Raw genomic sequence first — 63365 nt, 5'->3', positions numbered from 1 at the left:
TCCTTTTATATGCGCAGAATAACTTTATAAAGCCCTCAATTCCAGCTTATGGCTTACACATCTTGATTAAAAATGATAGAAAAGTATAAGACTTGGAAAAGTCAAAAGCATAAGGAGGGATGCAGGGACATTCTGGACAAGGCCCAGGCAGAACAGGTGGCTGGCATATTGCTAAGGTTGCTGGAGAACATTTGAGGTATTTTGTTGGATCACTGTGAGGTGGGATGTGAGGGTGTCTGGAAAGAGGCTAAGGCAGGAGTGGTTATCCAAGGAGTTAATGCAATCTAAGTGTGAATGGTGACCGTAGATGGGCACAAAACAGTTTTTGAAGTCTGACAAGAACAGTGTCATTACTGCATATTCTGAATTTTCTGCTGCTGAACACTGGATGAGTGATGAAAAGATCCTTCTTGATGTACCTACTACTGCTCTTTGTCATAATTTGTCCTTTCCTTAGATCCTTGGTCCAGTAAAGAAGCTTCCCAGTAAGAAAATCAAAGGACATGTAGTGAGATAGGTGGCCTTAAAGTAAAATTTAGGCCATCCTGGGAGCACAGATGGGAAGTGTGAATTGCTGTGTAACACAAGATGGCTGATATATACACCAAATAAACCATGAAGAAAGGTGTTAGAGAAAATATGATAGTATGTTCAAAACATAAAGCTTCAGGCCAGTCTTTTGTTTGTTTTTGTCTGTTTGTTTAGGAAACATTCTCAGGTCAGACAAAAGCAGGATCATTCCAATTTGTTGCCTCCAAAGACAAATGAAAGGAAATTATGTGTCAATTCCTTCATATATTATATAACTCAACACTGTTTAATTATTTCCTCAAGAAAACATTTATAAGTAGCCAAATATCTGAATAAATGATCTTTTCTCCTAAATTTATAGAAGCAGGCTACTACAAAGCTTTGTCTTGGTGATGGTGTCTTGAAATAGAAGTGAGGCATCAACTCAAGCCACAGGTTAAAGTTCCTATAATGTAAATCTCCTCTTGGGTTAAGAGATCATAATCATACATATTCATTGGCTTCAAAACTTTATCCATAACAAACACAATTACAAGACCGTCATTTTTTGATAAAGTCTTGAAGGAAACGTCCAAATTGACATAAAACATTTAAAAAATTACAAACACAACAGTTTTAATTATCACTTACATTTTATAGATGTACGTCACACAAATGTGTTCAAATCACTATGCTAGGCAACGCACAACACAGGAGCAATGATTATTTTTACAAGGAAAACTAATAAGGTGGTCAGAACAGACAAGACAACACCTTTGTATAGAGCATGTGATTCATTGGGACAAATGGAGTAAATGCCTAATTAATAAAGGAGTGGTCTAACTTATGTGTATAGAAACATGGACAATGCATCTCTGTTGTAATAATACATGTAAGGCTAGAGATGATGCACCTAAAATCAACAAAGAGGTTCCCACAAAGTCAATATCACCTTGCTTAAATAATTAATCAAGAGTTCAACAAAATCAGGGACCAGAGCTCTACTTTTTAAAGCTAAGCTGGTATTCCAGTTCACAGAAATTCCAGGGTGTACTTGAATGGCTGCAGTCTCTAGAATTGCTTTCAAGTCTGGATGCAGGTCCTTCTGGGAATGGTCCCATCTTGAAATGAACTGCAGCTATGTTTCATGTACCTTGTGTAAACACGCTGCTTTTTGGAGAGTTTGATGTAGAGGCCAATTCAATCCCAAAGAGGAAGGCCACCCAAAGAAGTGATGTAAGTACAGGATTGGTTTGCTCTGTTTTACCAGACCATACTCTGTTTCGCTTCTGACCTCTTCAATGCACATTCTTCAATGGAGTGATAATGAGCTGAGAAATGGTGGGCAGGACTGAAATCAACACAACAATGACAGAGTTCATCCTCAGAGAGAGGTCACCAAAAATCACAGAAGCACAGTATCACTGTGGATTTAATTGGAGGATCCAGCTAACCTTCAAGGATATTGCAATAGAAGTTCTGTTCCAGCTACACAAGGACCAGTGTCTGGTCACTAAGAAGACTCAGTTTGTAAATTATTCTGAGCTTAAGAAAGCCCAACTGGGATATTGCATTATGTTTGCTGTATGTTCCTCCTTTGTACATGCATAATCTTCCTAAGGCTCAGCTACTAGATGTTTTCCCATGGGTAAGAAAATGCCATCTTAAGTCCTCAGGCCTGACTTAGTATCTCCATTGTACAGGCATGAAAAAAAAAAAAAAGCAAACAAAATCACCAATCAAATAAACAACAACAGAAGCAACAACAACAAAATCAAACAAAAAACAAGTAGATAATGTAACTCAAGTCATTTTTGCATCACTCATGTGATACCTTGAGATTCCTTTCAAAGGAGCTTACTGCTCCTTAGACAGGTGCTTAGCACTTCCCAGTGCATAATTCCATCAAGTTGGCTGAAATTGCCTCAAAACAGTTAGTAAAAAATCACTATTTTTTTTTCACAAGCTTTTGCCACTCTGTAATCTTTCAAATGAAGATTAATTATAGTGCTCTTCCAAACTGAAATTTCAGGAAACACTGACAAAGATGTGACAAACATGATGGACCTGGGAAAAATGAATGTAGTTCCTTTGATTTGAGTGCTAACCTTTTGATGCACAAGTCCTCACGATCTGTCGTTTCACAACAATAACAATGAACAAAAACAATGGATTTTGTGTGGTTGAGGAGAGAAAGAGCCAGAGTTGTGATACTGTGGTACTAATCTGTACCAGGTGAGAAAAGCAGGTCGTGTTCAGGACAAGAAATTCTCAGAAGTCTGTTGACACTACAGAAAGCCATAAAGAATCCCAACTGTCTATATTTTAGGTAGTATGCTACGATGTTACAGCAACTCAGCCTGCTAGATAAACTCAGACAGAAGTTACACCATTCTGGTATGCAGATATTTTCCTTTTCGGACTGATTTTTTCAAGCAATGATAACTGAGTAACATAATTAACTGGACTGTTTTCTCTGGACATTGTACCATGTTTGTGTGTGAAGCTCAGGTACTCTTGATACTGCCATTTGCACAGTTGCTTCTTGAGTTCACTTTGAACCTACGGAAAAGGAATTATAAAAACAATCAGAAAACAAAGACTTTTTCATTGGAGATAAAATGACCTTTCATAGGTCATTGAAGATAAAATATGCCAAAATTTCTATGTGACTGCTAGGCCCATATACACCCAAACCAATAAAGATTAAGCCTTAACACATTTTTAGGTGGACTTAAATCATACACCCATTCACACTAAAATAAATAAATAAATAAAAAAACTATTAACAAAATTCAGAGGATGACAAGGAAGTTTGTCTTTCTTTTTGTAGTTTCTTTCTTTATTGTTGTATTTCTACCACATAAATATTTCCACCTTTTTTTTTTTTTTTTTTTTTTTTAATATATTACAGATATTTTTCCTCATACCAAGTCTGTGCCTTCCTGTTGTGACCTGCAGTGTAAAATACGACCGCATAAGGTCCTTCTCCAGGTTTTCAGTTTATCCATATTGAAATCCCTCTTACAGATCTCTTACTGATTTTGGAAGATACTGAACCAACTTAAATATATATTACATTACATTACACTATTTATACAGAGAAATCCAGATAAATCTCATTCTGTCTGTGGGAAGCTGCTTTTAAAATGATAAAGCTCTGTAAAATGTACTCTAGGGATTGTATCTAAATTCTAAGAACGCGGCAAAAAGAGAAAAGAAAGTGCTTGAGCAAAACTGCAGAATTCATATAGGATGCGCTGGAGAAGAAAAGGGAAAGGGAAAGGGAAAGGGAAAGGGAAAGGGAAAGGGAAAGGGAAAGGGAAAGGGAAAGGGAAAGGGAAAGGGAAAGGGAAAGGGAAAGGGAAAGGGAAAGGGAAAGGGAAAGGGAAAGGGAAAGGGAAAGGGAAAGGGAAAGGGAAAGGGAAAACACACCAGGATAAAACAAACCTAAAGTACAATGTTACAAGCTTTCCACTGAGACATCATCATGATAGCTATCAGACAAAGCAGAAAAAATGTCCCCTGACAGAAAAGTCACCAACCATTTGTAAAGGGTCACTGCTTCAAAGCTTATTCTGTATCCTTCTGTCAGAATTATATGAATAAAAATAAAGTCAACAAAGGTACCAAGGGAAAAAGAGATAGGGGTATTTCATGTGTTCAGGAATAGATCAAAGCACAGATCAGTTCTGGAAACAGGAAAAATAAAAAACAAGAGAGGCCCATGAGTTTCAAAGGTTTTGATAATTTTATATACTTGCTACTCACCTCTGCATTTGAGAAACAATATAGAAGTGCAACAACAAAACCCTAGGACAGGGAGAATAGAGAGGGGAAAAAATCAGCCATCAGGATTTGAAGCATAGAAACAGGAGGAAAAAAAAAATCATCTTTCATTCAAACTTCAAGTAAGACCGCAAAAATATTTTTCCATTGTTCCATTGGGATTTATGTAATGTGGAACTATTTAATGGGTTTTCAAATTTGGATTCAATGTCTCAGTGGACTGGTGACACTACATATACATAATTGACTTTTTATGGAGGCACTAAGGACTAAATCACAGTTCACTGTATCCTACAAACAAATTCTTCCCCAGATAAGGTAGTAGGGACCTTCACCTTGTACAAGGCTATATTTTCACTAGTAAATAAAGTTGGTGAGGACCTGTTCTTGGTTTGCATGTTTTCTTCTAAATTATCTTCTTTCACTCACAAGAGGATGTCTGTGTCCAAAGAACCTATTGGGAATGGTCTTGGGTTCATATTCAGCCAGACCTGCAGTCAGACCTCTTTTGGGTGAGGGTTAGTCAGCCCACACCCAAACCTTTTCATAGACTGTGCTAACACAGGCAGATACTAGACAGTGATGAACTACATCTTCATATATAAACTGAATGAAGCACAGCCCTGAGCACTGGCCCTTGCTTCTCCACCTAGTTAAAATGGTAACATGGTCCAATGAACAAATTTGGCTTAGGCCAAAAGTGGTGGGGTACAGAGGAAAGAGGAAGGAAAAAGACCTCAAGTATTTACCAGTCCGTGGCCTTCCAAAACCAGGATATCATTCTGGACAGTGTTATAGCAAATAAAAGAAGCACAGAAGTGTTAAGATGATGGATTTACTACTGCTGAAGTGTAAGGGCAGAACAGGTTACTATATATTATCTTTATTTTTTCATTTCTCGTATCATCACCTTTATTACATGTGGAATTAAGTTTCAATCAGATCTTCTTAATCCATAGCCTGATCTTCATGGCACTCAGTCATTGTTATTCAAAAAATGTAGATGTGCTTTTTTGTGATTATTAATATGAAGTCTGAGTCAGAACTCAAGACTAGCACTGGATTTTAAATAATAAGATAGTGGAACAACAGAGAGAGCTTGTACTGGAGTAAAATAGAATGTGTGTGTTGAATTTAGACACATTATTAACATCTGCTGTAATAACCAAACAAAAATGTAAAATTCCCAAGAGTGAGGTGTTTCAGCCCAAACTTCCTAGGACTCAAACTTTTTGTTCAGCTTACCTGAAAGGATCCCAAGCCTAGCTCAATGTAAAGGCGAGCTTCCAGACCAGTGCTTTCTGGGAAAAATGCAAACACAATATAGTGCACTCCAAAGAGTGGGATCAAGAGTAATGTGGATTTAGCAAGCCTCCTGGAAAACCAATAATTAAAGAACAAGGTACCGTTAGAATTACAAAGTTAGTGATGACAGTTATGTGTTGGAACAAATTTTACTATGGAGGACAAGTCCAGAATGGAGGCAACTACATCCAATGAAGTTACAGAAATATTACTTTCTGCCACTCTCACTGTCAACACCTGGTCAGCAAAGATGAATCAGCATGCAAGTTTTCCAGACTGACCTTTAAGGGTCTTCTCCCTGCTATATATGCAAAGGCTGAGGCACCAAATTGCCTCCTGAGACCAATCTCAATCAAACAAAAGTGTGGGATACAAAGACAGCTTTACTTTGTTATTTCTTCTGGGGACATCTCTCTATGTATAGTAACCAATGGAACATTTTGTGGTCCTGTCTGTAAAGCAATTTCTTAGAACAAGTAACATTGGTCAACTTCAAAAGACCCTGCAATACTTACACAAAGTGGCTTGAATGGCTCCCTCCTCCGTCCTGAGATTTCAATTTGTGAACTAGAATTCTGATCACATTAATAAATATAATAAAGTTAATCTGAAAAGAAAAAACAGAATCGGTAAATTTATTACAAATCAGGAAGCATCTTCAGTTGATACAAACAAAGTAAGAATCTCCCATAATAGTAATTGCACTGATATAAACCAGTGAAGATTTGCTCTCAGATCAAATAAGTATAATTAGAAAAATTCGTTTTTCCCACCAATATATTATTACATGTAAAGATATGCTGAGTGAATTTAGTCCTGCATATCTGAATGTCATTATATGTTTGATATTATCTCATTGTACTCACTGTCAACACACAGATGATCTTCTGTGGTTTAAATAGTCCCTCCAGTTCCCTTCATCGTTAATAATAGGGATTATAACAGACACAGTCATAAATGACATATTCTTTACTTTCTGAATTTAGATAGAATGAGTCTGTGTATAACGGAATTTTTGTCTTAAGTTTACATCCTAGCAACTCATTGTAAAAATATACTAGATAAAATGACTTAGATATATTTCTTGATTTAAGTTAGCTTCATATTATCTAGGAGTTCTTGCCAGTATGGTTTGCCTTTCTTCAGAAATGGATTACAGAGGCACAGATAAGAACATAGTATATAGAATGTCTGTGGAAAAGTGATTCTATAATGTCCTAGTGTGACTCTTGAAAATTTACCCTAGACTGTAATTTAGAGTTTTTTTTGGGAAAAAAAAAAATAAAAATAAAATAAAAAATGTTACATACTATACAATAATTTTTACCTATTTGAAATTCAAAAGAAATCAAACATAGCATGTGCTACCGTGCTTTTTTTTCCACCTTACTGAAAGAAAGCACTAGAATATGTCAGATTTCAAAAGATGCTCAAGAAAAAAAATGCAAATCATACTAATACAGTTAGCAGAATGGGGCCTTTGATGATCCATAACACTACTCCATTTTCATCGTCATCCCAACATCTGAAACAGCAAACAAAAACAGTAATATTATCTATACCATGTGAGCTTTTCCAAACTGTTTCTGTCACTGAACAGGAAGGTGACAGACATTTTGAAATGACTATTCAAAGGCCTCTGCTTCTACTTCTTCCCCAGTACCTCCCCCAGAAATTCTGTACAGCTCAATTTAAAGGAATTTTATTCGGTAAGAGCCAAGGGCTAAAGAACTAAAGTGAAGTCAAGAAATACACATATTTTCAGGCTTCTTTCCTACTCTCTTGTTGAAAAAAATAAATAAATAAATAAAATAAAAAATAAAGTTTTACAGAGTACAAATTAGGCACTAAACTGCTATACCTCCAGGAATATGGGAGTATAAGGATTTTGGTGTCATAAGGGAAGCAGATACATGTAAGAAAAATCTAGACCTCTATCAAAGGTACCCTGAAGGCAGAGAGCAAAATAGGATTTTGGTCTTTGTTGGGAGGCTGTTAATGTAATTAGCATGAATAACATTTAATTTTTTCCTCCCTTCAGTCAAGTTCCATACATGCTAGTTTTTCTCATTCTCCATCTTCCTTTATTTTCTCTTCCAGTTTTGTCACACAGAACACTTGGCTACATGTCTAAGATGTTTCTTTGCAACATGAGTTCAGACCAGCTGTCTGAAGGACATGGGTTTCCCTCTTAGATATTAGGCAAAAAAGAGAGTGGTTCTGATACTGTGGTTTGTTTATATATCTATTATCAAAGGAACAACCAAACAAATGTAGATATCTGCAATGAGATACATTTGACTTTTTAAATGTCTTCATTGGTGCTATTCCACTACAGTTCTTTTGCAAAGATTATCAGTGCAACAGGATATGATTCACCTTACCTTAAAGTAGGCACATAAAGTATATCAGACAAGCAAACTGAGTGAGTAGACCTTTTGCTGGAAGAGCATCCAAAGTTCAAACGCTGTTCAGCCTTCAGCCTTCAGCCCCCTCTTTAACCCTGTGAGAACTTCTCAGAATGCTCATTCATCCATCTTTCCCTGAACTTTCTTTGCAACTGGAGTATCTTGTGCCAGTTTCTTCTGCTATAGATTCAAGAAATAAACCCAATACTCTGGCCATTCTGGCATCTGCACTGGGATTATTATTTTTCAGCCTAAATTATTTATACATTTCATCTGAACCTATACATATATATATACATGTATGTTTACTTAATGAATATTCTGCTTGCAGAAAAGTACTTTTATATATCACTATTTCCTGACTGATATCCATGTCTCTAAATTGGTGAGACCTGGATTTGACAGATGGACTACTTGGTGGATAAGGAATTGTCTGGAAAGTCATACTCAAAGAGTTACAGTCGACAGCCCAATACCCTAGCGGATATTAGTAATGAGTGATGTTCCTGTGGGATTGCTACTGGGATCAGCGTTGTTTAACATCTTTGTAGGTGACATGGACATTGGGATCAAGTGCACCCTCAGCAAGTTTGATGATGACACCAAGCTGTATGGTTTGCTCAACACATTGAAGGGAAGGGATGACATCTAGAGGGACCTGGACAGGCTTGAGAGGTGGGTCTGTGCAAACCTCATGAAGTTCAACAAGGTAAAGCACAAGGTCAAGGACATGGGCCAGGGCGATCCCAAGCACAAATACAAGCTGGGCAGAGAATGGATTGAGAGCAGACCTGATGAGAAGGACATGGGGGTGTTGATGAATGGGAAACTCATCATGAGCTGGCAAGGTGCGCTTGCAGAAAACCAACCATATCCTGAGCTGCATCAAAAGCAGCATGGCCAGCAGGGTGAGGGAGGAGATTTTACCCCTCTGCTCTGCTCCCATGAGACCCTACCTGGAGCCCTGCACTCAGCTCTGGGGCCCTCAACACAAGAAGGACAGGGAGTTGTTAGAGCAAGTCCAGAGGAGGTCATGAGGATACTCAGATGCTGGAGCATCTCTGCTGTGGAGACAGGCTGAGGGAGTTGGTGTTGTTCAGCCTGGAGAAGAAAAGGCTTCAGGAGACCTTGTAGTAGCCATCTAGTGCATAAAGTACAGGAAAGCTGGAGAGGGACTCTGTCAGGAAGTGTAGTGACTAAGTAAGTAGTAACAGCTTTAAACTAAAAGAGTGTATATTAGATATAAGGAAGATTTTTTTTTTTTACTGACAAGGAGGTGAGGCACTGGCACAGGTTGCCCAGAAAAGCCACAGATGCCCCATCCCTGAACGTGTTCAAAGCCAAGCTGGATGGGGCTTCGGTCAACCTAGTGTGGTGGGAGGTGTCCCTACCCATGACATGGGGTTTGGAATCAGATAATCTTTAAGATTAGATCATCTACCCCAATGTGTTCTATGATTCTTTGGAAAAGGAGCAGCAGGAAAGGAGGAGAAATGAAATCCTTCTTGCACCTTTTCTGGCTACAAAAAGAAAAAGTACATGCTTTGGAAAGGTCCTTTAGGAAAGGACTACTTCCACTTATGAAACACTGCAGTGGAGAACATGTACTACAGATATACTGCAGTAATACAAAAAGAGGAAAATAGGATGTACCAATGTGGTAGACTATAATACTTATTATTTCTACACAATTTAAGTGAGTCCTGAGGAGGTAGGTATAAAATAATATCTTTTCCAACTTATCATCCATGTGAAATAACCTGAAGGCTTTCAGGGCAACCCTTAGTAAACAATCTTCTGCTTTATAACTGACTCTCATACTGAAAGATAAAGAATAATTATAATTATATATATATATATATATAAAAAGATTCAAATAAAGGGATGAAAATAACACATGAAACTACCTATCAAGACATAACAATGTGTTTGTTTTCAAGGTACAGGTGTGAAAAGACTAGAGCTAGATATAAATGGCTGTTTTTAAACAGAAGTATTGGTTTTCTTAAAAAAAAAAAAAAAATCAAGAGTTGGGGATTAGAAAACTAGTGAAATTTTAATTCTTACTATGGCATTTCCAAATTTTATTACTCAGTATATGTGCAACAAAATCAGAAGACTGAAAATTATTTTCTCACTTTTATATGAAGTTTTATGGTTGGAGGCATGACTTTGGAACAATATTTTTGTTTTAAATTTCTATTTTTTTCCCTGTTAATAAATCAAAATATAATATAAAGTAGGATGACATCGGCTTCCTTACCCAAGCTCTGACTTACCCAGTATTCTGTTGGTGTATTCTTGTGAGGACCCAAGTAAACATCACAGCAGTGGGAGCTCCTGGACAGATCAACGTAGAAAACAATATAATTTTTTTAATGCCATGTCTCATGGAAACTTTATTGCAAGAAGTTTCACAGTACAGCAGATTGGATGCACTTTAAATTTCAGACAATGGGACAGACAATCTTGAAATGACTTTACGGAAGAACTTAACTCTCAGTTCAGAGGGAAGGAAAAAAAAAAAAAGAATAGGAGAATGAAATAAAAATGAAAAAGAATAGAAGAATAGGGGATGCTGTGAAACAATGTTTTCAAAAATATGAGCTAGGATTACTTGTAGGTTTGGATATAAATTAAGAGCAGATGTGCAGCTGAAAGAATCATTTATTGAGCTACAGCTATTTTGTCTTGTGAATAGTGGTCAGAACACAATACTTTGTACACTAGCTGGAAGAATTTATCTTTCCTTCCTTCCTTCCTTCCTTCCTTCCTTCCTTCCTTCCTTCCTTCCTTCCTTCCTTCCTTCCTTCCTTCCTTCCTTCCTTCCTTCCTTCCTTCCTTCCTTCCTTCCTTCCTTCTTTTTTTTTATCTTTTCTTGACAAGCCTCTACCAATCCTTGTAAAACAATCAACTTGAAAGCATTCATAATAAGCATTTATAATTTCTTTCCAATCTTTGCTATTGATTCTGCATTTGTGAGTGAATAACTATTTACATTTTATTATTATTATTATTGTTGTTGTTATTATTAATTAATTAATTAATTAATTAATTAATTTCCTTTGTAACAGGTCTTTAAACTAGCAATTTCTTTTGCTTTCCATCAGTGGGTTTCCAAAGACTAAGTGCCTTTCAAATATGCCACAAAAGAACAAAGTGACATTCACACTGATAAATCAAATTAAATATAGATACTGTCTATTTGAGTATCATATAGAATATGTAGAAAAAGCTCAGAAATTGTCATTCCTAACTTTTGTTTAAAGCTTTTATAATGGGATAATATTCAGTTTAAGTTGACTTTTTAATTAATGAAAGGAAAAAATTATATCCATATTACCTGTGATCTGAGTTGCCCCTGAGATGTCTCTCACTTTTGACTTTTTATACTACAATATCAATTGAGGTGTTTCTGTTCTTATCTCAAGTTAGCTGTGATGAATTAAGACCTAAGTGTTTAGTTTCTGGCAATCATAATTGAAATAGCTCCAAATTGGCATCCTCTTTATAAAATTCAGATTTAAAAAATTTTAGTTACATAAATAAAGTTTAAGAATCTGAAGATGGAGGCAAAAATGCTATCTACTTTAGAAGAATGTGGATTTTACTTCTAATCCAAAAGTGTTATGTAACCACTCAATTTAAACACCTCAATTTTAGAATAGCCAAGGTGAAATACAGGAATATCTGAGAGTCACAATAGACAATTCTCTGCAGTGAAAGAAAATGTGTGCTTTTTTGTGCCATATTCTGATAATGGGAGATATTTTTAATTGTTGTATAAACTCAAAAGATTCCTTAAAGACAGCGAATGTCTTTGGAAAAATAAATAAATAGAATTTTTGATTCCTAGACCTGAACTCATGCGATCGCAGATATCTATTTCTGCCTACCAAAAGCAAAATGTCAATTTAAAGTTAGTCACTCAAATTTCTTTAGTCAGTGGATGAAGACAAGATGTTTTCAGGATGTTATCCAGGCACATTAGTCATCTGTTTGAAGACTGGATTAATCACTACCACAGCATGACTGCCTCATTCTACTGCTGCAGGAAAAACCTGGAGAGATAGTTTAGATTAGATGATTAACTTTTAAATGACAGTAGTTGCATGAAATTAATTCCAGTCATAAACAGGAGTGATGTAGTCTTTCGAGTAGGCATATCCAAGTACTTCTAATATTCTGTTCTACCCTCTCCTTCAAAGTTTTAAGTGGTGAAAAATCTACCAAGATAAGAGGAAAGGCAGAATAATGGTATGGTTTTGATGTAGTACTACTGCATGAAAAGGCATCTTTCATCAAAGGAAATTATCAAAGGAAATCTCAGAATATTTTGTTTAGTTCTAAAAGTAAATGGAAATACTAAACAACACAGAGTGGAAAAGAGTACTAACCCCAGCCAGCAAATATGAACCACCATACATATTGCTTGTCTGAAACAAAGGTCAGCAAAAGCAGTGTTTGTAGGTATATCCCTTCTATAAGAAGCCAGAAGAAATTGGCTAAAATACTGAACTGGAAGAATGCTACAGCAGCTTTACAAGCAACCTGGAAATACAGAGGAATAATAAAAAAAAAAACTTATTAGGTCTATTCTCCATTGGGTTTGGATTCTCTACAAGTATAAGGAAAAAATCAAATTTGCCAGACAAAAATGAGGAAATAAATACAAGGTTTCAGCAAGTATGGGATTCCATCATTTCAGTTAACTTTCTGGTTTTTGAAAAGAAAACATTGGGCCTCTTTTATAGAATTTGTGATAGAAATTGATACAGCTCCATTAGGGTCAACAAGGCTGTACCTTATATACCAATTCTGGATGTAATGTAACCCATAGCACTTGATCTTTTTGTTTGTAAGGTATTGACTGCTTTAAGATTTCAATTCTTGCAAACTAAAGAAAAATTGGATTAAGAAATCTACATGTTCTCTTCAGGTCATGAATTAAGTATTAACTCAATGAAAGACAGTAGGGAAGTTTAGTACCGTTGACATTAGGCAGTGGTCCATAGTTTCATCTGCAAACAAAACAGCATCTTTGGTGAAAACAGCAATTGCTCTCAGGATAAAGGAGACAAACAGGTGCATATGGATGTAATTCCGTGTACAGTGGAATTTTCTGACATAGAAAAAGAAAAGGAAAATGTTTTTTCAAGAGAAATTTCTCATCTGAACTCAGACAGGAATGCAGGGTGACTTTAGACACCTTATAAGGCAAATAATCTGTCATCTGAGAGGCAGCTAGGCAAACAGGATCACACCAGTTATTATCTGTTTGCTCTACTAAAAGTGTTAGCTTAATTGTCCTTGAATTGCCACACATTTAAAGGAGATGCCAGGAGCAGAGAATAACTCTGGGACTCTTGGGCTATACTGCAATAATGCCTTTTAATTATCCTAAATAACATCTTTTTTTTTCTTTTTTTTTTTTCTTTTTTTTTTTGTTTTGTTTTTTGTTTTTTTTTTTTTTTTTTGTTAAACAAGACTGCAACAGGCTCTCCAGCTCCTTTCTTGCTGGAGGAGAACAGAGAGGATTGAATAGGTGTCAGCTGCCTGTTATGGGATTACTAACAGAGAAGCAGTAGTCTTACTCCAGGCTGTATTTCCCTGGATTGTCCTGTCCATGGTTTGGCCTTGAGATGAAGGAATCTCCTTCAAGGTTTGGACATATCAGCCTCCTGGTCCTGGGTCCTTCTATAGGAGATATGACCTTTGAGACTGTCAGTTTACACCACCTAGGAAGTTGCTTCTGTGGTCTGCACTCCTGCCTGGAAAGTAGGCTTAACATTTTTGTTCAGGTTCATTGGAGCCAGTCTAAACCAGGATCCATTTCCTAATATCCGACAGTATCAAGCATGACATTTAATTTCTTTAAACCTCTTTCCATTGTTCCTTATTATGTCTTTCACAGAGGGAATGAACAATTTAGAATGACTACAGGTTCAGGGCATGAGACATACTCAGTTTCTGCAGAATATGTCCTGCTATGTACTGGAGGAATAGTTATCTTATGTTAATAGCAATAACAGCTTGAAGCATTACTACTGTATGGTGCAATCATAGAGAATAAGACAGACTGTCCAGTCAGCTTTATTGTTTTAGTGTCTGCAGGGAAATGCCACAACATGAATAAAAGAACACATTTCCATTGATAGTATAATGCCTGAGAAAGGTTTGAAAATAGTTAAAAAACAAAAACACAGAAGGTTTGGAAGGAATTAGGATAAGGCTGTCTTGAGACATCCTGAAAAGAGACTTTTCTTTTTTACCTGAAGGCAGCAAAGACAATTAGAGCTGTAATGAGTGAAGTCACTGATGCTGCATAGCCAGCAGTGTAGACACGCCAAAATGCAGAATAATACGATTTCTATGAGAAAAAGAGAACAAAGATCAATGCTGGTGGTTATGCAGCATGCATGCTGGTGTGCTCATTTCACTAAGCTACAGTTTCCCTTATCAGTCATTCCCATCCCCTCCATTCTGCTTTAGGTGCTAAAGATCTGATTCAGGTTTTCCCTCCATCACTAACATGTCGTTTTTCCTTTGAACCCTTCAAAACCTTATGCATGAGACAGGTTCCACAGCCCACCAACTCATCCGAAATAGTGACCATAAAATAGTTTGAGCGTGCTTAACAAGAAGATGTTAACTTTGTTATGTAACTATGATTCTTCTTCTAGGTACATATGGACGCTAGGGCACTGAAACCTGCTGATGGGTGATTTGTGAGTCAGTAACTTTAGACTTGGGCCAGATTGTACTCCATTAAGGTCAAAGGATGTTTTCTGCTGATTCGAGAATTGTTGGTTTTCATAAACAGCTATAGTTAAATAATAAATAAAACTTGCATTTTGCAGGAGAGGAAAGCAAAATTCTGTGAAAAAACATTTCATTCACTGGCCTTACAGCTGTAACACTGTAAATTCTTTGTAGTTTATTTGTTTCTTTGCTTTGCATTCAAATAGTCTATTTCAAAAAAAAAAAAAAAAAAATACAATTTTATTTGGCTTTAGCTATGCACATTTTATTCTGATTCACTACAGGTTCACCTAACTATTCAAAATCCTAAGAAACTAAATTCAGAGAATTTAGTTTCAAATTTCCTCCTTGCAAATGCAGTGGAGACTTTGTTCTCTAATTGATCCAAACTGCATTTATCTAAAAGGCAGCATATCTAGGTTGAGACAATATATTAGCATTTTTAAGTAGATCTATAAGTAAATCAGTAACCCTGACAATTTAGGAATCACCCTTATGTTTTTGAAATACTGCTAATCTTTTATATGATATTTTCAAAACAAAAGTACAAATTGAAAAATAGATCCTTCAGATGAATAAGGAAGTATTTGGATATGTTATCTATTTTTATAGCATATCTGAAAAAAAAATACTCTATGCAAAAGACACATGAGGTTCTCACTGAGGATACAAAATATGAAACAAGTAGTCCTCTTAGATTGCAAGTGGGATTCTTCTCACCAACTTCCCTCTGTTTACAATGCAGTAGAGCTTATTGATCTTATCTTCCCTTCATAAACCTTGTGGTTATGACTGAGATAACAAATTAAACACAGGCACAGCATGAATGTGAAACCTTTGCTAATGATAAAATATAAATATAGCCCCTTTCCTCTTATCAACTTAGGCCAACTATAGACTTTCCATGTGCATGATTTACTGCTCAGTACAAACCTGGGGCTTCTTGGAAAAATCCACTCTGGTTTGAAGATTAAGAGAGTTTAGTTCTGTGTGTGAGAACCATGCCATTGTACAAATATTTTCAGTTTACAGTTGGGGAATTTTGCTCCAGATTTCTATTCCTTTTTATAATACAAATTTGTATTTGTATTGCCTATTACAAGTATGCTTGTGTTTCCAAATTCATGAAGCCATATGAAACCAATTGTGTCAACATTTTTAAAGATTCATATACTTGAACTAGTACTTCTGTGCTTGACCTTTCCCCTTCTGGAGACCCAAATGACTTACTCAAGATAACAGCCAAAGTGTTAGTGAAGACAATCCTCTTCAGCTTTTTGTGTCTTGGTCAGTGACCAATAACCTTTTTCCACTGTGAAGTCCCAATTCTGAACACTCACAAGGAATTATATGAGTTAGTCTTTTCTTTCATAGATTGGAGGGAGTCAATCAGTTCTATCAAATTACCATAAGAAGAGGACACTCTGTGATGATACAGGCACTAGTGCATTCATGTGAGATGTATGAACCTTGCCCAATGCAGAATGGAGATGAGAGGATGGAGATACCCCTATTCTCTCATGTCTCATTAGCAAAGATCAGAATTCATGAGACAGAAGCAGTGAGCATGGCTCTCTGAATAAATATTGTTCAGCCATGAAGTAAAGCTCATCTGTTGAAGAACAACCACCACAGTGCAAGTCATTCCTACCCTGGGGCCAAACACAATGATAAAGAATGTGGAAATTTAAATCATATGAAGATGTGGATGAAAAAGTGTTGCCGGAGTCTATATGAAGCACCAAATGTTGCTCTCAAGACAAGAAAAATGGGGGGTCATTTCTTGCTCTTGAGTACCTAAAATGAAGTGTGGAACTACCTAGTGGTATCCAAGAGTTCCCTACTGAACGTATACATTGATAACCATGCTATGAAATTATGGACTCTTTTATTCTCTGATTCAAAGAAGACCTGGAAAAAAAAAATCAAAAAAAAAAATCAAAAACAGAGTTCCCTGAAAAATTCCCTATAGACAGGTTGGTAAGGTTACCTTGGAAGATAGTGTAGATTCAAATCCTCTATCTCAGATAAACAAAGTCTTTGTTAAGCAGGATAGACGACCTAACCGTGAATCTATTGAGTAAAAATAGGAGGAAAAATTGAGAGGAAAGTGGCCCTCCTACCTGCTACTCCTTTGCTTTGCACTAAGCCTTATTTGTTAAACAGTTGGTAAATATACTTGAAGATTTGAGTTTAACATTGAAGAAGGGCAATTAGTGAATTCTGGTGGGGCTCAGGTATGTGGGAACATCCATCTATTCAGTATACTCAGGAGAATGTGCTCTGGAGATGTCCACAAGCAGGAAATAAAAACTCACCTGATCCTCAGGCCCTTTACTAGAACCTTCATCAAATCCACAGGCAACAGCGTATGGTGGGAATGGTTCTGACCAATGTGCCTCCTGTGTACAGTTTCTCTGAAGGAAGCCTTTAAGGGTGAAATATATCAGAGAATGAATTACAAGTTTTGTTTTGTTTTGTTTGTCATTGTTGTTTTTATTTTTTGACAAGAAAAAAACATTTATATTCCTACTTTGATTCATAAGTTAGATACTTGCAGACGTAGTCACATTTAACAAGATTAGCTTCAGAGAGTTAATTATTTACCTATCATTTGAAACATTAATACAGACGTTCCCATTCATTTTTTCTGCAAGTTCAATCTTCGCACAGAGGAAACCAAATTATGCAATCTATCCTGTACTTACAACATAATCTGTTAGGGACAAAATCCTCAGCCACCTGACTTAGCTTTGAAGTTAGATTTGATTTTTTGAATTTGGTCCTGCTCTGACTGGAAGATTAGACTAGAGGACCTCAAGAAGTCCTTTCTAACATCAATTATTCATGACTTCATAAGTCAGTGATTCTATAATATACTCCATTATAACCTCAGCAACCTAGTGCAATTACCTATATATTTTAGACAACAAAGGAAGTTAGACGATTCAGTACAGCATAACACTACACCAAAAATTGTCAAGTATTCACCATAAGCCAAGATGTATATGCTTATCTACATAATTACTCTGTGTCAGGTCACATGAGATAGCTTTGTGAATCATGAAAATATGCACGTTACTTGATCTTGAACTATTAGATTTTTTTTTTCTAAATATCTAAGGATCAGAAGAATAGGAAAAATGTCTTGCCATGGATATTGGTGATTTCTTCAAAAAATCTCGGACAGGGAATTTTAACCATTTCCCCAAAAGCAGCTCTGGGCCAACAGCTTAGACCATCCCAATCTCTGGTGCACCCTGGAAAGAAAAAAAAAAAAAAAAAATCATAGAACCACAGAATATCCTGAGATGGGAAGGACCCACCAGGATCATCTAGTCCAGTTTCTGTCTCCACACAGCCAAACTGGTGCCTTGACTAAATCCCTGGGCAGCCTTTTCCAGTGCCCAACCACCCTCTTGGTGAAGAACCTTTTCCCAATACCCACCCTGACCCTCCACTATCCCAGCTCCATGTCGTTTCCTCAGGTCCTGTGGCTGTCCCCAGAGAGCAGAGCTCAGCGCCTGCCCCTCCAGTCCCCTTGTGAGGGAGCTGCAGGCTGCCATGAGGCTTCCCCTCAGCCTGCTCTGCTCTAGACTGAACAAACCAAGGGACTTCAGCCACTCCTCTTAATGTTTTCCCCTCTAGATCCTTCACCACCTTCGTGGTCTTCCTTTGTATGTTCTCTTTTCTGTCCTTCTTATGTTGAGGTGTCCTAAATTGCACACAGCAGTTGAGGTGAGGCTGCACCAGAGCAGAGTGGGACAATCATTTCCTTTAACTGGCTAGCAATGCTTGATGCACCCTAGGATACAGTTGGCCCTTTTGGCTGCCAGAACAGATTGTTGACTCATATTCAACTTGTCTTCAACCAGAACCCCCAGATCCTATTCTGTAGGGCTGTACTCCATCCTTTTGACCCCCCAGTTTGTACATACATCTAGGGCTGCCCTTTTTCCCAGGGGCAGAATCTGACACTTGTTCTTGTTAAAATTCATATTGTTTGTGATTGCCCAGCCCTCTAATTTGTCTAGGTCTCTCTTCCAGGCCTCACTACCCTTGAGAGAGTCAACAGCTCCTCCCTGTTTAGTGTCATCTTCAAACTTACTTAATAAACCTTCAAGTCCTGTATCATCAGGCCACTGGCCTGATGTGATCCCATTTACTATAACTCTTTGAGTCCAACTCTAAAGAAATCTAAATAAAGGAATACACACAGAATATCACACAGCTGATCTTCCATAATGAGATTGTCTATGGCTTTCCCACTAATTCATGTACATGAAGAAGAGTCACAACAGACCATGAAGCTCTACAAATGAAGAACTGTGTTGCTTTCTTCTACTCCTTGAGTGTATCATCCCTCACATACACACTTCTATTTTATCTTTTGAGAGAAAATACATTAAATTCAAGCAGACACACTCTGAAAGTCAAATCAGCTGCAGCTCTTTTTATTGTCAAAAGTCAACAAAATGAATATATAGAATAATTATAAGCTCTTGAGATTTTTTTTATTAATGCTTTCAGTCAGATGAAAATCATCCAACTTAAAAACTCAGCTTCCTGACTTCATGCTTAAAGTCTATCAGTTTCATTTGACTTAAAGAAAAAAATATATATATATATGGATATATATATATATATAGGGGTTGAAATCCTTGTCTTAGTCAATTAACAAAATTTGGCAGTGACTTCAGGGATTAGATTCATCCTGAAGCAGAAGAAATTCTCCCAGCATCTTCTGAAATAATCATAATTGGGAACGGATCTGGCTGGTTGGCAGTTATGAGGTTCCTTAAACCAGAGATTGTTTGCTGAAGATACAGGGCAGTTAATTAACTATGCATCCAATAAAAAGTGTTTTCAGAAGTTATAGTCAATCACACCTTTGTCACTGATGCATCACATTGACACTCAAGCTGCAGTCATGCTGTGTCAGTTGTCAGGCAGGTGTGGGTGAAGCACAGAAAAATTATCAGCATGTAAAGGTGCCTGAACCAATAAAAAAGCACCATGCTGTAACAGAAACTAATCTCTAGGTAGTCATAAGGCAGATATAAAACAGTGCATGAGTTTCATTTGGGAGGTGTTATTTTCCTTCACCGATTCTTTTCTGTTTCCTCTGTGACTGATGACAAGGCAAATCTAAAATTGTCAAGAGCTGAAATGTGGAAGCAATATTACTTGCCTGTAGCCAAGCAAAGTTACTCTCTGGCTTCTGAAAGAATAGTCCTAAGAATCTTCCACAGGATTATCCTCACATCACCTTCAGAAGGATGAAATTCCTGGTATCCCCAATTTGCCAGATGGGAAAATAGACTGATTCATTATCTCTAATTTTAATTGCCTGAAATATGTTAGCTAAACTTAGCTATGTTCCCCCTGTAATCAGCAGAAAGAGACAGGGACTTCTAGTAGATGATTCATTCCATATATCGGTGTCTCCTTTTTGAGGACAGGATGAATCACTCAGTGCATGTACCTAGGTCTCTCTGATGATTATAGACTAAACTAGGCTGCTAATTTTCAAATGAATAGTTAGGTAATGGGAGGTCCACATAGACTTGGAACCCTACACATTTTAAGAGACTTAAAGAGTTCCTCTAAGAAGCACTAAAAGACTTCTAAGGAACTGAGTCTAAAAATTTAACCTGTTTGACAATGTGGGGATAAATAACAGAATTAGGTGAACTTATCTGGGAGGGGGACCTGGATGTTTTATCTTCCAGAGTGGGTGGACTTCATTTCCAATAACTTCTATAGTTGATTGAGAAAGCACTGAGTGCAAAGTCAGCAAGAACATTTCACATGCTGAGGTTTTCAAGACACTAACAAATGGCTAAATCATCTGAGACTCCATAAAGACAAGTGCAGTAGGAATCCTATGAAGTAATGTTGATATCATAGACATTTAAGTCTGCTTCAGACACCCAAAACTCTTTAATTTGTTGTTGTTGTTGTTGCTGTGTTTTGTTTTGTTTTGTTTTGTTTTCAAAGGAGAAAAATAAGCATTTTTTGAGCTTGATTCAATTGACCTATTTTACACATGAACTTCAAGAAGTGAGGAATTGCACCCTTGACTCCACTAAGGACACTCATTAGACACCACTCCATATAGTGAGGATAATGACTAATGACTTTAGATTAAAACTCTGCAACACAAAATAATTCTGCCTCTGATTCTCTGAGAGTGCTGGGAAGCAACTGTACAAATTGTGGTCTTTAATTTTGTCTCATATGCAATTCCTGAAAACTGAAAAACATCCAGAGACTCTTATCAATCTGAGACAAGTTTTAGAACACCCTAGATAACATAACCTAGGGTTTTTAAAAAACCCTAGATGAATTGTTTTTCCAGATCTAATGTTTCATTTTTGAATATACTGAGAAAGGCTGCAAATACCAGAACAGAATTTCATTAAACTCTTTCCCCCTGTATAGAACAAAAGGTGGAAAGGGGATCATTGAGAAAATCACAGTTGACAAGGTTCAAGATTTTTAAATAGTTTAACAGAAGTTTCAGGATTTTATTTATTTATTTATTTGCATGGCCTTTGCTACAAAGAGGATTCCAAAATCACATAATTGTTTTCCTGGTAAAGAGAAAAATATCTGGAATGTCATACTGTACTTTTCAAAGACAAAATGCTTGTAATAAATCATGATGGACAAAGCTTGATTGTTGCCAGAATTTTTGCGGAGTGTTAGTGGGTGTTCCAAGTGTAAAATGTATCCAGGAGGTATTTTGGAGTTGATTAAAGAAGGTGGAGGGGTGAGGAAAAAATAACACTGAAATAGAACGGACAAGAACAATGCCAGATACCAGAGTGACTGGACAGGCGTCAGAAAAATACATAAGATAAAGGACATATCCTGAGATTTAGTCTATAAACTTCTGTAGGCTTCTAAAGGCAGGTTTCCAGGTGGTTGTAATACTTCCGTTCATACCAAGTGCATGAAGCACCTTTGTCTCACAACTCATCTCTAGAAAATGTCCGTCTGATAATTTATGATAACTGAAAGGCAGTTTCAATCTTTTTTTAACTAAAGTTGACCATAAAAAATGGGATTGAGTTTTTGAAAGAGTTTGGACATTTGATATTTTAATTTGAACCAATTAAAAGCAGGCCTCTAGAATGCTGGAACCAGAGTAAAGAGATTCCCTTCTACAGCATTTTAAAAATATGTTACAGAAATGCTGAAATGTTAATTTTAACTTACAAAATTTATATTTGGACATATAATAGATTTCAAAACACTATTACAATAAGCAATTTAAAGCAAACAAACAGAAAAACTCCAAATATGTAGAAATGAGATATTTTGAAGAAGTTGGGATTATTTTTTTTCTTCTCATTTCTTCTGGAAAATAACTTTTTCACCAAATTGGAATGATTTTCAACATAATAAAATTTCTGCATTTTTTTTTCCTGTATTCTGTGGAAGCTTCTTTGGGGTTTCGGATATAAGTACATATAAAATACTTTAATGACGTAAAAAATATATTCAAATATGATTTTCTTGCCTGAACTAGAAATTTAAAGTTTTCAGAGTCTGAACTAATCATCTTAGTCTCATTCCATAGTTAGTAAAGAGAAATGTGATTTCAGAGAATGATTCATCTCATCCTAAAGTAAGCATCTAAGGCAAAGGCAATGAAAATTTTTCTAAGGACACCCACCTTTCTCCATTTACTTTAAGGGAATCTAAGAAGACACATCCTGACTTAGACATTGAGCATTTACAGACGTCTAAAATCAGATGAGGTAAAGCTGCATCCAATAGAAGGAGAAGCACTTCAAGCCCAATAAAATAGGGTTGTGGAATCAAATTTTGATTCAGTAACTGGTATCTTCACATCACACACCTGAAGTGATACAAGAGATACTAATATCAGAACTTGTCAATCAAGACCGTTACCTTTAAAATCTGATGAAACAGATTCATTCTTTTCTAGGCAGAGTGCCTCCTCTTTCATGACTTGCTGGAATATCTTGCATTCTGGATGGATTCCCGCGACCTCAGTGAGACAAAGAAAACATAACCAAGAAGTTCTGTGATTACCAAAGTGAACAGAGCCTTTTTTTTTTTTTTTCAAATAGGAAATGTAAATAGCAGAAAGATAGACAAAGGGAAAAGGAGGCTGTGATCTTGTACATGTATCAATTTATATACATGTGTGCATATGCATATACATTTGGTTTTGTTTTTTTTTTGTTGTTGTTGTTTGTTTTGTTTTTTTTTTTTTCTGTCTATCATATGAGTAGAGCTCATGTAGCACCTTTTTTCTAAGATGGATTATTTTATTTTTTTTACCAACTCCTTTTTATGCCTATAATTTTCACAAAACTTAAGTGGATTTTGCAGTCTTTGGAATTTCACAATCTTTGGATTTCCACCTCTTTGTCAAATGACCAATACCGGATAATAAGATCATGGGCTATTGGAATCAGGGTTCCCCAAACATACATACCTTCTGACCATATGCATATTTCTTCTCCATAAATCAAAAATAAGTAATTTTCTTTAAACATAAATAGATAATTTCTTAGTTAATTATTTTGATTGTTCAGAACAATGTCTTCGAAAAAGATTCCTAATAACTCTTGGGAGTTATTTTTGAGTTATTGGGAGTTTTGAGTCTTGGGATATATTATTGGAGGAGTTAGCTCAAAACATGGCAGTGTCTTTTTTATTCTTCAGGAGCAGGTACCCACTTTTCTTTGATGCTGAGACTGACAGAATTAGTTCCCCATTTTCTCCAAGACTTTGGGATGACAGTGCTATACAAATCACTCTACTGACAGACATGGCCTAAGCTCTTCCCTTCTGAATGCAGTTGGTATAATTAAAAAGGAAGAAAAGAAAGAAGCCATAGGAAGGAGCAGAAGATGTCTGTCCATTCAGACTTAAATAAACAATATTAAAGTCCAAGAATTTAGAGAAATTAAGAAAATTGTAGCCATGATCAAAGTTCATTCTAAGTGATTACATAACTTTATCACTTTACTTTCTGAGGATGAAGAGTTGGTACACAGAGACATTGTTTCCATTTCACCAAAGGAAGAATTTAAAAAAGAAATTATGCATGATTCACTTTTGGATCTTATAGAATTATTTTTATTTCTCAGATGAAGATAACTACATTTAACCAGTTAAATGGACTTCTAAACATCAACAGTATTGTTTACTAGGGTCTAGATACAGCTTCTTAAATACAAATAATTAATGTCATTGAGGTATTGTCATGTATTTTACTCGGCCTCCATCTCACACTCTGGAAAGTTTCAGGATCCTTCAGTCATATTTGTTGCCATTGTGAAGATATTCTTAACAGCCTCAACATTCTGAAAATGATAGCAGGTGCTTCTTTAGGGACAATTAAATTCTGAGAAATTATCTACAATGTCAGTGTCTACATGAGACCTTGTTATCTGAGTTTCTTTTGCAGTTAATAGAAATTTAAAGGATGTTTCACTCACCCTGGGATGGTTAATGACATTTGTGTTCATATAGGGTATCCCAGACCTCTTGTGTAGGTTTGATATTAATTTTGCCAGCCCCATGACAAAGTTTCAAACTCTATGGGTTGTTTTAAATAGTTCCACACACACATATTTAAGCAACAGAATTAACCCCCTCAGTCATTAGAGCTAAGAGAGTCTAGAAAGTAACTAAACTATGTTCAGACCACTGAATAGAGCACCAAAGCCTCCTCTGGCTATAGTGGGATTTTCAAGACATGGAGTCTTACATGGAAGAGAGCAGAGGGTTTGCTCCTTTGCAAGATATACTATTCAAAGCAAAGCCAGAGGCTCTGGGGATAGTGATTTTAATTGTGGTGATGGATTGAAGGCTTTCTGAGATATTTCTGAGGGAGACTGTAGGCCATTCTAAACCTCTAATGACTTTGAAAACACAGTGCAGATGAAAACATCACTGCTATATTGCCTTTTCAGTCACTGGAAGTTGATTTATTGGCCTTCAGAATGTTTAGTGAGCAGTGCAGCCAGGACTTCTTTTAGCATCAACTGAAAGTGACTGGAAGTTTTGTAGACTATTACATTTTTATAATAATATCTGCCAGGGGGTGTGGGGTGGGGGACAAAAAGCAAAAAAAAAAAAAAAAAAAAAGCCTTTACCTTCAAAAACTTCAAAATTTTCAAAATTTTTACCTGTATTTGCATTTTAAAGTAGCATGGACAAAATGCATTTAATTATGAAGCCCTAGACATGGTTCATACATCCTAATATTAGAACAGAAAGAGGATTAAGGACACTGCATGAAAAGAAAATTAAGACATGGATTTTTTTTCATGCATTTTATCTCTCCAGTGGGCAATTTTAAATACAGTTTATAAACCAGCATGAAGGATTCTTAAAATATCTCGTGCTGTTCATCTGTAGTAACTCTACTCTGAAATGTAATTTTTGAGGTTTTAGTGTGAGCCACATTTATTGCTTATCTTTCAAAATTTTGGTTTTGGTTTTCCTACACAACAAGCAAATAATTTGAGTAGTAGTAGCAAAATGATTGTTAACAAAAAGTCCCTCGTTATTTCTACTTATAAGGCTGGATTCAGCTGGACAGGAAACAAGTCTTTTTTTGTTTGTTTTGTTTTCTAGAATTCCTGGACTCTGTTGATGTTGATGAGAAACTTTGTATATAGAATATTCTTAGGCTTGGTGTTTAAAAGTCACAACAACTCAACATGATTTATACAATTACCATTTATTTTGAGTTCTTTGGCAAAATGCTTGAAAGCACTGACCAGTCAGAGCCCAAAATGAATTCAAAACCATTAAAATAGATTTGAAATGCCTTTGAGGAAACGCATTTGGGATACATGGGTTAACTTAAGGTTCCTCGTCATGCCAGAGGTGCCAGGAATGAATAGCAGACACATAATTCATAATGAAAGGTTTCAAAAGAGGAAGTGATATCTTTTTCCAAAGGCCAACTTAAGCAATGCATGCAGCAGTTACAGGTGTAACACATATGAGGGACTAAGCAACTGTACCCTGCTAGATGCATTGTCAAAGAGGCAGTATGTGTGCCTTTTCCCTCCTTTGATAAATCCACACCTGTTGAACCAGATTATCAGTCACTATAACCCAGAACTGCACTGAAACCAGTAGAGGGCAATTCATTTGCATTGGCTGGGAAGCCCACACTCTACCCACAGGGAAGGTGTGCATTGATTTTCCACAAGATAGAAGAACTGCCATAACAGATCAGATCCCTTGTCCATGTAGTCCAGCCCTCTGCCTCCAACAGCAGCGATTAATCATCAGAAAACATGATTTTAGGATTTTCTCTATAACAACTGTTGCTGATACTCACCAATAATGAGACTGTACACAATGCCACTACTGTTGATAGCTTAGCAGTTAATAAGTATATATAAATTTGATTTGATTTTGGGGTACTGGATTTGGTGTGTCAGTGACTGTAGCCATTAGAAACCAGAACTTCTGTTATAGGCCAGAGAATAGATTAAATATTTCTGACAGTTAGAAAATCAAGATCAAGTGTAATTACAGAGGCAACCTACAGCCTACACTGTAAGAATCAAAAATGAGGCTGGTTTTGTTAACAGACAATATTGTAGCTTATTGGAAGTAATCCCACAGTAAAATAAATAAATAAATAAGGAAAAAATGACACATATACAAGAAATTTAGAACAGTGATGATGCTTCAATTTGTTGGTTTTCCTCTGGCTTTAAGAAAAAGACAACCATTAAGCCATTTTACAGTTAAAGGAAAGCCTTCTGGGCAGAACATTATTTGTGATTCGTTGGCTAAGGTTTACTTATTTTTCTTATTTACTTATTTGCTTATTTTTTCTTATTATTCTCACAGTGCCTTGAGAGAAAAGTGCCTGTTGTTGCTCTAACTTGCTTCACCAGGTCGGGGACACAGTATGGCAATGTGGGAGGCATCTGATGTAATCACTGAGCTCCTGTAGGAAAAGAGCAGCTCTAGTTCACCTTAGAAAGGGGTAATTTAGGAACCAAAGTAAGGGTGCCCAATCTGACACAGTCTTCACTGCTGTGGTCATAATTCAGAGGCTAATTCAAAATGCTGCTTCTTGGATCAACATTTACTACTGGCAAGGCAGTAACATGGCATTGACCTTACTGAAAATCACATTATAGGGTGCCTTCACCCTGAGAATTATACAGAAACCTTAGGTGTTTCATGCAGTATTGTGGACAGCACTCAAGGAATGAGGCTTTGCATTGCTGAGCTACACTGAAACCTTTTTGCAGTCTCAAACTTTAGTGACCAACCAAAATTCACAGTGGTGTCTTAAATCTAAGTCTTAACAACTGAAACAATATTGCCTGGAAAAAAGCAATCATAAGTGAACATTAAAAAATTGTATATGACAGAAGCGGGCATGCTAAAACCCTGAGACAGTTTATAGAGCCAGATGTTAGATTTGTACTTACTTTTGAACTTAATTTTCTTAACATCCATAAGGATACTGCATTGAAACCTTGAGCCATACACTTACTGATAGTAAGAAGCATAACCTTGTTTTGTATTTCCTCTGTATTTTCGTTTGTTTGCCCAAACAGAAAATTCAAGCTAATGACACTTCAGGCTTTAATTTTCTTGTGGTGGACAAGGCCAGATTTAGCAAGCTCAGGGAAGTAAGTATTTTTAGCAACATCCTAATGCCATACTTAGTGCAGATTAGTTAAAAGCAATTGTTTGTGAGAGCCTGTAAAGAGATGGTGCCCTCAGACTGTTGTGATAGAAAAACTGTAATTTAGACATCACATAAAGGACAGATCTTCACTCATTAAAAAGTCTATTAGCACACTTGGGAAAAAGAAGGGACGTTTTCTATGCTCTCTGAAAACAAGGGAAGTGCTTCAGAGCTGGACATCTAATATACTTTTGAAAAAGAAATTCAGTGGGATCAAAAAACCAGGAATGAATTGGTAACTCTTAGTCGTTTTGAAAAGTAATAAAAATGGAAGAAGTAGCTCAATGAAGAATTGGAAAGATAGGAACATTTCAAGAACTTGAAGTGTATTTCCAGTGATCTGGTTAAGTTTCCAATGCAGTGGAAGCCTAAACCCACACTAACAAGTTCTGCATCTAGTGCATAAATCATTTACTAAGAATATTCATAATATTCATCACTTTTTTTTTTTTTCCCTCTGTCTCCACAGTTTGAATTCATCTCTCAGATCTCATCTCCTCTGAAGTCATCTCTGTACTTCCTGCTCTCCATGTATGGGCCTCTCCTGTTCAGCTTTTTCTGTTACGACTTTGATGCCCAAATAGTTTCTTCTCCATATTCAAACAAGAGTTGTCTGCCACTCATGTCATATAGACTCTCAACTGGGAGGATTAAAACTCACTTGCTATTTTGAAATACAGAAGAGCACAGCAAAGACATGTGAAAATCATGCATTCCCTGACCTTTTTTAACTGTGCAGTGGTGTGTTCATTCATTTCTGTAAGCTGGCTGGTTTTACCAAAGACACAGTCCAAAGAAGAAAATGCTCTGAAGCGCATGCTTTTTTTTTTTTTTTTTTTTTAAATTGAAATGTTGATGAACACATCAAAGTGATGTGTTCAACATGAAAATGTTGAACATTTTTTATGTTCTACATAAAAAAATCTGAATACATGTCTGTTCACTGAAGAAGTCCAACAAATCCCCAGCCATTTTCATGAACTTTATCTGTTGAATATATCTTATGAAAATCTTCCATAACACTTGTCCTTGTCCACCTGTTTCACTTCTTTCTCAAAAATCCAAATACTAATTAGAAAGTTTTAAAATTAGGAACCATAAGTCATCCAAGTCAGGGACAATTTTCCCATTTGAAAGGAACTAAGACAAACCTTGAGCTTCATAAGCTCCTGTCATGTTTAAGCCATGTCAGTTTAACTACATTCACAATCACTGAAGTAAGGACATTCCTATTCATTGTAACCTATAAGCAATTAGACAGTATTATAATACAATATAGGCAGTATTCTATTCTGTCAGAAAACTGGAAGAAACTATTAAAAACTAGCCAAAATTTCTTACACAGCAAAAAAAGCCCAATGCTTAAATGTGCTTGGAAAAAACAGTGAGTATCCACCTTTTTTTTTTTTTTTTTTTTTTTTTTTTTTTTTTACTGCCGTATCCAAGCCATGTTTACCACTCCTGATTCTGACTGACTGTAAAGCATGAGGTCACCAAAGCAATGTCATGACTCCATCGTATTTAGTTATCATAAAATATCCTGCCCTTAACTTGAAAGTTCTGACAGTCTTGATCCCCAAAGCTTTTAACCCCAAAGCTAAAGGCCTATTTCCAATCTTTCTCTTCAGCCAGTTTAAATAGATTATTCCAGGAGTCTTTTTGGCTGAAAATGACTACCTAGAGGACATTTTCAGTGTTTGTTTCCTCTTTCTAACTCTATTACCTATGGAACAAGAAAAGCTGAGATACTGATTGCCTTACAGTCATTTAGAGGAATATCTTTTCAAGATTGTTTTTAAGAAATTGGAGTAATGTTTGAATGCTCCTCTGTGTATTGGATTGTATTTATCTGACTGTATTTAACCACATAGCTTTATACAGAGCAGTACTAGCTGCACATACATATCTGTGTATATCAGTGTATGTATTTACTCATAGATAACTCTCTATGTGACAATTCAGACATACAAATTTATTTTGTTTACAAACCCAATGTAATTAATCTTATCTTGAAGAAAATTAAAATGAATGCATTAGCTCTATGAATTTGTTAGAGCATTTAATTTCTCAACTAATAATGCCACTAATATTTACAGAATAAAAGCACCCTAACAGCCAAGGATACTTCTTTTTGCTATCTCAAGTGCCCATGTAAAGGTGAAATTTCTCCCTTTCCATATGTGTAGAATGTTTGCCTAAGGCTGGGGTTCATGTCACCAAGTTCCAGAAAAATGAAACAAATGTCAGAGACCATCAGCAAGCTCACTCAACCAAAGCCATAGCCATTGTTCTTGGAGTGTTCCTACCCTTTCCTAGTAGTATTAAAGGAGTCTAAACTAGTAACTTTATACAAGATTCCTAATTTTAGACAGATAATTTTAGATGATTAATCTAAACTCCTCCATCAAGCCTCCCTTAATAATCAATGAAGGCAGACAGGCAGTTCCAGGGGAGGATTCCTCCCACCTCTCTCAGACACCCATTTGAGGACACAGTGACTCATTATACAGGAGCCTGTCTCCCTCCATTAACTCACTCCAGGAGAACAAAATGCCTGAGCAGACGGATCCTTCCACACCTTCACTTGCCTGTGGAGGGGAACCTAAGGTATGCAGACACTGAATCCCTAGAAGAAGCACATATATCCCTTAAATGAAGATTGAGTAGTGGCTGTATCAGGAATTTAAGCCAGCCCAAATCTCTTTTACTGGGAACTCAGCACCTTGCTATGGACTTGAATCCATGTGCCTGCTTGCTATGGATGTAGATCCATATGATAATCCATCTATGTTCCATCTCACCTCCATTCTTCAAACAAGGCGGAAGCCCTTCTCCAGAAACGTGAAAAGCTTTTAAGTGTTTGGAGATGAAAGCACTTTAGTTCAGCAGGAAGGATGACAAAAACAGAGTCTTTTCAGCTCCCCATCCTCTGTTTCCTGAGACTGAGCTCTTTAAGACAGGAGAAGTCCTTTTTATGCATTTCAGCACCCACTGCTCTCAGTTGCTTGTCACTTACAAGCAAATGGTAATTTTTAATGCCAAGGACTCTATTCTCCAGTGCAGAAAGTACATCCTGCATCATACAGCTCTCTGGGGAGCTGACAGGAGGTAGAAGTACCTAGTTTCATAGAGGAAGTTTTCAGGATTATTTCAGGATTATCTTTCTGGTTTATTTTCATATCTGAATGAAGAAATATTTGGAGAATCTGCACTGGATTTTTTTTTTTCTCTGATATGACCCTTTGACATGTGAAAATACCATTTACTCAAAACATCCAGTGGGTCTCTGGCTTTTCCTGGCTGTCTGACTTAGAGTCCAAACCTTCCCAGCAGACCAAGTCTGAGACATGAAAAACACTGAGATTTAGATCACTGACACTTACCAGAAATGCAGTTGGTGTTCATATGTAAGCAATAGTTTGATGCCAAAAGCTACTTGGAGCATGCAGTTTTCAAACAGGAATTCCTCTGCTCTCATCCCATCTGATAAGAAATTTATTATGGGCACAGACTGCTGCACTATGCTAAAATGTTAAAATGTGTGGCAGCCCACAGATGTGCATGATACATCATTCCAGGTTAGCTCCACTCTGCAGACATCTGCAAGAATAAGCTATGCATCTGATATGTGTAAAAGGGCTAGTCCAAATGCCAAAGTCACTCTACCTGTAGAAGTGTAACACTGCAGGCTGACTAGTTTGCCCAGAATAAAAACTGTATGTAACAAGATTTGTGTAGCAAGATTCTATATCTTAACACATGTAAATAAAGCTGTTTAAACACAATGAAAATCCAGTGTTCCAAAAGATTCACATCTGGTGCTGGTGTGAGAATTTGCCTCCTGTCTTTCACCTTATTAAAGAGAAGGGTCAAGTCCGGTCTGTAACCCTTTAGACTGCTGTTATTATCAATGGGAGAGAATAGGCTTTATAGGAATATTTGCCCCATCTATCTTTCTCAGGACAAGAGGAAATCCTTCCAGGGAAGGCGACTGTCTCCACATTGAGTACAGAGGGAGTCTGAATCCTAGTCTACACTAAACATTCAACTGTGAAATGGCTAAAGTTAGAATTAATGAGTCCCCAGGAATCACACCCAGGAAGGTTCCCAAACAATTCTTTGAGGCTAAAGATGTAGGAGAAAGAGGAGATATGGATGTACTTACACCTACACCTGCTTTTGCTAATCAGTGCAGGCAAAACCAGCGGTTGGCATTGGGCACAGGAGAGATATACATGTTTGAACTGCATCTCTGTGCCTATACATCTTCCCTGATGTTTAACATTACAGTCTCACCTGCTGCCTCCAGTGCACAGCAGACACAAGATGGTTCAGGCTCCTGCTTGGTAACATTATAAGCAGCTGCCTTCAGCACTAAAAACATCAGTGCCCTCTCACAGAAGTAAATGTCCCAAATCCATCAGGAGGAAGTATTCCCTTCTAGTTAGCCTCTCTCTTCAGCAAAGTTACCTTCCTCAGGACAAGACAAGAAGCAAGCTATCCCCTCCTGTCCCTCTAAAGATATGCTACAGCTACTCTGATCTAGGGATGCTTTTCTGTCCTCTGGAAACTGCAGTTCTAATGAATGGAAACTGAAAGAGATTTATTAATAGCATCATAGGGTTGGAAAAATTAAAGAAAAGAGCTGGGTTAAATCTGTAACTCTGGAATACGTTTTCTATTTTTATTTCCTTCCCCCCGCCCTCTTTTTATTTTTTTTTCTTTTCATTTTTTCCCTTCCTTCAGCCTGCTCCCTCTTCTGACAAAAGTTACCCTGCCTCTGTGGACGACCCTCCCCGGGACCCTGCAGGGCAGTGGCAGAGCCATCCAGCTGTGGCCAGCTGTGTGGGCAGCCTGATGTGCGGTTTCCCCGGACCATCCCCGGCACCCAGAGCAAGGCAGAGGTGCCCAGGGGACCCCTTCCCGCCGGACACTCACCAGGGGGAGCAGCAGCCAGCACAAACTTCGCATCCTCTGCAGCATCCTCCGGGTCCTCCCCGCTCCCTCTGCCTCCTGTGAGGCTACCAAAAGCCGATGCTCAGCCCGCCCCCACCTGCCCAAGACCCGCCCCGGAGCTCCTTGCACCTCCTTTCCCCGATCCCCGGGTCCCTCCTGGGGATCCCGACAATTGCAACTTTTCCTCCCGCACCTTCCTGCCCTGCAGGGCCAGGCTTGAGATTCCCCTGGGATTTTGGACCCACCTCCGTGAACCTGGCATGCAAAACTGTAGGGGGCTGGAGCACCAGCTGGTCTTTGAGGGTGTATTTGGAGGCAGATGCTCCCCGTTCGAGAAGAGATGCTGAATTCACCTCTTCTGTTTGTCATCAGCCTGTGCTTGCAGCCGGTGGCAACAGGTTTTTCAAAGGAGCAGCGTTTCCAGTGGGTCTGCCAGGGTGGCATTTCCTGGGTCCTCTGCAAGAGGGAGTTTAGTCTCCCTTCTCTCAGGTGGGAATTTCAAGCAGTGACAAGAGATTTCATTTGCAAGGGGATTTCCTTTGCAAGGTCTTTCTGTCTCTTTTGAATAAGTTTGTCTCAAAACTAGCTTTATTTATGGGTGCAGTGGGTAAAGAGTAAAGGCTTTCCTACAGTCTGCTTCTTTAGGGGTAGGAGGGAGTGAGGGAAGAAGAAAAAGGCAAAAAAAATAGCAATTTTTAAATGTCAGGGTTCATAGAACCTAGACACCAAATCTGGATTTTCCACAGTAAATATTAAACCAAGCTATTCTCAGGGCCCAAGAGAGCAGGAATTATGGACATGGCAGAAGCATTTTTCTTGATGAGATTGAAGTGCTATTTCATATCCCATTTATCATTCATTATTTCCCAGTGGCGTTAAGCATAAGGGTTCTGTATAGTCAGAAGAGATTCAGGGTTCTCCTAAGCCACTCCAAAAGAGGCATCTAACACCATTTCTGGAATTGCATATATCTGCAGATTTCTTCATATTTGTATAGATCTTCTATAAGTCCTTTGTCATTTTTGCTAGCTCCATTTAGATATTTCAGATATACAAGGATACTTCGAGTAACACTTCTTATCTGTGTTTGGACAACTAAGTCATGTCAGTGATATCTATTAATTTCTCTCTTTTCACTCTGTTAATCCTGACCAGATCAGTCTCTGTTGTAATGGGGAATGTGTGGATTGCTATATTAAAATGCTGACATGTTTTGTGTTATGACGTACCTCTCCTTAGACTTGCAAATCAACAAAATTTGTATCTAAAATCAAACAGTAACCCCAGGCTTATGTTAGAGAGACAGCCAAACCTACAACCTGTGCATGATAAAGAGGGGGATGAAAGCAGAAATTCGTAGGATAACATTGGTAACCCAATTCTCATTTACCTCCTCTTTCCTATGTGTTTGTCTTTTATTAGTGCATAATAACATCTGATCACTTACCTGTTCAGATAAGCCTCGAACACTACATCAAAATCAAGTTTGTTATAAAACCAAGTGATTAAACAACTCAAAAAATCATTTTAAGTCTTATTTTGACAGTTTTCCTCATCTCTAGAGAATGACAAAACTGGCCAACTCTTACTAGTCAGTAAAGTAGTTCTCATTCTACTGGAAAAAAAAATTAAAAAAAATAAAAACACATTATATAGAATCATTAAGGTAGGCACCACGTAATATCATCGGTTCCTATTCTAAGAGTTGCAAGAAAAATGCAAAATAGACGTCAATCAAATACCCCCAACATAAAAACAGATGAGAATTCCTGAAAAAAGTATTCAATCAGCTTAAGTATACGAGATCATAGAGTAACAGAATAATTTAGATCAGAAGGCATCTGTGGAGAACCAGCCCCTGCCAACTCCTCACTTCAAAACAGGACAAATTTCAGCCTTGGGTTAAGTTGCTGAGGGACTTTATTGCTGTATTTATATATGTATGTATATATATATATGTGTGTGTGTGAGAGAGAGAGAGAGTCTGTGAATATGGAGGTACAATTAAATGAATATCAACATGACATTCCAATCCAGAATGTTTCAGTTGCATTCCATTGTTTAAGGCCTCTCAGATTATTTTGGTGAGGTCTTTTAGGTTATCAAAACCAGTATCCCACTGTGGAGCAGAACCAAGTGCAAACCACCTTTGTGGTTTTGTTTGCTTGCTTGTTTGTTTTTCAGGAGAGAAAGGGGAGGGTAGTATCTTGACATGGGTGGTCATAAGCAGTCCTCAGGAGAAGGCATTGGTATCTCTGTGCTTTCTTCTTCCTAGATTTCCTCTCTTGCACCTGTTTTTCCTATCTGTTCTCCAGCTGATCTACAAAACAGGTCCCATTCTAACACCTGAACTTTAAACAGACTAGCTGGAAACTCCTCTTTTTATGAGTTGTTCTCCATGCTATAAAAGAAAACAAAGTCTGCTGTCATTGTTCTCTAACATGTTGATGTAGTTGATGTTATAAACCTCACTTATACACTTATATATGAGAATCTGAGTTTCTTATTCTGCTTATGTCCATTCACTGCTTCAAACTGATTTTTTATTTTATTTTATTTTATTTTATTTTATTTTATTTTATTTTATTTTATTTTATTTTATTTTATTTTATTTTATTTTATTTTATTTTATTTTATTTTATTTTATTTTATTTTATTTTATTTTATTTTATTTTATTTTTTTGTAGGCTAAAACCTTATTTAGAAATCTAATTTCTGTTTATCACATGCATTTACTTTATTCACTGTACTCTTTGTTATTACTCTACACTTACCCAAAGAAGTTCTAATAATGAAATAACAGAGGAAAGTAACCACATTTCTCATAATCTCTTGCAGGCTCTGATGGAATTTGTTACTTTTTATCACAAAACGGTTCCTCCCCTGATAAGCTTACTATAACCTACTGTTCTACAGCACCAAGCTGGTCTCAGAATATAACTTTGAAATGCATTAAAATGTCCTCTGGTCGGCATTAGAGAGGGATCTAATCATCTTGGCCATATGAAACTTAATGAATGAGGCAATAGACCTGTGATTCTTCGCAATCCCCATCATGAATGTTCTGAATCAATTAATGTCAGTTAATGAAAATTACTTGGCATTTACTGAGCTGCTTAGAACCTTTTGTAGGAGCCAGAGAATGTCACTTTTGATACCATATGCTACCTGCATAAGGTTTTTCCATAACAAAAATCTTTCTGAAATGCAACTGTTTCCTTTGAGTGCATATACAAGCACCTTAGACAACAAAAGTATAGTGCTCCAGAACCACATTGCAATATAAGCCGTCAGCTGGGGAATAAAGGTGAATCTATTGACATTTTAAGCAATCTTTTGATGAATCTGACTAAAAACAGAAAACAAAAAGCCCTGGAAGTATGGGAAGAAGACTGCAATTACTGAAACCATGTAATCCAACGGTTAAGCAGAACATGACATTAGTGAGTAACATATTGCAACTATAATTAAAAACAAAGCTCCACTGTATTCAGAAAATGGAAGATGTACAGAAAGGATAGAAGTGTTGTTCTTGAGGGTGATTTCTGTGTGATATTTGAGGGGATGGAAAGCAGGAAGATAAAACAGCTGAAGAAATGGATTGTTGTGGAGATGCTAAATAGGTAAAACACTAAGTATGAGAAAACAAGTACTTAGAGCTGCATGAGGCTGATTTGTCCAACTCAATTTCTTTGTATACACTAGCTGTGTTATCTATTTGCTATTTTTCTTGGTGAAAATTGACTCCCACTGTGTCGTGTGATTTTCGATCTATATGTATCCACATTCTGCTGCCTTTACCTGGCATGGCTCCAGGGACAGCACAGAAATATAGGCAGAGATGCAGTCCAGTCTTGTTTCCTTTACCTGTAAATATGGTTTGAAGAGTTAATGCTGATTGGTGTCCTGAACTGTGTTGTCTCCTTACTTCTCTGCCCTGTTCATTCTATTCCTATTGGTTCTTGTCTTGTTTTTAGAATACAAGATCTTGGAAGCAAAGGATCAATTACACTTCAACTGCACTTCAACATGGAAGAAATACCATGTGCTGATAGATCCCTCCCAGGGTATGGATGAGGCAAGGGTGTCAAGGGTGTCAAGAACTGTTATAATTCAATATGCTATTAACATGTTGTAGCATTAGGGAGAAACAAAAGCAAAAATAAACAAACAACAACAAACAAAAAAGGACACACACACAAAAACACTCATGAAGGAGTTATTTGGATTTCAGAACTCAGCTTGATGCATATAAAAACCTTCATTGATTCTAAAAATCATAGCACCCTTCTCTCATACTCTCTCACTTCCACTAGTTCCCTCCCCTTTTTGTATCATGGCTGATCTGTTTCTGCAGCTGTAAATTTAACCAGGTTCAGGAATAAGTCCTTCAGAAAATATTTTTTCCTTTCTTGCATGGTATTTTTCAGATTGATGTTCTCAAGCCTGGTTTTCTACATGGTCTGCAGATACCTCTTCTGGTCCAAGAAAGCATTAACTTAGGGATAAGAATGAGTGGCAGGAAGAAAGAGAATTGTTTCTTTAATTTAAGGACAACATTAATTTAAGTGAGCAGCCAACCACAGCCTCAGAGGGCTAGCAGAAGAGCTAAGAATGAGGACCAGCACCAAGCATTGTGCAGATTTGTTTGGACATCCAGCTCTGGATGTGGAGTTCTCAAGCCCAAACTGTATGCCTTAAGGGACCCAAATTCAGGCCCATTTCCAGTGAAAGAATCTGTGCCTCATACATCCCTGGCTGGCAGAAAGCTTGTTGAGCGTGAAGAACATAACATGAGCACGAGCTCACGTTATGTTAACATGAAGATAACTACAAAAATACACTAGATAGAGGGCCATGACACTAACACATGTTATGATCAGCTATAAGAAGAATCTCCATGTGCTGAGGTATATGAACAGCTACATCAGGTTTTTGTAGTAGAAAATGACTTGACATTCCACCCAGTGTGAAACATATACATGAATTTTAAATAGGAAACATTTAATGGCATGCTTCTGTTGTCTGCATCTTGTCTATCTACTTTCATTTAAGATGCTGTAGGATGTCCCATCTGTCCTCCATTTGCTGTCCCAGAATGACCCAAGTATCCCATAGATCTTCTGCCATATCTGCAAGACCAACTTGAATGTCTTGGTTGTCTGAAAATGTAGAAGTCCTCTAGGTCCTTCCTTATTGCCATGCAGACACTGGCCTCACATGGACTCTTCCCACATTTTAATCTATAAACTTAATTCCACCTAAGTACCTAAGATGTTTTCTGAATTTGAAAAATGGATCGTATCCATATATATCTACTACAAACAAGGTATATTTTTTAATAAAGAAAACACCTTCTTTTAATCTTTTCCACATTTCTCATTTAAAAGTAAAAAAAAAAAAAAACCAAAAAAAAAAAAAAAAACAAATCTGTCAGCAATCCCTTCTCTACTTCTATTGTATCTTATCTGTTGAATAGGCAAGTTATTTTTTCAAACCTAAGGGAAGTTACTTTTCCCAGTGACACACAATGCAATCTTCATTCCTATTAATAGTCTCTAAAGAGCTGACAACCCAGCTGTTCCTGTCCTCGGCAATAGTTTATGCATTATATTATTCATTTGTTTTCTTGCTTTCCTCTGTCTGTTTTAACCCAAATTCATTTCTGTTTGTTTTTCAAGATAAGTAGAACACTGATTTTTATTCACTGAAATAGAGTTTTAAGACTACGCTTGCTCTCCTCATGAGAGCCAAAAAAAGATATTCATGCTTCTTCTAGGTATTGGTTGAAACTGCAAAATAGGAGATAGGTAAATATGAGTAACCTATTTTTAACGATATAGGAGTTCACTAGCTAGTGTATACTTGTCTCTGCTTCTTTTATGTTTGATAGAGAGAGATAAGGTCATCATTTGTTATACATTTCTCTTTTATGGTGCCAATTTCTCCACTAACAGTAGAGGGGGCTCAGACAGCTAGCGCATCTCAGATCCCTACAGCTGTGCTCTTCTTATCTAACTTCAGACATTTAGAGAGTAAATGTGAACTGATTATTCCAGGTTATTTTCACAGTCACAGGCACTGTTAAATGCAATTTGCCTGACATAATTTAGATGTCTACAGAGGACAAGATAATCAGTTCCCCAGGGTGTACTCCTCTCCACTGTCTCTAAAAGGAGGATAGGATGATCACTCAGATGTAGATGTTTACTTTAGGGGTGAGATTCCACACACTGGTATAGTCACCTCATATAGGCATCTATCTGGATGTGTAAGCTGGAAAAGTGAGCTCCTGCTGTGTTTAATAGACAGTCTAAACTAATTATCTAAGCTTGCTTTACAGTTATGAGAATGAGATAGGAAGTTCCAGTTTGAAACTCATCCTTCCTGTATTGTGGTGGGAGGCACTGACTCCTATAGCATTCTGTCCCCTTTAATTGATTTCAAAGGGAGATGAGAGGTGGAGAACATTTCAGACATTGAGAAATTTAGGTATCAACATGTGTGGTGTCTAAATGCAGACTAGGTGCTTAAGATGCAGGTAAGATACTCCATTGGGGTCAATAATCATCTAAAAGATGGCACCTTCATTTAGTCAGTTTTTTAGACTCCATTGACTGTATTAGGTAAGATCCCATTCACTACTGTATAAACTTACACACCTCAAGGCTCAATTAAATTGCCCAACAATAGGTGACCTGTGCCAATCAAGATGCCTTAGCACATTTGATGTTTACAGGATGCTGCCAGATATGAAACATGGGTACTAAAGGCATGGCAAGGAAGCTGCCTAGGAAAATGAAACTAGATTCCAGGGGGTAGGAAAGTAAATTAGGCCTGAGAACATGCAAAGGGCCCCAAAGTTAATTATCTTTTTTAACTTCCTGGTTGTAGTAAAATACCTGCTCATAACAGAAAACAGTTTTTGATTATAAAAAGATGCAAATAAATTTATACAAACACTGCCAGTTGAATAAGTATTGTTAGTGTAATTCATTTCTGTTCTTTCAATTGCAGATATTACTGCATACATTCAATGATCCCAGTGATAACGCAATGCATTAAGGCTGTTTGAAACAGGGTTTGGAATTGTAGCTGATAAGAGGAGCAGACCTGTTACATGAGCCATGGCAGGAGATCTTCGGGATCTATAGCACTTATCTAGTAGTGCAAGCCAGGGTGCTCTGCCATCAATATTTCTGGGAAGATGTTTGTTTCTATGCCTTGCTGTGTTTCTTGTCATATTTAACACACACACAAAAAAAAAAAAAAAAAAAAAAAAGACCCTGAAGTGTTCCAGTTCCTCCATACAACACAATTTTCTTAGCATCTCTTTATCTCTTTTAAGTCTCTCAGCTTTGTGGAGGTACAAATCGCATCCATCTCAAACCAATAAAGATAGCTTTCTGAGGACTGAATTAGGTTCATATCTTACATACGTAGCAAATCAAAATGGGCAAGGCTGAAGGAGTAAGTGATAGAGCCAGTCCTTGTCCATGTAGCTAACTATGGCTAACTCATTTTTTTCCCTGGAAAGAGCCCAGTCTCACTCATACTTTCCACTGGAAACATTCTCTGGACTATGCTATCACCTGAACAGTGCCAAAACATGATCTAAAAGAGTGACAGGCAAAAACCGTACCAGAGAATACACTAGTAACAAAACACTACAGATGCCACAAGCATACCAGTTCTTCTGTCCATCCCTGGCCCTCCTCAATTTGCTGTATTCAAACAACAAAGATAGCCCTGCTCTGAAAAAAATGCCTTCCCAACCCATCACTGGCAGGACTGAGGACAAAGATTCAATGAAGTGAGACTGGGCAAAAGCAAATTTATTACTTCCCTCAAAGCTTGTGGATGTAGAGAGAGGAACGTGGAGTTCTCCTCTACAGCATATGCATGTGCTGCTTCTACCAAGCCAATTATCTCAGAGAAATGTGCCCTTGTATTCTCATGAGATAAAGGTACAGACATATTCAAAGATTTAAATTTCTAGGAGAAGCATCATAGGAGGAGCAATATAAAGAAGATGATGCAGGAGTGTGATGTAAACTTATGTACAAGTATGACATGCTGACCAATTTCTTAATTGTCATAGGACAATGTAAGGAAGAACCAAGAACAAGACTACAGTATGCAAACACATTGATTTTATTTAATGAGTGGTTATTAAATAAATAACATAAATAAATAATAAATATAAGGACCCAACTCTGATATATGTTCAGGTACTGGCCATCATTACTGATCCTGAAAGGTATGACAATTCTCACCTTCATTCTTTTTTATATTGTAGATATGTACAGCTGAGCTAGTCATGCCATAACTTTATTTGTAATGAAAGAAGAAAAACAGGCATGTTCAAGTTTTTGTTTTTTTTTTTTTCTTGCATCAGACCAATTAGATTCTGTGTGCCATTGACTGTACTGACTAAATGAATCCAACACAGAAATCTTTTATGTGATCTACCCCCTAGAGACTCATTATTCTGAGTACTGGCATTTTGGAAAAGGAAAACTAAAGAAAAATGAAATCATAACAGGAACCACAAGCTTTCCTGAGAGGGAAACTTTGTACGCTCAAGGCCAAGCAAGCTGCAAACTATGCGTAGGGGGAAATTATTTAACTCAATTTCTGAGAGTGCAAAAACCTCTAGTTAAATATTTCTGAGTCACAGCCCTCAGATGGGACAGAATCAAGTCTTATGGGGAAGAAATTTTCTTGTAGGTCTTTCGGCAAAATCTGTAAGCAACAGAGCACTAGCATTTACCTCAGAATTTCATTTATTTATTTACTTATTTAATGGGTTGTGTTACCCATTAACTACCACAGGAAAGCAGGAGGGCCATGAATCTCTAGGTTTAAATATAAAATTATTTTGATATCTATGTAAAACATGCCAACAACAACCCACCTGCTTCCACAGACATATTTGGCCTATGGAAGGAGAACTGTTGAACGCTCATGTATATATATACATGCACACTTCCATTTACACTAACTTTGGATGAAAGCCTTATATCGTTTTCCTCTAAGGAGACTTAACCCCAAAGAATGCCAAATCTAGGTTGATGTTCTCTAGATGGACATCTCTCTCCCCCCCCCTCCTGCTTTTCCACTGACTACAGGGGTACCTAGGGAGACCGTAGCCTAAAGTTTGAAACAGTGGATTCTTCAGTGTGTTCCCTGAATGCCAAATTGAGAAACACATGTAAGTAACTGCACAATCTAAACCAGCACAAATATAAGAAACAACAATCCCTTCAGATTCTTGTGAGCTGAAGTGTTTCCTGTTTCACAAATAATATTTGACAGGCTAATAATAAGAATTAAATATCAACAAAAAAGAAAATCAACTTTGGATGTGATAACTACTACTGGGAAATCTTTTCTCTTGTTTCCTCTTTTCTTTATTCTCCTTTCCCTCCCTTTTTTCCTTCTTTCCTTTTCTACTATAAATGACTGTTCCCCACCAGAAGAGATTAAATATATAAATACAAAAAAATCTTATGGCTCTCAAAGGTTTATTAAATGACTGCTTTTAGGTACTTGATGAAAAACATATTTCAAATAACACATCTAGCTAAAATCATAACCCAAACAAATAATTAAAGAAGACATCAATTTGTTAGGTGCTTAACATCTCATCATGAAAAATCCATGACAAAAATAATATGGAATATTAGTGCTAGGCTTTTATATCAAGTTAGCACAAGTGTGGTGGTACCAGATAATTATCACTTTTCCTGTGATTCATAAACACCAGAAGAAAAATCTAGGAACCTCCCCCAGGAAGAGACCAATGGGACAAAGAACATTTATCTTGCAAAATGCCTGAATGTGCATCAATTTATCAGATCTGAAGGAAAACTGTAAAAAAAAAAAAAAAAAAAAAAAAATTACTATCCTGACATTTACAATGAAAAAAAAAAAATGTAATTCCAAGTGAAAATACATACCTTGTTTGAGTTGTGTCTAACAAACCAACCATTACTAGATTAATAGATGATAGAAAGCTACCTATTATTTTTTATCATAAAGCTTATGGAGAAGATACATTTTTTTCTAGTTATGATATTGTATAGTGTTCGTCTGTTGTTGCTCTTATTTTTCTAGGAGCCATTACAAAATTACAGAATATTACAATGTGAGAAAAGGATTCAACATCTTTTTTTATCATTTAAAATAATAATAATAATAATAATAAAAAGTAATTCAAACACTAGGGTTCTTATTTTATTTTATTTGGAGACAACTGCACAACAGTTAGTGTAATGCACAATTGCATTCTAAGAACTAAGCTTTATAACACAGCATTAGCCGAATGAGGTGAGAAAATTCTTGCTGTAAATACCAACAAAAAATAACTAGATGAAAACTAATGTAGCATTAGGACTGATCTAAACCCAGGAACTCATGAACAGAAACTACATAAAAAACAGCTCTGTATTAAGATTTATTTACACCCAAGAGAGCAGGAATAAGAATAAGTATAAGCATGCCACAAAGCACAATCAGGGAGCAAGCTTATATTTTGGGATTATAAGGTTTTGCTTACTTGTTCAAAATTTCCTTTATTTTAAAGACAATTGTGATTGCCTTTCTCCCACAACGTTTCAAACCCAGTAAAAATCCCTGAACTTAAAGTAGTTGGGCTGGAGAACATAAAACCATCAGTTTCTTCTTAAACATGGATAATTCCACTTATATTCATAACAGCTAGTTTTTAGTGATGAACATGGTGAACAGCTCACCATTTACACATATTCACCCTTTTCCTGTAATTTAATTGATTATAAAAAGGTTTTAATTCTCCCAGATCCATTGTCTGGAAAACAGTTGAATAATTCTTGCATGTTAATAACTTTGAAGGCTTCAGGCACATTACACATTTTAGATTCTGATCACTCTGGTCTTCGTTTGCTGATGCAGAAATTACAAAATATATTTCAATATTGAAACTAATAATTTCAATTATTTTTGTGTGTGCGCAGGATACAATACTTACCTGAAGATATCTTGAAAGTGATTGTTTCCCTACTTTTTATTTATTTATATTTATTATTATTATTCACTCTCCCAGGGAAATATAATTGTCAAAAATGAAAATGGGAAACAAGTCCATCACAAAATCCTTATAACAATGTTGATGGAAAAAATCTCCAGTGTTGTTCTGACCAACAAAAAGACTCAACATTTATGTACAGACTGACTAAATACCAGAGTAACTGATGACACAAGCAGATGAAAAAGATTGACAATACACATGCCAAACTTAACAAATACCTGCTTTTAATAGCAGCCACTTGCCAATTTAGGGGAGCCAGGAAGGGTCAACAAGTATTCAAATGTGACTGGCTAAACCTAATCTGTTGTGTTTTAAATGACTGATTTGCGTAACAAATAATTAAGTTATTGACCACTGTGGCCGAGAACATTTTGCTGAAGTCACTAAGCCACAAATTGCTGGAAGTCAGCCAGGCTTTCTTGGAAGAATCTCTGCATAGTTGTTGCCTTCTCATACTTGTCCTGAACTTTCTGTTCAAAAAAATACATAATTGGTGGTATATGATTCTGAGCTGAACCATACAGCTGTTTTTCTATGTTCTTAAGCTTTAAACATATATATCTTAAATTTATTAAATTATATATTTAAATAAATATGCACTTCTCTATTTAATTATTTCTCCAATATGAATAAAAAAAATTTATACAATCATATTTTAGTATAATATTTGCCATTAAGAGGCCATGAATTTCGTCTGAGATATTATTAAGGAAATAATAAAACAACACTCCTATTTACACTGGCTGCTAAATCCACAGCTCTTGATGCAAATATTCACCAGCAAACCAAATAAAATAGAAGCAGAAAGTAAGCAAAGGTGAATGCATAAAGTGATCCAGCCTTTTCTGCATTGTTAGTTTATTCTTAGAACTGTTCTTCAGGCAGATATACAAATTCTGAAGAGATAAATGATTACATCCCTGAGTACAGGTCTGGCCTGGGAACATCCTCAGATCTTTTCTTGGAAACATCACCACCTTAATCCAGGTTGAAATGATCAGGTGATTAGTAGGTTATTTCTGCAGCCTCCAATTACAAAGGATATAGCTATCACTTGTAAATACAATTCTCATTCAAGAACAACGAAAACAGCTCCTGTGGCCTCTGTTAATTAATAGATGGCAGCAAGCTTTGTATCAAGGACTGAAATGTTTCCTCCTAATGCAGGGTTTGTTGTTATTATTGTTTCTCCTCCTGGCAGTAGAGGGCTTATTATAGCGGAAAAGCAACTGAGGTAGAATCACTGTAATTAAAAAGACATTTCATGAAACACGAAGCAGCAACAGGAAGACTGTCCTCTTTTTTGTCAGCTAAATGTGAAACTACTCTGGCCTTAAGAGTCTGAGGAGCTGGTGGTGTTGGTCCAAGTGTGTGTGGTGTGCCAGCTACAACGGTGATTTAAAAAGAGATTTATGCAGCAGAGAGTTCAAGAATCTATGTGAAAAAAGAAGGCAAAAATAACTGGTGACCTTTAAAGGAGATGGTTATAGAGGCAGCCCATACAGAATCCCCTGATGCTACTCATGGTGCTACCCCTGTACATTGTCTTCTGCAGTGCAAGCTGACAAGCAGGTGGGTTGGCATCGCCTCTCATTAGCAGTTTTGTGCTGGTTTGTACTCATCTGCCTGTGCAGAGACAAAGGTCTTGCCTCTGACAGGGCACTGACGCCTGAATTTCTTACTGAAGTGAGCAAGTTGAGGTGGGAAGGGAAGGGAAGGGAAGGGAAGGGAAGGGAAGGGAAGGGAAGGGAAGGGAAGGGAAGGGAAGGGAAGGGAAGGGAAGGGAAGGGAAGGGAAGGGAAGGGAAGGGAAGGGAAGGGAAGGGAAGGGAAGGGAAGGAGTGTGTGTGTCAGGGAAATGAAATGGAAATTTTGAAGCAGAGGAACTGGAATAATTGTTGGTTTTTTTTTTCAGCTTCTTTTTAATTCTTATAGCTAGAGAAGATGTTCAGGTTGTCCTGTCATTTTTTGTAGTTGTTGGTTGGTTGGTTTTGTTTTGTTTTGTTTCCCCTTTCAAGTATACTGGTGAAACAAAAAATACAGCTTTAAAAGATCAGAACAAGTAGCAATGGTTTGCTTAGGTTTTATTAATTCTCTCTCTCTCTCTCTTTTTTTTTTTTTTAAGTAAAGTTCTTGGAAAATCACAAGAACAGGTTTTTGTAGGTTTATTTTGGGAAACAAATGACACTGGAATATGTTGGCAATAAGAGATACTGAAATGGAAAAATTTGCTTTCTGAAAATGCCATGGCTGACATGAATCTGTGTTTCCCAGTGAACATTTTCATGCCTAAAATGTTTCATTCTTATCTGCTCTAACTGGTTGCCAGCTTTTGTTTTTAACCTTGATCAGATAACTTAAAAACCTAATCTTGGACTTTGTAAAAATTTATGTGTAAATGTCTAAGATGGATGCCAAAATTTGTATAAGTATAAAGGTACAATGAATGGAAAGCCATGCAAAGATCCTGCTTAATTTATTTATCACCTTAGTTTATCATATTTCTGCAAAGTTAGAGCAAGAACATGTTAATAACTTACATAGTATAAGATGTTAGAATGTAAGTGATATGCATATGTGCAGCACTGAGATAACTTAAGCACTTGGAATGGTTATTTGAGCTTGGAAAGGTTCAAGAAAATAATTAACTGGTTTATTAACACGCACTCAGAAATCACATGGACTAATTAAAAAACAAACAAACAAACAACAACAACAACAAAAACAATAAAGAACAATCCTTATTATGTAACTTACTACATAATGTTTATCTATACCAGTAAAAATGCACAAAGAAGGAACATCTGTGTCATGCACATCTATAAACCTGGTCACCACCGGTACGAGGCCAAATCTTGAATGATTGCTGGCGCATAAATATTAATCACAGTCCTGTGACAAAGGAGCAAAGAACAGACAAAAGTGTCAGAGAGGGAGTCACACACTGGTTTTGTTGTTTTTGTTGTTGATTGAGCAGAATCAATTGATCTGATAACAAAAGATCTGATAACAAAAGATCACTAGATCTTACTGTCCTCTTGGCAGTGGCTTTTGTGAAAGGGTGCCCCATCTATGGAAAGCCCTTACGCACGCTTTGAACCCTGCATTTGCAACCAGAATAAAAAGGTGATATCTGGGGAGACAGTCTATGGACTACATATTGCTCAAAACTGTACTTCAAAGTATGAAATTGTTTCTAAGGCAGTATCTGAAACGGCATCTGAAGTCAGTGGAGATCGTTGCCTTCAGTGAAAAAAATTACCAGAAAGTCATCACAGCACAGCAGCAAGATATTTTGTCTGTAATGTAATGGTGTCCCTTCTTCACCCCACTTCCAAAACAACCCAAAGACAAAAACTGTGCTTTAAAAGTGAATTATAAATTCTACAACTAAATATATCATCCTTCTATTATTATCATTTGACTGTGGTGTGCATTTTGTTTGTTTCTTTCAGGAGAAAAAAGTTTAAGTGCTGGTTTAAATGTTCCATTAAAACCCCCAAGTCAAAACCAAAAAGGAAGTATTCCCACAACAAATATGAAAAAATAATCTTTTTTTTTTTTTTTTTTTTTTTCCTTTTTCTTTTCCAGACAAGTATGTAAAGAGCAATTCAAGTGCCTATTGATGGACGTCTGTCTCTATCTGAGTCACCCAAGGGTATACTGCCTGGCCTCCAGCTGCTGCTCCAAAAGGACACAAACTCCTCACTACGGTGCCACATCTGTCTGCCTTGTGGAGACCTCAGAGATAGGTCTGGATGTTTTCAGTTACATTAGACATCCATATTTTTGTGCCTGAACTCTCCCCTTACTCTAAAAAAACAATGACAAGGAAAAGAGTTTTGATTAGCTCTGAGAAAAATAAAATGAAATCTATACTTGAAGAAGTAGAAATCAGCCCTTCTAATAACTTCCAGATGCTGGAACAAAATCCATGACGTGATAGCAAAATGCAGTGCTGAAATCAGTTGTATGTTGTTTCTTAAAATAAAATCACTCTGGAGTCACTTCAGTGGTTTCATGGAAAATGACTCGTATGATCCCTGTCTACACATGTGCTCTTGACTATTTTCCCCCAAAAGCTTTTAAATCCAATGCTCCGCTCCAGCTATCCTTGACAAAGTAAGACAAATAGAGGCTGAATAGCATTACTTTTAAAGCAGTTTAATAAAAATCGTGAATCATATAGCTGAACATGACATCGTTAATGCTCTCTGTTGAAGGAAAAAGAGAAAGGAACAGCATATGAGACCAAACCTTATTAAAAATCACAGAAGCCACATGAGTGTTCAACCTTTCACCTCATATTCATTAAAAAAAAAAAAATCCTTCATGATTTCCACAATTCGCAGAACCGCCTGCGTTATTTAAGACCTAAAAGATCTAAAGAACTACTCTTGGCATAGAAAATTTCACTAAATACATCAGTTGTTTTGGGGTGGTCAAGGGTGTAGAAAGGAGGAATTGACCCAAGAGATCAAGATTGTTTTGAAGCTGCTAATTGGGGTAAGAAAAAAAAAAAAAAGGAAAAAAAAAAAAAGTGCTTGTGTCTTTATATTAATGTGTGGTATTATCTGAGATGAATGGACATTTATTTGAAAAATGAAATTCAAATTGAATGATGGGGTGAAATGTTGCTAAGTTCATTGAGTTATTTCAGCTGAATAAATACAAATTAAAAGTAAAACACTGTCTCCCTCATTTTAAAATACTGAAGAAATTTCTTTAAAACTCAGAGTAAGAAATTGATATAAAAATTATTTTCATTTTACTTTGTCTTTCAAAATCTTTGGAAACTTTGAGTCTTTAGATTTGGAGAGCAAGAAGAGCTCTAAATCTAAATGAAACTTCATACAGCCTTTCAAATGTGATAAATAAATAAATAAATAAATAAATAAATAAAATCAAACTGATACACTCACATTTGACTTTGACTCTAAAACTTAAACTTTTCCTAATTTCCCAGTAATGAAAACTAAGCACAAAATCAGTTATTTACTTGGCTGTGTATGTACACACTAAATGAATACCACTTGACATAAAATCAATTTTGCTTCTCAAATCCTGAGTATAGTACAGCTGACCTCTGCCTATACAGGTCTTACAAGGAAATTTTTGTACATCTGTCATAATCATTTGAAATAACCTCATGTTTGGCTCACACTGAGCTCAGCAATTTTTTTCTTCTCTGTGTAAAGTCACTGCTTCAGAGAATGGAAGGAGTGCCCCAACAGAGGCCAGGACACAGCCAGGGACAAAACAGCTTCACTGGAAAAGGTCAGTTTGAGAACAGACAGATTTAGGAGGCAGCTGTGCTGGGTTACCTCCCCAGATGCCTAAGTGCTATAAAAACAGCTGGAAACAGCTATTTGTTCAAAAGGAGACCTGAACTACTGCCTCCCCTCTGCATCCTGCATCATTAGGTGGCCTCTGGGAACATCTATAGCCCACTGGGAATCTCTGAGAAGGAAGCTAAAGAGAAGCCAAAGAGCTGTCATGCTTGGGATCTGGATTATCTGAGGAAGGTTAAAACTCCCTCAACACATGAAGGCTGTGTTTCTAGGAACCAGAAGAACAATTGAAAAACAAGACAAAACAGAAACTGTTATGTATGGAAACTTGGCCTATTCTGTACAGAGATTTTTAGAACTGTAGTTTGGCCTTGGGTATCTATATTTTTATAGTTGTGCTTTAAAATTTAGCTCTGTGGAAGGTACCAAGATACCAAAGTCTGGAGGAGGAGATCCAAGTACTCAGCATTGCCCTCATTGACTTCTCATGCTATGCTCTCCACTAAAGGACCAAAGCTTTGCCCTTGGCTCAGAAATGCTCAGCCCCAGCAGCACTGTCAACAAATCACTTGGCATTCTTGAAGACATCAATTATAGTTTGAAAAACAATACAAAGCTGGTGAAGGGCTTGGAACACAAGTCCTGTGAGGAGTGGCTGAGGGCACTGGGGTAATTTGGTCTGGAGAAGAGGAGGCTCAGGGGAGACCTTATTGTTCTCTATAACTACCTGACAGGAAGGTGTGGGGAGCTGGGTGTCAGCCTCTTCTCGCAAGTAACTAGTGATAGGATGAGAGGGAATGGCCCCAATTTGCACCAGGGGAGATTCAGGTTGGAAATGAGGAGACATTTCTGCTCAGAAAGAGCAGTCAGGCATTGGGACGGGTTGCCCAGGGAGGTGGTAGCATCACCGTCCCTGGGGGTGTTCAAGGAGAGGTTGGGCGTGGTGCTTGGGACATGGTTTAGTGGTGACATTGGTGGTAGGGGGATGGTTGGATCAGATGAGCTTGGAGGGCTTTTCCAACCTTAATGATTCTGTAATTCTATGAAAAGCTGTGTATTCTTGATACATTCACATTCCTTCGTCATTTTTCTATCTGCCACTAGATGGAGCTCCGGATCCGCTGAAGGATCCGGGGCTCTATCCCTCTTTCTGTCCGCAGAGGGCACCCAAGCTCTTCGCAGTTCTGGTCGTGTTAGTCCAACCGAGGGAGCATGGAAAGGTGACTCCAGTCCTGTGAAATATTAGCCAGGGATTTAGAGGGGTTGCATGGGCAGCAAGTTTGGTTGAGTCTCTCTGAATAATGCTGACTTTTTAAAATTGTTTTTCAAACTGAACTATTATGATTTTTTGAATCAAGCAGAGATGGGAATGGTCAACAAAGTGCACAGCAATGGGTTTGTGAATGGGATGCTTTCTGAAGTTCAACAAGATGGTGAAGCAAAGATGGATTTGTTAAAAATGGCCTTTTAGGAGTTGAATCTTCGCAGAAGCACAGGAGGCAGCTGGATATTACCTCCCTGCTTCCCAACTTCAGCAGGTGTCATGGCTGGTGGAAAAAGATTCCCATTCTGATGCCTCTGATGTTCCCAGCCTCTCTCTTTTCTGTCACTGCCCACTGAGCTAAAGAGCCAGCTTGTACAGCTCTGATCTCACATTTACCCACAGCTCCTTGACATATCACATGGTCTCCAGAAATCCCAGGCGCTCTCCCAGTCAAATAATGAGTCATCCCAAAGATCCTTGGCTTCTAAAAGCAGATGTGTTTACTCAATAGTGGCTGTTTATCACTCAGAACCATTTTTGGGGCCCCTCACTACAAGAAGGACATCAAGGCGCTGGAACATGTCCAAGAAGAGCAACGTAGCTGGTGAATTGTTTGGAGAACAAGTCTTATGAAGAGTGGCTAAGGGAACAGAACTTGTTTAGCCTGGATAAAAGGAGACTCAGGGGAGAACTTATTGTCCTCTACAATTACCTTAAAGGAGGCTTTAGTGAGGAGGTGTTTGTGTATTATTATAATCATAATATGTCATCATTACATGTCTTAATAACAACCTGAATGATTATAATAATATACATATATATTCCCCATTTCCAAAGCAAATTAGATAGAGGTACTTTCCTTATGGACAAAGTACCTCTAAAAAGACCATGGAAAGATGGTCACCATGTCTTATAAAAACACCATGTCTTATAAAAACTCCATGGAAAGATTTAACTGTGATGATCCCGTTAAATCAAATAATTTATATAAATAATTACAGAGTATATGAACTACATAAAGTATATATGTCTTTACATTTATATACAAGTATGTGCATGACTGTACATGTTTACCTTTCATTGAAGATAAACATTTCCATGTTTACAGCTCATTCAGTCTAGAAACAACTGTCACTAATTAGAAGGTATGTTTGTGGGAGAGAATTAATTTAATTTGCGGCTCTGTATCATAAAACTAAAGCTAGGCAAACATAAGATCTGCTGGGTAAAGGGGAAGAAGTTGGGTTTTGTTTGTTTGTTTGCTTGCTTTTTCCTTTTTCTTTTTGCTTTTTGTTGCACTGTCATTCCAAGTTAGTTTTGGAATAATGTGTAGGAATCTTCCATTTGTAGCAGCCATGAAATATTTTCCACTGACTTCATATGCAACCCGCCTCTGCCTTAATGAGATCCAATGGGACTGTCATGTTTTGAAAAAGGCATATTTGTGAGTAACCTTGACTCACATGTCCATAATCTGCTTTGTGTATGATGGTTACATTAAAAAGCCAACATTGCTCCCAGCAAGTCAACAGCAAGATTGCTTCCAGCTTTAACGAAGCAAAATCTGAAAACGGAGGTGATATCTTTCATTAGAATGGCAGACACCACTGGAAAAAGCAAAGGTTTTGAGCGAACTCTATTTTCTTCAAGTCTAAAACAATGCTCAGTCTAAATGGAGTTTGAGGACAATTGATCCCTGTTTAACTTAGTTGTGCTATTTCTGCCACCACAAAAGCAAGAGCAGATGCTAGAAAAATAGAAAAATCATGATTCTCTGTGTAAATCTGTAGGTAATTATTTACACATTTGTTGGTAAACTAGATACCTGGGAAGATTTTTTTTCCCCCTGAAATCTTCTCTTCTCTTCTCTTCTCTTCTCTTCTCTTCTCTTCTCTTCTCTTCTCTTCTCTTCTCTTCTCTTCTCTTCTCTTCTCTTCTCTTCTCTTCTCTTCTCTCCTTCTCTTCTCTTCTCTTCTCTTCTCTTCTCTTCTCTTCTCTTCTCTTCTCTTCTCTTCTCTTCTCTTCTCTTCTCTTCTCTTCTCTTCTCTTCTCTTCTCTTTTCTCTTCTCTTCTCTTCTCTTCCTTTACAATGACATCATTATTCTTTTTTAATCAATCCAACCTTGGACTCCAAGCCAGGTTTGTTGGTTTATACCACCCAAAGTAGTATTTACCTTTCCATTATGTAAAGTCCTTCAGACAAGGAAACAATGAGTCGTAGAAAGAAAGTTTCTCTAGAAAAAGGGAAAGAAAAAAAAATATTAATAATGGCCAAATGCCTTTCAGTGGGGACTCTTAGAAGCTATTAGCCTGGTTTACTCTCTTTAACTTCTGCACTGCTCCAATGTATCACAGAAAAGCCACATGTGTTGCTGAAGGCCCCTCAGTGCTGTGACCAAAATTGGGTGTTTTGTCAGGCTCCTAAGTTCTAAAGCCTGGTAACTTGTTCTAGGTGAATGTGGTGTAAGATGACTATGTAATATGGTGAGAGAAATTCAGAAAACCTTTACTAATTATTGTTATTATTATTGATTCTATAGCTCCTGGAGAATAGGGAAGGCGCTTAAGAGGAGATGTAGAAGCAGCTGTTGACACATACCATTTTCCTGCAGAAAGGCTGGTCCTCTGCTTATAGTTTTTGCCCCCCTGGGGCAAAGCAGATGGCAGAGCCTCATTTTTTGGTTTTGTTGTTTTGTTTTGTTGTTTGTTTTGTTTTGTTTTGTTTTGTCTGTAGGGTGTTTTTTTTTGTTTTGGTTTGGTTTTGTTTGTGGTTTTTTTTTTTTTTGGGGGGGGGGGAATATGTTGTTTGTCTTCAGGATGCTTCATCTGTTACTCTTGCAAAATAAGCTTGGCTTCTATTTGAAGACTGATTGATCTTCCTTACAGTTCAGGGATTTTTCCCCCAGTGAACAGTTTCATTCTTGTAACTGGCTGAACATAAAATAAATAAATAAATAGATAGATAGATAAACAAATAAATAAATAAATGGAATCCAGTTCTGTCCAGGAAGCCCTACTGTGAGTTCATGCTATAAAGTTACTAAAGTTACTCTGAGGAACGTTTTAATAAGCTTACATGGATATGTTCAAAGCACTAGGACACTAGAGACTTTGAGGAGAAGAGCCCATCAAAGAAGTTAAGCATCAGGGAATGTCTTGGCTTGTTATAGCTCTGATGGATACATTACAGCCGTGAATGCTGTGTGAACTGCCTCTGTTCTTTAAGTCTTTTGTCTGACTGCTCTGAATATCTTTAATGCACCTGCTTGCTGGTGAAGAATAAAAATGCCTTGTAAGAGTATTTGCTTACATTAAAAAGTCATCTATGCCCTAATCTAGGATGACCACTAATGACAGAAACGTGAAATTAAGGCTGTAATTAGAAGAACCCCATGCTGTGCAGGCACTGATCTGGCTTGCAAGAAAGTCTCCAAGAGATCATTTATGTTTTCATTGAGTCTACAGGTGATTAAAGGCAGAAGAAGAGAGGAAGAAAAGATTAGGGTGATGAGCTAAATCCATAAATTAACACAACTGATTAAAACAAGGCCTTTGAGGAGATATTTTAATTGACTGATTGATTGATTTGGTAGAATTTGCTATTGAATGTTTCTACCCAGAGATTATTATTTCTATGAATCTTTTTGCAAGTGCAAGCAATTTTTCAATCTTGCTTATTTATTTATATATTTATTTATTTATCTTCCTTCACATCTAATCGGTACTTTCAAGAAGGTGATATTTTTATGGAGAGGTAATATATTTTACTCTACATGTTGATATTAAGGGTAAAAAGCCCTTCAGTCATATCCCAACACCTCTGTCATATCTCAACACCTTCATAGCTACAGCATAGTACAAAAATGGATTGTCACAACATCTGTCTCCTTTGTAACTGAAGTCCCATTCAAGGTATTGCCTGTATATTGCTAGAGCTTAAGTTCCAATTGACACTGGAGGGGGAATCACAAATCTTTACCTTCTCATTGCAAGAGGACACCTTCTTTGAATATTCTTCTGTCTTTGGTACTACCTTCATAAGTGCTGTCTATGTTGTGGACATTATTGCATTGGTCTAACATAATTTTGATGTTGGTATACCTTGAAAGGTCATTCATACCAATTCTATCATGTGAAGCGACATCAATAGCTGTGAGGTGTTGTTCCAAAACAAGATATTAATTCCTTCAGTCCTGGAGAGTCACCATCAAAAAAAAAGACAGAAAGCTGCGTTGGATTTGTAATTAAAATAATACAGATGCTTCCCACACAGGAAAGCTAGGCAGGGATGGAGGAATGAATACCAATGAATGTCTTTTTTATTTTTGGAATGTTTTTATTTTTTGCATGTCAATTTCATATAAAATTAGAATTAGGGGGAAATAGATATTTTTCATCCAAAAATCACCAGGGAAAAATGTCATCCCTAACTACTCTCACATAAATGGAATGAGTGAGAAATACTGAAAGACATATTTCAGCTTTTTGTTTTACACAATAATAACAATTCTGTAGCAGGGATAATATCTATCAGGGACTCAGGTAGACAAGGTCTTTAGGAAAAAGTAGTATTGTTTATTATGTCATCTGAGGTGAAGATAGATAGAAGCTTGTCCACTTTTTTTCCAGCTCTATTAGCTGTATATAGTCAATGCTGAAAGATACCTTGTCTAATTCTTTTTTTCCTTTGCTTATCTATTAGAAAAAGACTACTGTGTTAAATGAAACCTTTGCCTGACCACAGCACAGCTATTTTATGTTCTTAAATGCACCTTACACATCTTATTTTAAATGTGCACTACCAAATTCTGCAGATGCACAAATCCTGGCATCTCTGAAAGGAAGCATGTGTCTAAGATAATCCAATAGCCCAGTGTGCCGAACATCCTTGCATATCTCCATTTTGAAACCTAACCGTTGAGATTCTTCTCATTGTTCTGTCACATCCGAGCAGTACTGTCTGGAGAGGATTATTGCAGCAATAATTCTGGATTTGCTAGAGGACAGTGAGGTCTGTCTCTATCAAATTGATAGACCAATTTGGTTAGATCTCTTTCTGCGTGTTACTTTTCTCTTGTGCTAGCCACAGATTGCACACATCAGCCAAGACCAGCTACTCAGCATACTACAAAGGGATGTATCCTGTCCCTGACTGGGGGGGTTGGGAAGGTTTTCCTGGCCACCCCCAAGCAGCTCAGGCTGAACATGAACATTGCTGTACCTTAGGAGAAAGTCAGAAGGTCCCAAGCTCCTTCTGTCCTACAGTTCTTTTCATGAGATGAGAATAAAATATACTGTTTAACTTTGTGTCTTCAGTCTTCAGTCCTCTTTGAAGAAAAAGGAAGAAAAGGATCAGTAAGATCTTTTGGGGCTGATAAAGATGATCAACATCTGGGTTAGTTCTCTTATAGCGTGTCTGCATAGAAAACCTCAGTGGGCTATTTTGCTGGCTTCCCCCAAGGCTGCAGAGGTGGACACTCATCTTGGGCTGAGTGTGAAAAGGGGCACATAGGAGAAAATTACAAGATTATTTAAAAAGTAGTGGCTGCTTATAGATTACAGCTTCTAAAAACTAAATATTCCTGTCCTTTTACTAATGCCTTAATGATAACTAACCTGTATTATTTCTGTTTCATACAATGTTGTTCTCTTAAATGTCTGTTGCATTATATGAACCCATACATCTACTACAGATTTTTCAGTTCCAATCATGACTAGCTAAAAAGAGTAAGAGCTACTGATAATGGCTATGTCCTTTTGTTTTGCTCTTATTCAGATAATTCCTGCTACTGTTCCTTTTGCTTTATAGCATCCCATCTGGTGACCCACATTATCTGGCTTTCTCCCAGGTTTATCTCACTTCTGCTTCACTTACCTAAAATATCCATTTATACTCTGGGCACCCTCTCTTCAGCTGTACATGCAGAGTAAGCTTTTGCTGAGGGCTGCAAGAACTTTCCAGAATTAGCCACATTTTTCTCCCCAGATAAATCTAGAAGCACTTTTCAAAATAAGTCTTCTTATCTAACTATGAACAGTAAAAAGTGAGGAATAACCATCAGAAATAACCACTGATTCAAGGCTCTACACTCATAAACCACTTCGGTTACACTCCTCAGTATAGGAGTAAAAAACTGGCTGAGTCTATCCTAAGAGCTAAATGCCTGCCTCAGGATGAAATATACCAGCATGACAAAACCTGTTAATGGCCTATTAATACTCTGTCAACCTACTAGCACTGTAAGAAAATGCCAGGGGGAGTCTGAATCCCTGGCTCCAGGGATGGGTTAGCGCAGTCAGACAGCTAGCACAGGTTGCTTGGTTGCTGGCAGGGACACACAAGGAATAAATAAATAAATAAACAAAATTACAGTCAGTGTATGACTACTCTTACAGGCATATGACCTCTGAGACAAAATCAAGAAAGAATCCTATGGTGGGGCTACTAAAGAGAGAAATAAAGGCTTACTGGGACTGGTTAAGACTCTTGGCAGTATGTCAGTGCAGTAAAAATATTTTTCACTAATCTCCAAAGTGCTTTAGAATAAATAAGGATATTAAGAAACCATTAGGACTGATAGACTGTGCCTGAGTGAGATGAAGGGAAGACTGGTAATGATTTACACCCTACTATTGCAATGTGGACACTTTCTTTAATTCAGTAGATGTCTTTGAAACAACCAGACTTAAGCAGATGTCCACTATTCCATTACATGCTGAAATTCAGTCCCTCCACATCCATCTTTTGGCATTTAGATCCCAGCCTGTGCCTGCTGTGTTCTACCATTAATATTTCTCTAACCTTACCATCCTTCTTGCCACCTACTGGCCACCCACTCACAGCCACTAATGGGAATGTCAGCTACGGGGGGACAGAGGGGGTGATTTATCAGGCTATTAGACTTATCGTAGTGAAGCTCCCTCATCTGTGGGATCTGCTTTGTTTAGTGAATTCTCTCAGGGCTTTTGGTCATACTGGTTTAAGGCACCCAATATATTAGGGAGGGAAGGAACACGCTGAGCTAGGAGGCATGTAATTATGGCTATCAACTTACAAAACCTTGCTTGAGGGGAGGAGTGGGACCCATCAGCTACATATTGTCATTATCATGATTTCTTTAGCTAGCTTGTTTAGCCAATGAAGTAGTCTTTGCTGTTCAGGGAATCTTAATAACATATTTAATAGCTGTTGCTGTTTTTTTTTTTTTTTTTTTTTTTTTTTTTTTCCATTAACTTGCTCCATTTCCAGCTCTTCATAATGTTTCTTTCCCTCAGTTCCAAGTCATTTTTGCATCCCTGGCCCAGAATCTTCCACTTGAATCTCTCCTTTCTGATCTCCAAAGCTCACACTCTGCCCTAGCAAGTTTAATTCCTTTCAGGTTTGGCTATAGTTTAAAGCTGCTTAGCACATTGCGGATACAAAAAATTAATTAATTGTCATATTTAGTCCTTCATGTCTTGAAGAATAGTATAAAGCTTGTCTATAGACAAACATTTACTGCAGTCAGGCTTTGGGGGGTTTGCTTCTCTCTGTTGCTTGGGGGATTTTTTTTTTTTTTTTCCTCTGGAGTATCTGCCAGCCTGAACCCTGAATATGAAGGCAACATCTGTATGTGTCTCAGGAAGATCCCTAAGGACAGAGAGGGCACTGACCTTGTCCAGGAGTGAGAGGAACCAGTCAGAGACTTTGACTTAATTTTGGCATCCTACTTAAAGGATTTTTCTTTGTCTGAGTTCGTGATCAGTTCACAGCACAATATTAAGTTACTTTATCCCAGATTTTTTTTTGTGCTTTTGGAGAAGAGAATTTATTTTTCTGGAATGAAAACAACAGTGATTGCAGGACTTAAATGTTGATAATAATAACTATTTCAGATGAAGTGTTCTACCATTGTCATAGGGCACAAACAAGAAAGAGTGAGCAATGTGTTATTTTCAGCAAATTGTGTTGTCTTGTCAACTTCTGTAGAGAAAATATATATATATATATATATTTAAAAAAAAATGTAACAAGCTTTTCTGATGCTGAGACCAATTAGTAAGGAATAAAGAGCTAGCATTAAATTCTCTAGAATGATAGGCACTTATTCCTGCCCACTGGAATATAAAATGACTTTTCTTGCACTATAATTTGGCCCCCAAGTGTGGGCCTTACTTGACCTTCTAGTCCTGGTGGCTTGCCTCTGCAATGGTTCCTCTGAATTTTATGTTGTTCATTTATATTTTATGTTATTTTTATTTATTTTATTTATCTGAATTTTATTCTACACTTTTGTTTCTCTCCTGAGATGATGACCTGACTGGGAAAGGGTTCAAAAGTCTCCGTTCAGCACTTTCGTTATTCACTTCTCATTAAATATCCCTTACTATTCCCTTTAATTAGTGAATTTGAACTAGCTTGCAATATGCTTGGCTTCTTGTTCAGCCTCTAGAAATAGCTTAAGATTTTCACAGATATGTGGACCACAGGTCGAAAATCATTTTTGCATGTACTTATAGCTTGGACAGTTTCCTTGCACTGGAACGCAAATGTTGAAACATGCACACACAAAAATAAATCCACTAATTATTAATGAATATTGCAATAGAATTGCGAGTGCTGAGCAAAAGTTCTGTGATAACATCCCTGCAGACTGCTTTCATCTATGCCCAAACTCAAAGAAGATGTAAGCAAATACTAACCAATATAAGGAGTAGAGTTTCATGGTTTACATGGCAATGTTTTGTTTATGGGGGGTGCTGCAGGGGTGGCCTCTGTGAGCAGAGCTTAGCAGCTGCCCCATGTCTCATCAGAGCCAGCTCCAAATGACTCCAAAAGGGACCTGCTGTTGGCCAGAGCCGAGCCATGAGTGATATTACAGAATCACAGAATCACAGAATTTCTAGGTTGGAAGAGACCTCAAGATCATCGAGTCCAACCTCTGACCTAACACTAACAGTCCCCACTAAACCATATCCGTAAGCTCTACATCTAAACGTCTTTTAAAGACTTCCAGGGATGGTGACTCCACCACTTCCCTGGGCAGCCTGTTCCAATGCCTAACAACCCTTTCAGTAAAGATGTTCTTCCTAACATCCAACCTAAAACTCCCCTGGCGCAACTTAAGCCCATTCCCCCTCGTCCTGTCACCAGGCACGTGGGAGAACAGGCCAACCTCCACCTCGGTACAGCCTCCTTTAAGGTATCTGTAGAGACCAATAAGGTCACCCCTGAGACTCCTTTTCTCCAGGCTGAACAAGCCCAGCTCCCTCAGCTGCTCCTCATAGGACTTGTTCTCCAGGCCCCTCACCAGCTTCGTCACCCTTCTCTGGACCCGCTCAAGCACCTCAATGTCCTTCTTGTAGCGAGGGGTCCAAAACTGAACACAGTACTCGAGGTGCGGCCTCACCAGAGCTGAGTACAGGGGGACGATCACTTCCCTAGCCCTGCTGGCCACACTGTTTCTTATGCAAGTTAGGATGCTGTTGGCCTTCTTGGCCACCTGAGCACACTGCTGGCTCATATTCAGCCGACTATCAACCATCACTCCCAGGTCCTTCTCTGCCTGGCAGTTTTCCAACCACTCATCTCCCAGCCTGTAGCTCTGCCTGGGGTTATTGCGCCCCAGGTGCAGGACCCGGCACTTGACCTTATTGAACTTCATACAGTTGACCTCAGCCCATCAGTCCAGCCTATCCAGATCCTCCTGCAGAGCCTTCCTACCCTCGAGCAGATCGACACACGCACCTAACTTGGTGTCATCTGCAAACTTACTGAGGGTGCACTCAATGCCCTCATCCAGATCAATGAAGATATTAAAGAGGACCAGCCCCAGCACCGAGCCCTAGGGAATGCCACTAGCAACCGGCCTCCAACTGGATTTAACTCCATTTACCACGACTCTTTGGGCCTGGCTATCCAGACAGTTTCTAACCCAACGAAGCGTGCGCCAGTCCAAGCCAAGAGCAGCCAGTTTCTTGAGGAGAATGCTGTGGGAAACGGTGTCAAAAGCCTTGCTGAAGTCAAGGTAGACCACATCCACAGCCTTTCCCTCTTCCACCCAGCGCTTCACTTTGTCATAGAAGGAGATCAGGTTCATCAAGCAAGACCTGCCTTTTATAAATCCATGCTGACTGGGCCTGATCGCCTGCTTGCCCTGCAAATGCCGCATGATGACTCTCAAGATAATCTGCTCCATGAGCTTCCCTGGCACTGAGGTCAAACTGACAGGCCTATAGTTCCCCGGGTCTGCCCTCTGGCCCTTCTTGTAGATGGGCATCACGCTTACTAGCCGCCAGTTGACTGGGACCTCCCCTGATAGCCAGGACTGTTGATAAATGATGGAAAGTGGCTTGGCCAGCTCCTCCGCCAGTTCTCTCAGTATCCTCGGTTGGATCCCATCTGGCCCCATTGACTTGCATACATCCAAGTGCCGTAGCAGGTCACCAACCATTTCCTCATGGAGAGTGAGTGCCACATTCTGATCTCCATCCCCTTCCACCAGTTCAGGGTACTGGGTATCCAGAGAGCAACTGGTTTTTCCACTAAAGACTGAGGCAAAGAAGGCGTTAAGCACCTCCGCCTTTTCCTCATCTTTTGTAACAAGGTTTCCCCCTGCATCCAGTAAAGGATGGAGATTCTCCTTAGTCCTCCATTTTGCATTGATGTATTTGTAAAAAGATTTTTTGTTGTCTTTAATGGCAGTAGCCAGATTGAGCTCCAGATGAGCTTTGGCCTTTCTAATTTTGTCCCTGCATAGCCTCGTTACCTCCTTATAGTCCTCCTCAGTGCCCCGCCCTTTTTTCCAAAGATTATAAACCCTCTTTTTTTCTCCTAAACTCAAGCTCAACTCTCTGTTGAGCCAGGCCGGTCTTCTTCCACGCCGTCTCATCTTTGGGCACGTGGGGACAGACCGCTCCTGCGCCATTAAGATTTCCCTCTTGAAGAACACCCAGCCTTCCTGGACTCTTCTGCCCTTCAGAACCGCCTCTCAAGGGACTCTATCAACCAGTGTCCTGAGCAGCACAAAGTCAGCTCTCCGGAAGTCCAATACAGCGATTTTACTGGTCCCAAATTGTTTTTCCCATATTGTTTGGGTCTCTGGGAGCGCAGATTTAAGAAAGGGGAAAAAAAATGCTGTGCTACAGCAGCCAGGAGAGAGGAGTGAGAAATGCAAGATAAGCAGCCCTGAAGCCCCCAAGGTGAGTGCAGCAGGAGGGCAGGAGGTGCTCCAGGCATGCAGCACAAGTTCCCCTGTGGCCTGTGGAGAGGCCCCTGGTGGAGCAGGCTGTCCCCCTGCACCCATGGGTCCCACATGGAGCAGATCTCCACACTGCAGCCCGTGGAGAGGAGCCCACACAGGAGCTGGGGGGAGCTGCCGCCCGTGGGGGACCTGTGCTGGAGCAGTTTGCTCCTGGGGGATAGACCCCGTGGGCTGGAGCCATGTGGGAGCAGTTCTTGAAGAGCTGCTGCCTGTGGGCAGCCCCTGCAGGCTCAGTTTGGGAAGGACAGCATTCTGTGGGAGGGACCCCGTGTGGAGCAAGGGCAGGGAGGGGCTGTGAGGGAGCCAGCAGCAACTGACCGCAGCCCCCATTCCCTGTTCCCCTGCACTGCGCGGGGGGAAGAAGGGATAAACAGGTGGATGGGGAAGAAGATGTTTGTTTGCCTTTAGTTCTTACTGCTCTAGTGTGTTAACAGGCAGTAAATCACATTAATCTCCCTTATGTTGAGTCTTTTTTTGCCCATGATAGTAATAGGTTGTGGGTCTCCCTGTCCTTATCTCAACCCATAACCTGTTTTTATTATATTTTCTCTCCCTGTCCTTTGAGGAAGAGGAGAGAGAGAGTGGTGTGGTGGTGCTTAGCTGTCCATTGTTTTTAAACCACGAATGCTTATAGAAGATTTAGGTGCCTAAGCACTATGGGAATCAATTGAGCTAAACACTAAGCATGTATGTTAGTCTGAGATGTATCTAATGATGACCTCACTACACATCTATATGCATGATTAGGTGCATAAATGCTTTTGAAAAATCTGGTAATTGGTGACCAGCTTCAAAATTACATCACTGACGAACAGAAAAGATAGAAAAAATATTTAGAGGTCATAATGACAATGGTCTTGTAGCTGTGATGTTCTACAGAGAAAAAAAAAAAAAAAAAGTTTGTAGGCAAGCTTAGTTTAGATAGTAGTGAAATTTTCGTAGACCAGATAATATAAAAAGGAAAAAGAGAGGAGCTTTTCAGGACTTCAGAATGCTTTGCGCTAATGAAAAAATATTAACTTTAACAAACTGTTCTTGCATTAGAAGTCATTGTTTCTGACTCTGCTTTAATTACAAGTTTTATTTGTTTGTTTGTTTGTTTTTGTTTGTTTTTATTATTATTATTCTATTATATTCCATTCTTACTATCCAATATCAAGATGTGTTATGTCATCAAAGACTGAAGAGGACATCTTCAGTATGATTACAGGCATGAAATTATTTTATGTACAAACTTAGAACTTGGACACAAGGGTTCATTTTGTGACCTTGGCCAACCAGATCTACTGGTTGGCATCCATGCCTATGTGGCAAGGGGGTTGGAGTTAGATGGTCTTTAAGGACCCTTCCTACGCAAGCCATTCTATGATTTTTTTTTCTATGATTTTTTTCCCACAGCTGGTTTCTGCCCCAGAAGACTATTTGAATCTCCAGGTGATTGGATGTGTGGGGCATTTTTTCTCCCACTGAACCCAAGTAGGGAGAAGTGTTAGGCAGCAAGAAACTTGATCATGAAATTTGATACAGGTTTCCAAGTCCCATGTACTCCATTATGTTTAGAAATATTTATTGAGTTGCTTCTTTCATGTATCAGTGAAGGCACAAAGATGGAATTTAAACCACGTATAGTAAGTCTGTCAGCAAACTGGGCCTAAACTTTTAAAGTAAGATAAAAAAAGAAACCTTACTTGTGTGAAAGAATCTATGGTATTGAGCAATTAACATGTCTTTTGATTTGCTTGTCCCTAAGCAGCTATAAGCATCTGTAAGACAATTACATTCCTTCCTGCTGGTGATTTATATCTAGTCAGCCATCCCTAATTAGTACTTTGTGGAAAACACCAGTAGCCTTGTGCATATAATACAGTTTTCTTGCTTCTGTCATAAGCAGCATAGCAAAAAAAAAAAAAAGAACATCACTGCTAGGGAGCCATTTCAGCCCCTGACCGATGCAAATTAAAGACAACAGGATTGATTGTGCTCCCAGACATAACTGTAAAGATCAAAGGCTCTTTCAGATACTTGTGCTGACTGACTTGAATA

General features: G+C 37.9%; 1 protein-coding gene across 1 annotated transcript; it reads right to left on the bottom strand.

Annotated features, from left to right (window-relative positions):
* Positions 1-2883: 2883 nt before the first annotated feature.
* LOC311207001 (vasoactive intestinal polypeptide receptor 1-like) lies at positions 2884-32481 on the bottom strand (the record flags this gene model as incomplete). The annotated part of the gene is made up of 13 exons (XM_084282853.1): positions 2884-3072; positions 4282-4323; positions 5545-5674; positions 6120-6211; positions 7060-7129; positions 10292-10352; positions 12410-12563; positions 13002-13134; positions 14285-14382; positions 17093-17202; positions 17927-18034; positions 22698-22797; positions 32437-32481. 13 exons carry the CDS (start codon positions 32479-32481, stop codon positions 2884-2886), a joined length of 1332 nt encoding a protein of 443 aa, XP_084138979.1.
* Between the last annotated feature and the right edge of the window lie 30884 nt (positions 32482-63365).

The sequence above is a fragment of the Netta rufina genome (genome assembly GCF_964035555.1).
Source record: "Netta rufina genome assembly, chromosome: 2".
NCBI lineage: Eukaryota > Metazoa > Chordata > Aves > Anseriformes > Anatidae > Netta > Netta rufina.
Note: the sequence above shows the minus strand (reverse complement) of the source record. Positions and strands in the feature narration are given on the sequence as shown.